The sequence below is a fragment of the Oncorhynchus mykiss genome, chromosome 1 (genome assembly GCF_013265735.2).
Source record: "Oncorhynchus mykiss isolate Arlee chromosome 1, USDA_OmykA_1.1, whole genome shotgun sequence".
In the NCBI taxonomy this organism is placed as follows: Eukaryota; Metazoa; Chordata; class Actinopteri; order Salmoniformes; family Salmonidae; genus Oncorhynchus; species Oncorhynchus mykiss.
The window spans coordinates 49,645,786-49,717,874 of record NC_048565.1 but is presented as its reverse complement, the minus strand read 5'-3'; the positions used below and the strand labels follow the sequence as shown (position 1 = coordinate 49,717,874).

At 40.3% G+C, this 72,089-nt stretch overlaps 1 protein-coding gene across 2 annotated transcripts; it reads right to left on the bottom strand.

The window, feature by feature from the left end:
* Positions 1-14,916: 14,916 nt before the first annotated feature.
* Positions 14,917-51,343, bottom strand: kitlg (KIT ligand). 2 transcript variants are annotated; one of them, XM_021578809.2, is made up of 9 exons: positions 51,088-51,343; positions 21,889-21,996; positions 20,217-20,273; positions 19,874-20,026; positions 18,870-19,065; positions 17,842-17,942; positions 17,047-17,159; positions 16,835-16,886; positions 14,917-16,688 (listed from the first exon to the last, which is right to left on the bottom strand). In XM_021578809.2, the coding sequence occupies exons 1-8, from the start codon at positions 51,100-51,102 to the stop codon at positions 16,856-16,858; spliced, it is 774 nt and encodes a 257-aa protein (XP_021434484.2). In that variant the 5' UTR covers positions 51,103-51,343; the 3' UTR covers positions 14,917-16,688; positions 16,835-16,855.
* Positions 51,344-72,089: the final 20,746 nt, after the last annotated feature.

Genomic DNA, 72,089 nt, shown 5'->3' with positions numbered 1-72,089 from the left:
ACTTTTTATGCCAATAACCTTCAGTAATATCATCAATAATGCTACGATAGGTCCTAATGGGACTTACTTTATCTGTGGATCCTATGCCTATTCCTGGTTACCAAAGTTGTGACGAGGATCGTGTTATTTGGGATATGTTGTACCCCATGTAAGATATTCTGTGAATTCACCTTTTTCACACCGTGATAAACATGTGATTACAGAAACAGAGATTCTTTGCGATTGCTTTTCCCTCTTATGGTATTTCTAAAATAACACGGGAAGTTATTAATATGGCTAACTCTTTGGATATCCTAGCTAATAGTACAGCTGAGAGTCTTGAGTTAATTACAGCTGAGATGGTTGCCATTCGGACTGTGGCAATGGAAAATTGTTTGGCCCTTGACTATCTTCTGTTCGCCAGAGGGGTAACATGTGCTGTTATTGGTGCTGAATGCTGTACTTACATTCCTGAAAATTCTGATGAAATAACTAACCTAATCCAAAAGATCAGGATTATGATATTCAGATGATCCAGATGATTTAGGCTTAGTCATGTGGTTGTCTTCCACATTCTGTACATGGGGAAGATTTTTGGTGGGCATGATACTTCCAATAGGTGAAGCTGTGGTTATTTTTCTTATCCTCATCCAGGTTATCAAGTGAGCTATTGCCCGATGTTTGTCTGCTAAAAACCGACTCTTACGTGATAGGGGATATCAAAAGATTCATCAACCGTGTCCTTTTCAAATCAAATCAAATCAAATTTTATTTGTCACATACACATGGTTAGCAGATGTTAATGCGAGTGTAGCGAAATGCTTGTGCTTCTAGTTCCGACAATGCAGTAATAACAAGTAATCTAACTAACAATTCCAAAACTACTGTCTTGTACACAGTGTAAGGGGATAAAGAATATGTACATAAGGATATATGAATGAGTGATGGTACAGAGCAGCATAGGCAAGATACAGTAGATGGTATCGGGTACAGTATGTACAAATGAGATGAGTATGTAAACAAAGTGGCATAGTATAGTGTAAAGTGGCTAGTGATACATGTATTACATAAGGATACCGTCGATGATATAGAGTACAGTATATACGTATGCATATGAGATGAATAATGTAGGGTAAGTAACATTTATATAAGGTAGCATTGTTTAAAGTGGCTAGTGATATATTTACATCATTCCCATCAATTCCCATTATTAAAGTGGCTGGAGTTGAGTCAGTGTCAGTGTGTTGGCAGCAGCCACTCAGTGTTAGTGGTGGCTGTTTAACAGTCTGATGGCCTTGAGATAGAAGCTGTTTTTCAGTCTCTCGGTCCCAGCTTTGATGCACCTGTACTGACCTCGCCTTCTGGATGATAGCGGGGTGAACAGGCAGTGGCTCGGGTGGTTGATGTCCTTGATGATCTTTATGGCCTTCCTGTGACATCGGGTGGTGTAGGTGTCCTGGAGGGCAGGTAGTTTGCCCCCGGTGATGCGTTGTGCAGACCTCACTACCCTCTGGAGAGCCTTACGGTTGAGGGCGGTGCAGTTGCCATACCAGGCGGTGATACAGCCCGCCAGGATGCTCTCGATTGTGCATCTGTAGAAGTTTGTGAGTGCTTTTGGTGACAAGCCGAATTTCTTCAGCCTCCTGAGGTTGAAGAGGCGCTGCTGCGCCTTCTTCACGATGCTGTCTGTGTGAGTGGACCAATTCAGTTTGTCTGTGATGTGTATGCCGAGGAACTTAAAACTTGCTACCCTCTCCACTACTGTTCCATCGATGTGGATGGGGGGGTGTTCCCTCTGCTGTTTCCTGAAGTCCACAATCATCTCCTTAGTTTTGTTGACGTTGAGTGTGAGGTTGTTTTCCTGACACCACACTCCGAGGGCCCTCACCTCCTCCCTGTAGGCCGTCTCATCGTTGTTGGTAATCAAGCCTACCACTGTTGTGTCGTCCGCAAACTTGATGATTGAGTTGGAGGCGTGCGTGGCCACGCAGTCGTGGGTGAACAGGGAGTACAGGAGAGGGCTCAGAACGCAACCTTGTGGGGCCCCAGTGTTGAGGATCAGCGGGGAGGAGATGTTGTTGCCTACCCTCACCACCTGGGGGCGGCCCGTCAGGAAGTCCAGTACCCAGTTGCACAGGGCGGGGTCGAGACCCAGGGTCTCGAGCTTGATGACGAGCTTGGAGGGTACTATGGTGTTGAATGCCGAGCTGTAGTCGATGAACAGCATTCTCACATAGGTATTCCTCTTGTCCAGATGGGTTAGGGCAGTGTGCAGTGTGGTTGAGATTGCATCGTCTGTGGACCTATTTGGGCGGTAAGCAAATTGGAGTGGGTCTAGGGTGTCAGGTAGGGTGGAGGTGATATGGTCCTTGACTAGTCTCTCAAAGCACTTCATGATGACGGATGTGAGTGCTACGGGGCGGTAGTCATTTAGCTCAGTTACCTTAGCTTTCTTGGGAACAGGAACAATGGTGGCCCTCTTGAAGCATGTGGGAACAGCAGACTGGTATAGGGATTGATTGAATATGTCCGTAAACACACCGGCCAGCTGGTCTGCGCATGCTCTGAGGGCGCGGCTGGGGATGCCATCTGGGCCTGCAGCCTTGCGAGGGTTAACACGTTTAAATGTCTTACTCACCTCGGCTGCAGTGAAGGAGAGACCGCATGTTTTCGTTGCAGGCCGTGTCAGTGGCACTGTATTGTCCTCAAAGCGGGCAAAAAAGTTATTTAGTCTGCCTGGGAGCAAGACATCCTGGTCCGTGACTGGGCTGGGTTTCTTCCTGTAGTCCGTGATTGACTGTAGACCCTGCCACATGCCTCTTGTGTCTGAGCCGTTGAATTGAGATTCTACTTTGTCTCTGTACTGGCGCTTAGCTTGTTTGATAGCCTTGCGGAGGGAATAGCTGCACTGTTTGTATTCGGTCATGTTACCAGACACCTTGCCCTGATTAAAAGCAGTGGTTCGCGCTTTCAGTTTCACACGAATGCTGCCATCAATCCACGGTTTCTGGTTAGGGAATGTTTTAATCGTTGCTATGGGAACGACATCTTCAACGCACGTTCTAATGAACTCGCACACCGAATCAGCGTATTCGTCAATGTTGTTATCTGACGCAATACGAAACATCTCCCAGTCCACGTGATGGAAGCAGTCTTGGAGTGTGGAGTCAGCTTGGTCGGACCAGCGTTGGACAGACCTCAGCGTGGGAGCCTCTTGTTTTAGTTTCTGTCTGTAGGCAGGGATCAACAAAATGGAGTCGTGGTCAGCTTTTCCGAAAGGGGGGCGGGGCAGGGCCTTATATGCGTCGCGGAAGTTAGAGTAACAATGGTCCAAGGTCTTTCCTCCCCTGGTTGCGCAATCGATATGCTGATAAAATTTGGGGAGTCTTGTTTTCAGATTAGCCTTGTTAAAATCCCCAGCTACAATGAATGCAGCCTCCGGATAAATTGTTTCCAGTTTGCAGAGAGTTAAATAAAGTTTGTTCAGAGCCATCGATGTGTCTGCTTGGGGGGGGATATATACGGCTGTGATTATAATCGAAGAGAATTCTCTTGGTAGATAATGCGGTCTACATTTGATTGTGAGGAATTCTAAATCAGGTGAACAGAAGGATTTGAGTTCCTGTATGTTTCTTTCATCGCACCATGTCACGTTAGTCATAAGGCATACGCCCCCGCCCCTCTTTTTACCAGAAAGATGTTTTTTCCTGTCTGCGCGATGCGTGGAGAAACCTGTTGGCTGCACCGCTTCGGATAGCGTCTCTCCAGTAAGCCACGTTTCCGTGAAGCAAAGAACGTTACAGTCTCTGATGTCCCTCTGGAATGCTACCCTTGCTCGGATTTCATCAACCTTGTTGTCAAGAGACTGGACATTGGCAAGAAGAATGCTAGGGAGTGGTGCGCGCTGTGCCCGTCTCCGGAGTCTGACCAGAAGACCGCCTCGTTTCCCTCTCTTTCGGAGTCGTTTTTTTGGGTCGCTGCATAGGATCCACTCCGTTGTCCTGTTTGTAAGGCAGAACACAGGATCCGCGTCGCGAAAAACATATTCTTGGTCGTACTGATGGTGAGTTGATGCTGATCTTATATTCAGTAGTTCTTCTCGACTGTATGTAATGAAACCTAAGATGACCTGGGGTACTAATGTAAGAAATAACACGTAAAAAAACAAAAAACTGCATAGTTTCCTATGAACGCGAAGCGAGGCGGCCATCTCTGTCGGCGCCGGAAGTAGAGATGGGTGTCAGTAGTGTTCACAAGAACGTGGTTGGGATCATAAGGGTCATCATCACACCAAGCCTCATGATTGTGTGCCTGTGGTAACTGTCTTCGGGGCTGTAACGAACCATGCTCTTTCAGGTGTGTTGTATCACACCTGTTAAGACCCCTTTTCTATAACTTTTTGTGAAATCTATTTCTTATTGCAACGAGTAAAATATGCCCTTTGTGTTTTATAGAAATGCAAAGTGTTTATTGTGAATAAATTAATGCTTACTGATGTCTATTTTGATGTTTTCTAAAAATACATTTTAAGTCAATTTATTTTTTAAATGGGGAAGTATAATAATATTTTGAAGATAAATACATAACGTACAGGATGAGAGGACGAGAGTACTAAAAAATACATTGAGTTTAATGGTCAATAGGGAATTGTCAATGTAAATAAGAGTTGGTTTTCAGTTCAACAGCTATTTAGAATCTGTGGAATGTCAGTCCTGAACTTCTTGTGCTATGTTGTGTATATTGAGTCTGGAGCAGGATACTTGTTTTTTGGTCATTGGCCCAGTTGTACTGCAAGGACTTCTAATTGGTCAACCCCAGGCTAGGGTGGGGGATTATAAATTACATCCTGTTTCTTTGTTATGTGGAGAAAAGTTGAGGACAGGGGAGACTGAACATCTACCCTGTTCAGATAAATATATTTTTCTCCCCCTGATTTGCTTTCGGGTTTGTGTTATTGAAGAAAAAACATCAACTGCTAACACTAGGTAAACAAAGTGTAAGTTCACACATGTCACGTTAGCTAACGAGCCAACCAGTTAATGTTAGCTACTTAAACAACAATGAACAGCGCCAACGATGCCACAGTGCTGGGAAGCTAACCAACCATGTTCAATGTTAGCTAGCTAACATTAGGCTCCAACTAGAACAGCAAATGGCTCTGGGAAACAAATAATAACATCAGCTCGGGAGCCAGACAGCTAACATTAGCTAGCTAAGTAACAGTACACTTTAGCTTGAAATTAAACCACTTTCTGTCAAAATTAGACGTGCAATATATGAAAATGTAACTAGCTAATGTTAGACTATCTCACCTGTATACATCATCGTGCACGGACGTGTCTCCCTGTCAGGAATGTCATGCCATGGTTGCCCTTAGTTTGATGATGTAATCCGGAGACAGTTGTTTCCTCCAACTCTTTAGCTATCATACTCTAATTCCACTGATTTCAAAACTTGATCCTCCAGAAAGTGGAGAGTCACACTTATGCAGCGCCACTACACAATACAATAAAACAATTGCATTCAACAGGATTACCAACACAGACTAACAAGCTTCTATGGCAGACCAATCTGAACTCCTCTTTCGGGATGTCCAGCCCACTCATTATCTCAGCAAATCATGGTTGCGGGAAGGTTTGCCAGCTTTTTCTGTGGATTAACCAACAAGGCTCGTAATTTAACAATTTTATTCGTATTTACAGATGGCATACAAGTCTGTTATTAAGGCACATGGAGGATCGGTGACGATCTGGGGGTGCTTTAGCAAGGCTGGATTCAGGCAGATTTGTCTTTGTGAAGGACACATGAATCAAGCCACTTACAAGGTTGTCCTGGAAGAAAACTTGCTTACTTCTGCTCTGACAATGTTCCCCAACTCAGAAGATTGTTTTTTCCAGCAGGACAATGCCCCATGCCACACAGCCAGGTCAAACAAGATGTGGATGAAGGACCACCAGATCAAGACCATGTCATGGCCAGCCCAATGCTGACCTCTTGCTCAGGAAAGAGTGGGGACTGATAACCCATCGAACACGCAAAAGGCGAGAGACCATTGGCTGAGCAGGGGAGGGTGTTGCAGGCGCATTCCACCCACACAAGTTGCTGGCTCCAGGTGGTGGGGTTGGCAGAGATGAGGCAATGAAGAGTTGTCTCAGGTCCTGATTGGCTCGCTCTGACTGGATGTTAGACTCGGGGTGAAACCCAGAGGACAGGCTGGCCGACGTCCCAATGAGCCTACAGAACGCCTTCCATAATGGGGATGAGAACTGAGGACCATGATCGGAGACCATGTTTACCGGAAGTCCAGGGATCTGGAAGATGTGGTGCACCATGAGGTGGGCCATCTGCTTGGCTGAGAGTAGCTTGGGGAGGGGAAGGAAATGGGCTGCCTTAAAAAACCTGTCCATCACCGTAAGGATAGTGGTGTTGGGAGACCAGTGACGAAGTCCAGGGATAGATGTGACCAGGGACGGTTAGGGACATGAAGTGGTTGAAGGAGGCAAGCCAGAGCTTTGCAAGGAGTTTTATTCTTGGCAAACACGGTGCTGGTGGCGACGAACGTGGAGATGTCAGTAACCAAGGTGGGCCACCAAAAAGGTTGTCGTACAAAGGCCAGGGTCTGACGGAAGCCAGGATGGCAGGCCAGTCGAGAGGAATGAGCCCCTTCCAGAACCAGGGAACTGGCAGAGTCCGGGACAAACATCCGTTTAGCCGAGCCCCCCCGTCTAGGGAGGAGGGACTCGGGGTCCGATGGTGTAGCAGAGGTGCTATAGAGGCAAGACAGCGCATCCGGCTTCACATTCTTGGATCCTGGCGGTAGGAGATGGTAAAGTTGAATCAAGTGAATAGCAGGGCCATCGAGCTTGCCTGGAGTTGAGGTGCTTGGCGGTGCGGAGATATTCCAGGTTCTTGTGATCTGTCCATACTATGAATGGGTGTTCTGCCCCCTCTAACCAGTGCCTCCACTTCTCCAACATTACCTTCATAACGAGTAGTTCTCAGTTATCCATGGTTTTTTGACACGATGGGAGAGGATGGATTAGGATGGGGGCGGTAGTGAATTGGTGCTTGAGGTCCAAGAACGCCCGGTCTGCAGCTGGAGACCACGTGATCAGGACCTTGGAGAGGTGAGTGCTGAAAGGGGGGAAGCCAGTGTGCTGTAACCCCGGATGAACCGTCAGTAAAAATTGGCGAACCCCAGGAAGCATTGCAGCTGCACTCTGGAGGTAGTTTTCGGCCAGTCCACCACCGATCTCACCTTTCCAGGATCCACTTGCATGCAGCTATGATTTATCCAAGGAAGGAGATGGTGGTACGATGGAATCTGCATTTTTCTGCTTTGACTAACAGCTGTTTCTCCAGATGATACTGGAGGACTTGCTGGATATGTTGTTGAGCTGAGCGGGAAAAAACTAAGGATGTCATCAATGTAAATGAACACAAACCGGTTCAACATGTCATGGAGAATGTCGTTAACCAGGGCCTGGAACACACCAGGAGCGTTGGTCAGTCCAAATGGCATCTCCAGGTATTTGTAGTGCCCGCTAGCCATGTTAAAGGCGATCTTCCACTCGTCCCCTTCCAGTATCCGTACCAGATGATAGGCGTTCCGGAGATTCCAACTTGGAAAAGATGGTAGCCCCCTGGTGAGGCTCGAAAGCCGGGGCAATGAGTGGAAGCAAGTAACGTTTTTTAACTGTGATGTCATTCAGGCCCTGGTAGTCAATACACGGCCGCAGGGTTTTGCCCTTCTTCTCCACAAAGAAGAACCCTGCACCGGCAGGGGAGGCAGAAGGACGGATACCCCCTCCTAAATGTACCAGGGTAGCGTCCAAAAAACTCATGTCGGCCCCAGAGTCAATGGGTACCCAGAGAGATTTGGACCGGTTATCACAGCAGGATGGCATGGACAGGAGTGTGAGTAAGCCGGAGACTGGACATTCGCCGTAATGCCCACAACATACTTATACCTCCTTATGAGCAGTGTCTTTTTACATGGCAGGTAGAAATGTAATGTCCCGTAGTCCCACAATACAGATAGCTCTTGGTGTTCAGTCTGTGTAACCGTTCGGCAGGAGACAATCTAGCTCTGCCAAGTTGCATAGACTCCGGAGGACGCGAGTCGGCAGACCTCAGTGATTCCCAAGGGAACTCGGGTAACCTCGGATTCTCTCGGCAATATAGAGGTCAGAGACTTCCGGGATTCCTCTGAGGCGAAGTGGAATCTATGGACGAGCGAGGGGGAGTGCTAACAGACCTCCACTCCCTCCTACGTTTCTGTAGTCGCCCATCGATCCAGATGGTTAAGGCGATGAGAGGGAGGAGATCGATGGGCAGCTACTGGGCTGTGAGTTCGTCTTTCACCTCCTCCATGAAGGAATGTGTCGAACAGGGCTTCTGGGTTCCTGGCACTCTCGGCGGCCAACGTGTGGAAATCGACTGCATAGTCTGCCACACTACGGGAGTCTTGCCATAGCCGGAGTAGCTTCTGAGCAGTTTCTCTTTGAAAACAGAGAATCAAACCCTTTCTTCACCTATGCCATGAACTCATCTAGACTGTGGCCCTGGCAAGAGCCTTCCTTTGCATTAGTGTTATAAGACACGCTACCTTCGAGCAGTCCGTGGGAAAAGAAGAGGGCTATAGCTCAAAGATGAGGGAGCACTGGGAGAGAAACCCCCGGCAGGTCCCTGAATCTCCAGCAAAGCGTTCTGGATGAGGTAAGCTGGGTTCTCGGCAAGCCGGGATGCCTGGGGGGATGTGCTGCTGACAGTGGGGTTACTGAGAGGCTGGGAGGTTACGGTAGTGGCTGGCTAATACACAATCCATGGACTTGCTCCAGCAATGTATGGAAAGCACGGTCGTGGCTTTCTGTCAAGGTCTGGAATCCTTCCAAAAGACCTCAAAGTAACTCCTCGCATTTCCCAATGGTGGCTCCTTTGGAGGAGATGGCGTTGAGGAGCTGGTCCAAGTCTGCTGGGTCAGTCATGGCCCGTTTGTACTATCATGACTCAGGAAAAGACCGATGCAGACAGTTCGAATCCCAGATGCTTATTGACAAAACAGGGGGCAAGCAAACGACAGGTCAGGGGCAGGCAGAGGTCAGTAATCCAGGGCAGAGTCAGAAAGTTACAGAATGGCAGGCAGGCTCAGGGCATGCAGAATGGTCAAAACCAGAATAACTAAAAACAGGCACTGGACAGAACAGGTGAATGGGGAAAAACACGCTGGTAGGCTTGATGAGACAAGACAAACTGGCAACAGACACAGGTATAAATGCACAGGGGATAATGGGGTAAATGGGTGACACCTGGAAGGGGGCGGAGACAAGCACAAGACAGGTGAAACAGATCCGGTTGTGGCAATGTTTGCTGAATCCAAGTTAAAACCAACTTACTGCAGCATTACTGTGAAAATGGAGTAGGCAAGTGGAAGGGGGTGAATGTAGGAAACTTATTTGTCTGCTATATCCTAAGGACCAAAATTGCCTGAAAAAGATTGGCATTACTAGACAAATTTACCAGTTTCATTTGAGGACAAAACTGTTTCCAGCTGTGACATAAAGGTTGCACAATAGCTTGGAAGAAATGTTTGATGTACAAATTCCATGGCACATGGTGTATGAACTGATACATAAAAAACAGCGTGTCACGTTCGTTGTATGGAGGAGACCAAGGCGCAGCAGCGTAAGATGAATACATACTTTAATGAAGACGAAGAAAACTTAACAAACTATACAAAATAACAAAAACGACCGTGAAGCTATGATACAAAAGTGCAAACACAGGCAACTAGACATAGACAGTAACCCACAAAATACCCAAAGATGGCTGCCTAAATGTGGTTCCCAATCAGAGACAACGATAAACACCTGCCTCTAATTGAGAACCAATCTAGGCAACCATAGACATATATAAACACCTAGATGATAAACAACCCCATAAACCTACAAAACCCCTAGACAGTTCAAAAACACATACTTCACCCATGTCACACCCTGACCTAACCAAAACAATAAAGAAAACAAAGAATACTCAGCTCAGAGTTTTTTCTTTACCAAAAACAAGCTACATGGAGACAATATCAGAATAAATGATCTGGGTGGGATGTTTTTGGTCACAGGTTCAGGAATGGCAAAAAAATCACAACATTAATTTAAAATCAACCCTTCAAATAGCAATGTTGGGCAATTTGGAAAGCCATCAATCAACAATATAATAATTATCTTGTATCTTTAATGTACAATCTGTGGCTAGTCTACGATTAGAGAAGTTCAAAGTTCATGTGAGACATCACAGCACAGTTGAAAAACACGTGAAAATCAAAGGGTGTCTATGGATATAGGTGGGATGGGCCGAGAGTAGCAAACGGTTGGGTTTAAAAAGCTCATGATCGGTACTAGTTATTACTGAAAACACAATATAGATGTCCAAATACTAACTATCCACAATGTTGTGTGTGTGTATAAATACATAAATACATATGCCTATGCTCAAAAAGAAAAAGCTACAAAAGCATTTGGTATGTTATGAATTTGGAGAAATTCATTCGGATTATATTTTGAACACCTGCCTCCTGAAAGGTCTGTGCACGGCCCTGTTTCCCACACATGCCTGAGTCATATATGCTTCATAGCAGTAGCTAAAGCTACAAGGATGTACAGTCCTGTACATATCCTGCTTATATCTACAAGGTACACAAAAGGCCTAACACAATGTTGGTTGTGGTCGTAGCCGTTTCATAGCATGGACTGACATTGGCTAATAAATAACTACAGTGCCTTCAGAAAGTATTCACAACCCTTGACGTTTTCCACTTTTTTGTGTTAAAGTGAGATTCAAATGGATTTAATTTTCATTTTTTGTCAACGATATTGATGAAAATATACTCAAATGACTTTGAGTATAGAGCCAAAAGAAGGAAAATGCTTCACTGTCCCAATAATTACAGAGGGCACTCTATGACATATTGTGAATTCACAGCCATATCAAATATTGTGGTGCGACAAAAAGCATGCAGGACATATGGATCTCAGAGGATGAAGAAATTAGCCATTAGTCAGCCACCTGACCCATGACCATACCCTTGGGTTTACCTTAGTTGAGGCCGATAAGTCGCTGCAGTTTAGGTCAGTCCTTTCTTCGATAGTCATTGTCAGAAATGTGTATATGTATATGTATATATGTATATTCACAGCAACACAATGCTGTATTCACACTGACATATTCAACATGTTTGTTGGCTCTTTATTTACTCATGATGATAACAATGATATGATCAGATGCTGCTATTTAGATGATGGCGCCACCCATAAAATGAGTAGTTGTTTATTTGAATACATCTTTAGAAGGAGTGAAGTCAGGGGAGATGTGTTACTTCATAGTTTTGATGTCTTCACTATTATTCTACAATGTAGAAAATAGTAAAAAATAAAGAAAAACCCTTGAATGAGTAGGTGTGTCCAAACCTTTGACTGGTACTATATATATATATATATATATATATATTTCCTTTGCTCTACAAGGTATACTGCATTTCTTTATATCAACTTTTATATAATGATCAGCAAATACAACTCAGCAACACTGCATATTTGGATAAGTGTACTTTATTCATATCATATCATATGTCTGTTTTCATTTATACAATAATACAGTAAACAGTAGAGTGTTGCCCAGCTTTCGCCTGGGTCACAATTACGTTTTCTTTTGGCACCCAGACTTACTTCCTGGAACACATAGACACAGAATTCCTCAATTAAAATTTTAACATTAGAAATATGGAATTATATTTTGATGGTGGGAGACTAAGCTAAACACCACTGTTCAGGGCACAGCTATATTTTCAACCAAAATAAGCTAAAGAACATATCAGAACTGATACCATAACATATTTAAGGCTCTTTAATTTTACCGTTATTTTACCAGGTAAGTTGACTGAGAACACATTCTCATTTAGAGCAACGACCTGGGGAATGGTTACAAGGGAGAGGAATGAGCCAATTGGAAGCTGGGGATGATGGTATGAGGACCAGATTGGGACTTTAGCCAGGACACCAGGATTAACACCTCTACTCTTACGATAAGTCCCATGGGATCTTTAGTAATCACAGAGAGTCAGGACACTCATTTAACATCCCATCCGAAAGACGGCAACCTACACAGGGAAATGTCGCCAATCACTGCCCCCCTGGGGCATTGAGATATTTTTTAGACCAGAGGAAAGAGTACCTTTACTTACCTACTGTTCACCTAACACCTTTTTTGCACTATTGGTTAGAGCCTGTAAGTAAGAATTTCACTGTAAGGTCTACACCTGTTGTATTCGGCGCACGTGACAAATAAACTTTGATTTGATTTGACCACCTACTAGCCTCTCCACCACCACTTCCAGCAGCATCTGGTCTCACATCCAAGACCAACTCTGCTTAGTTTAGGCAAGCCAGCAGTGGGATGCATGGTGATATGCTGCTCACTCTTGCTCTCTTCACTATGGACTGCAGGGCTGTTGAGGCTCCGTGGAAAGACATCCAAAATAGCACCCTATTCCCTATATAGTGAACTACAGTGTATTCAGACCCCTTGACTTTGACATTTTGTTACATTACAGTCTTACTCTAAATTAGCAGATGTTTTTCTCCCACCAACAATCTACACACAATACCCCATAATGACAAAGTGAAAACAGCATTTTAGAAATGTTAGCAAATGTATGAACATTTTTTAAATATTTGCTATGAGACTTGAAATTGAGCTCAGGTGCATCCTGTTTCCATTGACCATCGTTTCTACAACTTGATTGGAGTCCACCTGTGGTAAATTCAATTGATTGGACATGATTTAGAAAGGCCTCACAGTTGACAGTGCATGTCAGAGCAAAAACAAAGCAATCGGGTCGAAGGAATTGTCCATAGAGCGCCGAGATAGGATTGTGTCGAGGCACAAATCTGGGGAAGGGTACCAAAACATTTCTGCAGCATTGAAGGTCCCCAAGAACACAGTGGCCTCCATCATTCTTAAATGGAAGAAGCTTGGAGCCACCAAGACTCTTCCTAGAGTCAAACTGAGCAATCGGGGGAGAAGGCCCTTGGTCAGGGAGGTGACCAAGAACCCGATGGTCACTCTGACAGAGCTCCAGAGTTCATCTGTGGAGATGGGTGAACCTTCCAGAAGGACAACCATCTCTGCAGCACTCCACCATTCAGGCCTTTATGGTCGAGTGGCCAGATGGAAGCCACTTCCCAGTAAAAGGCACACGACAGGCCGCTTGGAGCTGCCTGAAAGGCACCTAAAGGACTCTGACCATGAGAAACAAGATTATCTGGTCTGATGAAAGCAAGATTGGTGGCAGCAGCATGCTGTGGGGATGTTTTTCAGCGGCAGGGACTGGGAGCCTAGTCAGGATCGAGTACCAAGTACCAAGAGATCTTTGATGAAAACCTAATCCAGATTGCGCAGGACTTCAGACAGGGGCGAAAGTTCACCTTCCAACAGGACAACGACCCTAAGCACACAGCCAAGACAACACAGGAGTGGCTTTGGGACAAGTCTCTGAATGATCTTGAGTGGCCCAGCCGGAACCCGGACTTGAACCCAATCTAACATCTCTGGAGAGACCTGAAAAAAGCTGTGCAGCGACGCTCCCCATCCAACCTGACAGAGCTTGATAGGATCTGCAGAGAAGAATATGAGAAACTCGCCAAATCCAGGTGTGCCAAGCTTGAAGAGTCATACCCAAGAAGACTCAAGGCTGTAATCGCTGCCAAAGGTGCTTCAACAAAGTACTGAGTTAAGGGTCAATACTTATATAAATGTTATGTCTGGTTTTTTTTGTATGCATTTTGTATAAAAATCTGTTTTTGCTTTGTCATTATGGGGTATTGTGTGTCGATTAATAAGGGGAAAAATCTATTTAATCAATTTTAAAATAAGGCTGTAATGTAACAAAATGTGGAAAAGTCAAGGGGTCTGAATACTTTCCGAATGCACTGTACATAGGGAATAGGGTGCTATTTGGGACGCAGACCTATAGCTCTGTGTTCATAGGCTCTAAGACGGACAAGAACATAGGTGATTCCACCACATTTCTGTTCACAGCTTAAACCACGTTTCAACTCATTGCAATATTCATACAATATGTAAAACATCTGCAAACCTTCTGAAGTTAACTCTTTAAAAGCTTACATGAATGTTTTGTTGTGGCAATTTTTTACGTTTTTTTATTGTATCAAGGGGGATATGAAAAAGAAAACACTTACTCACACCAAGCATTTTCAGCTGCTCATGCTGAATCTGTCACTTTATGAACACCAATGTGTTTTTTATTTTATTTTTACCTACACTCCATTTTGCATGATAAAAACACTCTTCTAACAGAAAAGTGCAAGATGAAAATGTCCCAAATACACTTGGTGAAATAAACAGGTTTTACCATTTGAACCGTTTCCTATAAAAAGAGTACAACAGCTAAAACATTACATGCAGGCAGGATTTTCTAAATTAAACTGGAGTTTAATGCATTTTTCTGTCACATGTTATTTAGTGTAGAATTGCGTTATAAGAGCTTGGTGTTGTGGAGTATAAGTGTTCAAATGAAGGAGGGTTATTGCTCTGACTGTGTCCTGATATTTAATATGGTTTACACTTAGGCTTAGGGTCCATTTGTTTGGATAGTATCAAAACTGTGTATTGAAATTAGGGTAATGGGTTAACATATAAGGGCCACAATGACAACACAAGTTGTTTCCATTGGTGTGAGATCATTACAACCAGTTGGGCAATGATTCAACACTCTCTAGGTATGGTCCACAACACTTTCTAGCACTTTCTATACCATAGAGACAACCAACATGGTCACAGAGACAACCAACACCTATCAATGAGACGGACCTATCAATGAGACGGGTTCTTGGTCTCAGGCCCTCCATATTGCTTTTTTTAAAAACGGTTTGCCTCAATTCTTAGTAGTCTCCTGATGAGTTGGTGAAATGTCATACAAAACATTTTGGGTATAATAGAATGATGGCCATGACTGCGGACCCGACTTTTATCAGACTAATCTTCATAATTATTCTGCAATATCGTAGCCTGAGTTGCTGAATACAACAAGAGTACCACACGATTTGATAGACAGTGGATAAACTGCTAGACACTGTCCTCACAGATCATATCACTTTTCTAAACAATGGTGAATTTTAGAGTCTGGTCCTCTACCAACTTTGATATATTCTGGCTTTTGACGTGCGTGTTAAGAACATTTTGTAATATTGTTACCTCAGAAATATTTTTTTTTTTGCTCACTTTCTGTATAGGTTACTGAAGGTTATTTGGAACACAATTCATTAGGGTACTTGGTTACTGGAGTGACAAGTATATTGTTCAAGTAAAAATGTTTCTTGGCTCAATTTCAATTCATAGCTTTGAACCACTTTAACACATTGTTAAACTGTACAGCTGTGTACATGCAACATACATAATATACCTTATGGGTGGTGAGGCTGCAACATACCAGAGCGGAGTTATAATGTAATTGCAGAATCTGATGCAAAACTGGTTTACTTGAGGCTAGACCACCTCTTTCTTGTGCATTGAGGGCATAGAAAAACCTTGCGTTATCAGATCCTCAATGTCTGATCTAAATCAATATGGATATGTAAGATTTACCCTTGATCTACCATTGATTGCTATAGGGACAATCATTTTTTACTGTATATAATGGGATAAATGAAAGTTAGTCAAAGTAGCACATTATTTTTTACATTTACAACTCCAACAAAAGCCTTTCATACAATCCATTCATAAGCAATTAACAACACCATCATACATACATCATTCTATGGCTGTCTTAATATAGATAACGCATGTGTTTATAGATTCCAGTGTGCTGTTTAAGGAGGCTTTATGCATTGCAGAATAATGAGTTATGTAGTCTTTATAAACCACCCTCGTAGACCTTTTCCTGCTCATTTAGTATTTCTATAGATGAGCTGAATCACTGACAGTTTCTTTCTCCAACTGCAGCAATATTATGCTGTCAGCATTCCGAGTAAGCAAATAAATAAATACATCGCACAACCTCATCCCTTCCGTACGTACATAGCCAAAAACATCAAATAAAACAGATGGTTAAATCTGAGAATATTTCTAGATAACTCATTTCAAAATAGATTCTCAGGGAACGTCCAATGGAAACCAAGATGGAGAAGGAAGTGGAGTGGAATGCTGCTGAGAAGAAGTTGAGGAAAGTGAGGGCAGGGCGACTAGAGGTAGTCATTTATGCTTCAGTCCTAATGAAAGAAAGCCATTTATAGGTGTTTGTTCTATGCTGCGTTCTTGAGTAGAACCAGTGTCCATGCTCCAGCCAAACCTACAAAAAGTGCAAACGGGGGAGTGCTTGTGAAATCAACATTGTCCCGTGAAGTTCACTGTGTTTTGAACAGTTATTGGAATCTCCAGATGTTTCCATGAGAATCACACTCTCCTTTTCAGCTTCATTTGATGAAATTTGATAGTAGATGACAGGTTAATATACTCTCGCAAGAACAACTCCCAGCTTATTGCAGGAGTGATAAGACAGCACATTTTTGTGTGCCATTATCTGGTTCTGGTACGAGAAGACTGTCAGTTTCTGGACATGAAAGAAGCAAGTCTTTCACCGTAAGAAATGTAGTTTTATGTTTGCTCGCTCTTTCTTAGATGACTCCTCTGTACACCTAAGAGAGAGAGAAAGAAGTGGATGTATAGTAAATTAGTGTTAATCTTTACATATAGCGTGTTAAGAATAATTATCCTAGTTCCATACTCTGTTGCCAAATATGGTTTTCCATCTCTGAGGTCACATTGATATGAAAAATCTCACCAATTTCCAAGGATTGAACAATTACACTGCCTCAATGATGTTCAATCGGTTCCTGTAATGGACAAAACATGTAGCATAAATATATTGACATATCTAGATACAAATTCACCTCACCACAAAACAACAAAATTATTTTGGCACACGCAAACCTGTCAGATATTAAGATCAGTGAATTGATAGATTCAATTAAACAGATGAGTGAATGTCTTTACTTTTCAGAAATGTCATCTAGTGGAGGTGCCAAACTCTCTTCTGTTCCTGTGAAGAGGCCTCCTTCCACTGATTTCAGTTCATCTGATTGATGTTGGTTGCTCCTGGATTTCACCTGTTAGATAAGAGTAATACTTTGTTAAATGCCCAGTGCATTCAAAAACGTAATTTCCTGTGTTGTACTGGATATGTATTTCCACACTGAGAATGGAATAATACCGTGCAATTGTGAAAATTATGACAGTTGTTTGAAAAGACCACCTGAAATGTCTACTTGTTATGGTGGGATGTAGTTTTGGCCTGCCTGGTGACATCGCCATGCTTTAAATTAGTTAATAAACTGATAAGAAAGAGTTCCAAAACCTCTCTGCCAACAACATATAGTTTTCCCCTCCCCACCCAGACAACTCCCAGACAGTCCTAGCTAAATTCTTGCTTGAGAAATGACTCTTTGCTAAAAAGCTATTTTTGTTTATTTGTTACTATTTTCATTTAAAACAATCACAGAAACGTATTTAATTGTTAACCAGAAATTATTTCATATTTAAAAAAGGTTGCGTTGGACCTTAAAACACCAATGAAACCCATGTTAACCCACAAACACAAACAAAGTAAAATTCCCTAACAAAAATACAAAAGAGAAGTCAAAGTAGCAGTTAGTTACTGGGAAAGAAACACCCACAGTCACAGACAAACAACCATCAAAGACCAAAAAATGTACTTGCAATCAAAGAGATTGACAATTGCCAACAGTCAGGTTTTAAGTTGCAGGTCCTTAGTGTCAAAGAACAGCTCACCTTCCACACAAACAGAAACACGATGGCCGCAATAGGAATTACAAGTAGTGACAGGAGGCTTCTCTCCACTACTTCTGGCAGGAACCTCAGAGGCTCTTTCCCTGTAGGGACAGAAATGTTATTGAAAAGGTGCAAGCAGAGGAATCATACGAAATCGGACCATTCAAACCATTTGTATTTGAAAGCTGGCAAATAATTGTAATATATATTTTTTATTTATTTCACTTCTTTGGGACCGGGGGGCAGTATTGAGTAGCTTGGATGAATAAGGTGCTCAGAGTAAACTGCCTGTTACTCAGGCCCAGTTGCTAATATATGCATATTATTAGTAGATTTGGATAGAAAACACTGAAGTTTCTAAAACCGTTTGAATTATGTCTGTGAGATAATACATATATTATCACCTAATGTTGTGTTAGATCTTTTTATCAACTTAAATTCTTATGAACACTACAAGTTTTGAACTTCTATTTGCAATTTATGACCTGTAGGACTCAATGATCTGAGCTCATACAACTCGTTTATGAGTTTAAAAAAGCATAATGTATCGATTAGTTTGACAATAACAAATACTTAGATGAAACATATTGTGCTATTTATCACAGACTTTGTGTCAAAGTTTAACAAGGACTCTCTCCTCCTCACCAGTGTCATGATCAAAGATATTATCAAGAGCCTCACATACAGTATATCATTTGGTCATTGTGCTGCCACAGAATGAATTGTGAGCAAGGCCACAAAACAAATTATATACTATTTTTCAGAGAGAACTTGTAAATCGGTCAAAATCGACAGGAACACAGCAGGAGGGTTAATGGAGAGGTACTGGTGCCCATCCACCAAAGAAGACAAATAGTTGTTTTTAATTCTGGCATATGATAACCACCACATTATATTTTAGACGACTTAACAAGATCAAAACAGAGCTGACTCCTATGACCATATCAGCATTGACCACTATCTGAATATGAGCGAATGCAACAATGATGTAAGAACATTTACACTTAAAAAAACACTTCAACATTTACCTGATGTGGGGTATTGTGTTGTTATTGTAGTTGCTGATGCCTTTGTTGTTGTTGGACAGGGAGGTGGATCGCATTCTTCTGGCGAATCTCTATTCGAACGGGCCGTGTTTAGAAAATCTTCAACAAACTGAAAATAGTGTCCTGTCTGCCATTTCTCGTCTCTATAGTGGCACTCAAAATCAGACGTGATCACCTCCTATGGATAAAAAAAGGAAAAAAGAATCTCAATGATGTGAAATTAAAAACATAAGCATGTTAGCTTTAACTTTCCCCCTCCCAATGGTGCTCTCATTTAGCAATGCAGCAAATATTTCAAAGAACACAGCTGGGCAGAGATGTTTGAGCCCAAAATTAAGACATATAGGACAAGGGGGACTTAACTATACCTATTGGATTATGAGCGAAGTTAATATGAGTAATATGCTTTAACAATTTATTACATCTGCATTACGAACATATTTCTTCACTCTCATGAGACTACAAGAGATCCCCAGGTCCCTTTGTGAATACCTGATCTACCTGACAGATGACCCAGTCCTCACAAGACATTATTGCTGACAACTCAGATGTGAGCTGATGTGGTCACTGGGATATTTGTGCTAAGAACTTTTGTAAACTTGTTTATTAATTTATTCTAGTCTCTTGTATTTCTCTGGGCCAGAAAGAATTGCATGAATGTATGTGTTATTGGCCAGCTCCACTAGAAGCAGCTAGGTAGTCATCCCAGTCAAAGCCTCTATCCAACAAGTCCTTAGCCAATTCAGTCTTCAATGTTTTGAAGCAGTTGACACATTCAACTAACCCATTGCACTATGGGTGGTATGCTTATTGCAATAATTGTAATTGGTAATGACATATTGGTATCATAAATATTATATGTACAGTAATGCACTTCAAAGGTGCATTTTTGAATAGCCTTAAACATGTGTCCTCATCAAAATAAACCTGTCATAGTAGCTATCGCAGTTACATTATTAGTATTAGAACCAAAGCACCAAACGTACCAAGTTCTTCATGTGATATCGCGTCTCTTTCAGCATTTCGATCAATATGCTGATATTATATTTGTTGGATGAAATGTTTCCAAACTTGTCTGCTAATCCTCGTAAACTGAGTTCCAAGTGGAAAACATTTAGTGTGACCCAACACATTCCACCCTGAAAAAGAAAGCAATAATCAGGACATAAGAATCATGGCTACTGGACAGTTTTGACATTTAAAAATGATAGTCCACCCTCTAAAAAAGTCAGGCATCACAGACAATCAATTATATTTTCTAGGAAATACAAACATTTGAAGTTATAATAATAGTGTAATCATGCTATTGAGAAGAAAACAACATCTTACCACTTCTTTTGGAATATATGTCACAGGAATCTTGTAATCTTTAGGTATATTTTGTTTCTGTTCAAAAACAGACAATATCAAAACTTTTTACCAGAAATGTTTGTTACCAAACTACTGATTTACATTAATGCAAATTAGTGTTGCACAGTATATCAAAACATCTGTACTTTTTTGATACTAGAGCATGAAAAACTGTTACTGTCGTCACTTTTCTCAAATGTGTCTCATGTCGTATACTGATTGAGAGGATCAAGTCTGCCTGTCAGTGCAGCCGATGTCCCCTTAGCACAAGCGCACCATTCATGCAACATGTTGGCTCCCCACTCATGCTGCACAAAAGTTAACACACTTTAATAATGCAACAAGGCATGTTGAAATGTTGATACTGTTAATTACTTATTGTAAAACAATGTTCATACAGGCTAGAAAACCTTACCATACAAGATGATACCGGTAGCTTCCAGCTTTGTAGGCTAACTTTCCTTGCTAGCTTACAGATGACGCTGAAATCAATTCAATATCCTAGTACTTTGTTTGTGATGCAAAATATGATGATTTCAAAGCTAATTGTCACCAAAAACTTTAGTAATTCACTTAATCATCTCCATCCCAAAGACACTTTCCCCCTTCGTCTGTCACGTCTCTTCCCCCAGAACTAAACTGACTGTGTGGGCGTGTGACTCATCATGAATGACGTCATTACTGGATTTAAAGAGACAGCGGGCACTTTTATAAAATAAGAGATTGCTACTGCTATGAACATTTTGTTGATCGGTACAATAAAATAAGTCCCAAATGGAAGGGAAAAAGATTGTCTGTTATCTGTAGCCATATGAAAGCAACGAAAACAAGCTCAAAACTCAATGAATGTACAATATGCATATATCCTATTGAATATATATATATATATATATATATAGTGTATTAGATATATATATATATATATATATATATATATATATATATATATATATATGTATTGTGGATAGACCGCCTAGACTACATCTTGATTTCCCAGTTTATCAATAAAGATTTACTATTCAAATAAATTATTCCCATTATGTTATTTAGTTAGATTGGTAAAAACAAAGCCAAATTAATTGTATTATTTATTCATTAATGCAAACATAGCTGGTCCTGAAACATGTTGACATCAAATTTAAAATGTAATGATATTGAACTCAAAAGATTCCCAACTATTGAAGGGAGCAGTAGCAGAATGTATCTGTCTGGATCAAGAACCATTCTGTGACTTTGGCTAATACGCCTGTTTTGCCGTGGTATCATGATGGTATCGAGTATTGCGATATTAAACCTGGTATCGGTATCGAAGTAAAAATTCCGGTATCGTGACAACACTAATGCTAACGCAGGAAGTCCAACTGCATTACAATACCCATTAGAATAATAAGTGGTATTAGGAAACAATGACTGAATCTAAATGGATCAATGTATCAAAGTATAAAGTTCAAATGAATTGTGTGCAACTGGCATTGCAACAATGTTATGCATAAGCCTAATGGTTGATTTCGAAAGTATCCCTGGTTGAGAATAAAACTACATACTGGCAGTAACTGGATCGAGACAGCTAAATGCAATAAGAGCATTAGCCAAAGAGCTTTAATTTGCAGTTTTGGTGGCTTGAGGTAGTAAGTACTTCCGAGGACCTTACCAATAGTGAAATGCTTGTGATGTCATCTGTTACAGCATCTCCAAATTCACTTGAGTGAACTCCAAATGTGGTGCACACCAATAAATGGACACAGATGCGTATCCAAATCTGAAAACCAAGAAAGACAAACACACAACATCATGAGAAATGTCTACAGATAAATATTCTGTTAGCGTAACTAGCTGTTGCCTACAATTGAAGAGTTTCATTTCAAAATGCTATGTATCCATTTTCAGAAATGTTGGTATATTAGCTTTTATTGTTTTAAAGACATTCTTAAATAGATTGGTGTGTTTTTTCACTATCTAATTATGGCATGGGGTTGTTAAATGACAGTATTTGTTTAAAATCTGTCACTTGATGGCTTCGTTTCAGAGAATGTAAGGGGTGCGTAACTGGTGGCAGGGAAGTCAAACGCAGGAGAGCAGAACTAGGTAATAGCGGGAGCAGTTTAATTCCAAAACCAATGGCATCAAGAAAATAACAACTTGGGTACAAAACCAGACGCGCACCAAACAAACAATACCACACAAAGACATGGGGGGAACAGAGGGTTAAATACACAACACGTAATGAGGGAATGAAAACCAGGTGTGTGGGAAAACAAGACAAAACAAATGGAAAATGAATCGGCGATGGCTAGAAGACCGGTGACGTCGACCTCCAAACATGGAGAGGAACCGACTTCGGTAAAAGTCGTGACAGAGACAATCATGTATTTTTGGGGGGCAAAATGCTACTTTTCCACCTGACTCACTGATAATTGTTTTATAGAGAACAGTACAAATGATACATTTGTGACAAATATTATACTTTTTATAATTCAATACAGTAATATGAGATTTGTATGTACAACATTTTACATTTGAGTAATTTAGTAGATGATCTTATCCAAAGCAACTTACTGTAAGTGCATTCATCTTTAGATAATTGGGTAAGACATATCACAGTAAAATATACAGGATACCAACACTTAATTCCAGCTAAACAATGAATATATAGCGTTTTGCAAAAAAAAAACACATTCTTATACACATCTAAAATCTATGAATAAAATATGATAAACAATCATTTCTATAGAAAAAAACATAAAAATGTGGATATAGCATTTTGAAATAAATGATTTAATTAGACATAATCCACAAAAGTTAACCCTTAGGCTGATCTTAGTTGATCAAAGGTAGCAACCTGACACTTAAAAACCATCCTAGGCATGAGAAGAGAAGAGCACGTATCCACACAACTTTATTTTCACCCTTAGAAGTCTGTCTTCAAACACTAGGCTCCGTAAAATAGACGGTGACAGACCATTAGTGCTCTAGTCCTTTCGAGACACAGCTTGACATTATATGGTTGTCATCAGCTAACTTGGATGCTTCTCTTTTGTTATTATCTAATTGGCCCACTTCAATCTTCTGAATTGCAGCCTTGGTATCCAGACCAGGCCTTTCACTGTCTAATGACTAATGCCTGTAGTGTTCCAGGGAGGCCTGTGTGACAGTCTGTCTACACCTCACCCCTGGGGCATTTCCTCGCCCCTGGGGCATTCCCTCGCCCCTGTCACCCTTTCCCCCATGATAGTCTGAGCATGTTATGGGCAATTCCACAGTAACGGAATTACGCTTTGACCCAGTATTTTCACTTTTAAATGTATGCCAAAAAAACCTAATTGATTTTAAAGTTTAACAAACCATAAAACACTTTTAACAATCGCCACTGAAAAATGTACAAAAACTAATTTAGTGATATAAAGTTGCAGTTGCAAACTTTGGTAATGGAATTATGGTCAAATTTCCCTCAGGCGATTAACTGTTAAATATCTGCGCCGAATTAAGATTCAACGATGTCTGAAGAAAGAATGGGGTGTCAGCTGTGACATGACACCTTGCGTTTGAAATAATCTCGCTAACACTTTATTTTAACGGGTCCTTATTACAGTGCAATTACATGTGTAAATACACTGTAACAAGTATTGTAATTAAGTTTAATACCTCAGGTACACTGTAATAACATGTAACTGGTGATAATTGCAGTCTGTAATTACAGGGGTGTAATAACAAATGCTTGTTACCATGCTTGTTAAATGTAAAAATGTTTCCGATACCATCCCAATGCACTGTTAGCTAGTTACTTGTGTCAACACAAACACTATTGTTGCTGGCTGGATAACGTGAAAACTAGCTAGCTATGTGCATAAACTACAGAAATCATGAGGATGATAACTAGGGGTAATGAATAGTGTCTATGCTAAATTGTCATACATTCATCTTCTCTACCACAGATTCCCACAAGGTCTCAGACTCCAGGGTGGGAAAATGCTTACAAGAAAGGAACAGATGAGGTCAGAGACAGAGTTGTCCATTGTTACTTGTAATGTTAAAAAGGGAAGAAAAAGACAATCCCATATTTCTAAATTAGCTAGCTATCTAGGCTACTCACCATAATTTAGGCTAAAGATTTGAGTCACCACTAGAATAGTTGTTTTTGTGTTATAGGCCTATATCTTTGTTTAATCTAATTAATACAAATGTTAATCTAACAATACAAATCTGTATTATCTCGTAAGATATGTAAGGTATTTTAACATGTTGCAATAAGGTTGACTAAAGTAGAAGCTCATCTTTTGTTTGTTATAAATAAGTAATTATATAGATATTGATCATAGCTCACTATAAAGTTACACATACTTTAAAATAGCTAAATCCTGTTTAACCAGCAACAATCTTGTACTTATTCCGATATTACAGATATGTTCTCCGTGGTTTATTACTGTGTTTATTTTCTTACTTGGACGGTGCATTCAGAAGCTGACGATTAGATTGTCAGAAAAGGTAACGTACTTTGTAGGTACATAATAATTCTAAGTAAGTACCCCTCAAGATATCCTCAATTTTAACAAGCTAAATCCTGTCTAACACCTATTAATTGCATTGTACTTATACAGATATTACATGTACTCTGGTGTACTAGAGTGTTTATCCTCCCACTTGGATGGCGCTTCCGGAAGCCTTAAAATAAGGGCCAGGTTTTCAGGCTATATAAGTAGACATGAATTACAAGTAAGTACCATTCAAGATGCACTTCATTTTAAGTAGCTAAATCATGTGTAACTGCATTGTACTTATGCAGATATTACTGTACTCTGTGGTATACTTGTGGGTTTATCCTCTCACTTGGATGGCAAGGAGGTTCAGGTTGTCATAACGGGTAACGTACACATTAATTACAAGTTATCATTTTATTCTAAACTGGGCTGACAACCATATGGTAGACCCCAGTCAGTGAGGTTGACCTCTATCTGTAAACTCAACCAAGTTAACCCAGATGTTACACTCTTTTGGGGCAAGTGCTAATAACAACGAGTGGAGATTTTGAATAGTGCGCATTCACGGGTAGGTAATTAGAGTTTATTGAGCCTATAACCTTTGCAATCTCTGACACCCAGCACATCTGTCCACAAGAGATTACAACCTTGTGACAGGCATTACTGAATCAGATGCAGCTGAGAAGAAACTAAAGACTAAATTGGTGAATTTAGTGGAAACTTGCCCATTTGTAACAAGCATGGTGACAAGCATTAGTTACACCTCTGTAATAACAGACTGCAATTACCACCAGTTACATGTTGATATTACAGTGTAACGATAAGTTATAATTAACTACATGTTAGTGAAATTACATGTGTAATTACACTGTAATAAGGACCCATTCAAATGAAGTGCTCCCAAAATCTCTTTTGGTTAATGAACTACAGTAAGTGAAGTGGATTTACACCCTGGGTCCCTGATCTGTTCTACACAGTAATGTATAATTATGGATAATAATGTCATTTTCCTCATTTTTGATACCGATTTTTGGGTAATTCCGTTACCAAATTGGTAACATAATTCTGAGATTTAATCACTGAATAATTCATAAACAAAATTGTTATCAGTAAAAACACAAACTAACTGGTAGGTCTGCCTTTACGTGTTACTTCAGTGAACTTTCATTATCCTCCCTCCTGAGGGAGAGAAATGAGAAAATATCTTAAAGATGTGGGTTTTTGGTCACGGAATTACAAGACAGTATTTCTTAAATTTACAGTAGGTAGACAATTTTTCCAAAATGAAATATAAAAGTTTACATTAGTTGGTAGGGGTCTTTACGTCAACATAATTTGATGTATTTCTGATACCTTAAGACTTTCTGGTAGATGTTTTCTAAAATGTATGCACACATGACTGTAATTGCTTTGGATTAAGGCGCCTACTAAATGGCATTTATTATTATTATTATTATTATTATTATTATTATTATAATATTCAGACCCCCTTTCCATCTGTTTATCCATAAATCAAAGTCTTAACTTATGGCACTTTTTTTTACATGGAAAATGTGTGAAACATGTATCTATGCCATTTCCCAAAACTATAGACTCTTAGCTTCCATTTGACATGCTCCTATGAACTTCAGATGTTGGTGCTCATGGGTCCTTTTCGATGGAAATTCCCTTATGCAACAGACCGACCTGACCCACACCTTACCCCCTCATAGCCCAGATAAAACACCTTGGTGTATGCCCGTCTAGAGGTATGACTGGGCGTAGATTATACGCCTAGTAGAGAGCAGGCGTAGGTTTTCAAATTGGGACTATCGTCGACATGATACGCACAGAAAATAATAGCAATCTATATTTTCAAAAGGATGTGAGTCTCGTGTTCATATTTCACAACCTCCACATAGTTTTTGAGTTGCCTATGAGTCGATAGCAAAAAAATACACCTGATTTATTCTACATTATAGCATTCTGCCCTTTTCTGATCAGTGATAGATTAGCTACCACCACTATTTATTAGACCAGCCAGAGATAAAATATTATCGCATATATGCTACAGACGGAGATTCAGTAAAACCAAATCAAATTGATTGATTATCCGACAAGTCAAGGGCTTTTGGTTGGGATAAAGGCTACTACGCGTGTGAAGAGCAAAATTATCAACTTGTAGCAAAGTCTTCTGACCAGTGCTAAACAAGGTAGACTAAAGATTATGATCATGAGCACTCACCTCAATATAGCTAATTGTAACCAAATATCCAAGCAGAGATTCAGTGAAAAAATGTTGACATATCAAGATGAGTCCCCACACTTGTCTCAATCAAAAAACGGTGGTGAAATGATCATGACCAAAAGTATGTGGAAACCTGCTCGTCAAACATCTCATTCCAAAATCATGGCATTGATATGGAGTTGGTCCCCCCTTTTATGCTACAACAGCCTCCACACGTCTGGGAAGGCTTTCCAATAGATGTTGGAACATTGCTGTGGGGACTTGCTTCCATTCAGCCACAAGAGCATTGGTGAAGTCGGGCACTGATGTTGGGCGATTAGGCCTGGCTCGCAGTCGGCATTCCAATTCATCCCAAAGGTGTTCGATGGGGTTCTGTGCAGACGAGTCAAGTTCTTCCACACTGATCTCAACAAACCATTTCTGTATGGACCTCGCTTTGTGCACGGGGGCATTGTTATACTGAACCAGAAAAGAGCCTTCCCCAAATTGCTGCCATAAAGTTGGATGCACAGAACCATCTAGAATGTCATAGTATGCTGTAGCATTAAGGTCTCCCTCCACTGGAACTAAGGGGCCTAGCCCGAACCATGAAAAACTTTCCCAGACCATTATTCCTCCTCCACAAACTTTACAGTTGGCACTATGCATTGGAGCAGGTAGCGTTCTCCTGGCATCTGCCAAACCCAGATTTGTTTGTTGGACCGCCAGATGGTGAAGCGTGATTCATTATTCCAGAGAATGTGTTTCCACTGCTCCAGAGTCCAGTGTAGACCACTCCAGCCCACTCTTGGCATTGCGCAAGCTTATCTTAAGCATATGTGCGGCTGCCTGGCTATGGAAACCCATTTCATGAAGCTTCTGACGAAGAGTTCTTGTGCTGACGTTGCTTCCAGAAAAAGTTTGGAACTTGGTAGTGAGTGTTGCAACCAAAAACAGCAGATTTTAATGCGCTACGTGCACTCAGTAGTCCCGCTCTATGAGCTTGTGTGGCCTACCACTTCGCAGCTGAGCTGTTGTTGCTCATAGACGTTTCCACTTCACAATAACAGCACTTACAGTTGACCGGGGGAGCTCTAGTAGGGAAGAAAATGTATGAACTGAATTATTGGAAAGGTAGCATCCTATGACGGTGCCGCGTTGAATGTCACTGAGCTCTTCAGTAAGGCCACTCTACTGCCACTGTTTGACTATGGAGAATGCATGGTTGTGTGCTCGATTTAATACACCTGTCAGCAACGGGTGTGGCTGAAATAGCCGAATCCACTAATTTGAAGGGTTGTCCACATACTTTTGTATATAGTGTAGTTGACCACATACGGCTATTGCTTTAAATGATTTAAGACAGTTGGATGACTTTGGGAGTTTCGGTAAGCAACAATTTGATACCTACTTTATTCCAATATTTTCGCCATTCAGTGATATTCGTACTCCCAGTAATTATTTATTAATCCATCCAGTTGTAGTTAAGAAAACGTGCATGCATAGTGGTGGGCTTTGCAAAGTGATGGGCGAAGTGACAGCATCGCAAAGTTTAGAAATGCCACAAGGATGGTATGAATGTGCATTGCTTATGTCAGACTTAGCAACCATTAGTCTCATTTTGATTGTTGCAACAGGTGTAAATTCTAATCCCGAAGTCGGACATAGCTACGCCTGACCTAGCATTTAAGACCAACTTATTTACACTGATGTGCTATTAGCAAAAAGCATTATCACCTGTACCCCAACTGATGAAGCATAGTGCCTATAAAATGTACACAGGCAAAAGCATGGGGTTTATACATCTGCATTTACCCCATTGGACACAAAATCCTGATTGTTATTATTCATAATTTTATCATACAGATGAATATATAAATAATAATAAAATGTTCATGTTGTTTCTATTACAAAGTATGTTATTGCCCTTTTAAGGACATTGCCCCTTTAAGAGCTCTGTTAGTAGCTACACCTAAGCCATGCTTGAAACTCCATGTTACACAAGCAGATGAAGGAGTAGAGAAATAAATGTGGTAGCAATAAACTGTTATGCCTCTTTTTTTAACAAAGGACAAAACTATTTTCAAAAGGTAAAGTCCCAGGTTTAACCTGCTAGGTAAAGTCCCCCCTTATCTCAGCTCGCTGGTCACCATAGCAGCACCCACCTGTAGCACATATGTCTCTCTGGTCACCACCAAAACCAATTCTTCCTTTGGCCGCCTGTCCTTCCAGTTCTCTGCTGCCAATGACTGGAACGAACTACAAAAATCTCTGAAACTAGAAACACTTATCTCCCTCACTAGCTTTGAGCAGCTCACAGATTACTGCACCTGTACATAGCCCATCTATAATTTAGCCCAAACAACAACCTCTTTCCCTACTGTATTTATTTAGCTCCTTTGCACCCCTTTATTTCGATCTCTACTTTGCACATTCTTCCACTGCAAATCAACCATTCCAGTGTTTTACTTGCTATATTGTATTTACTTTGCCACCATGGCCTTTTTTGCCTTTACCTCCCTTATCTCAGCTCACTTGCTCACATTGCATGTAGACTTATTTTTCTACTGTATTATTGACTGTATGTTTGTTTTACTACATGTGTAACTCTGTGTTGTTGTATGTGTCGAACTGCTTTGCTTTATCTTGGCCAGGTAGCAATTGTAAATGAGAATTTGTTCTCAACTTACCTACATGGTTAAATAAATAAATAAAATAATAAAAAATCCACAATCGGGCATGTCAGTTCAGTGCACACAAGGTAACAGAGAAAATTAAATATTTGAGAATACATATTTCGTTGAAAAGACATGCTTCTGTCTGAAGATGTTATTGTGGATCTACAATGATCTCAAAAACAATCTCTCCACAATCCATATGAGGAAAATCTGTTGCAGTGACGGAGAACTTTATGCTTCAAACAAAGGAAATAAAACCCAGGTGTTGTGGTCATTATTTTACAATTAGCTATACCACAATTGAGCAAAAGTTCAAACTACTTTTTGGTGTAGCACTTGGTCTTAAAAAAGTGTCACGTGAGGCAGGAAAATGACAGGCCCTGGTGGAACAGATGCCTGGGGACTATACACAGTGGCAAACTGTCACTGGTAAGATTAGGAAATGGATATAATAGCATCATACAGTGACTTTGACACCTGGCTTTGGATAAACTGAGAGAACACAATGGTGTCAGGGTCTTGTGAGGGATGTTATGAGGTCTACTTCAGAGACTCAGCATGAATTGAGATTCTGTTTGTATCCCAAAAAAAATCAGATTGGAATGAAAAATGATCAAGACAGTATAATAGTTCAGTGAACAATATTAATGACTTAAGTCTTGCAAAAAAGGCCCCTTTAGGGCAAATCAAGTTTGACATGTTAAATTGTTAATTATAGACTTTAGGAGCATTTTTATAAACCTTGAATACGCTACAAGTTCGCATTTACTGCAACAACAGGGTTATCAAATTAAGATCCACCATCTGAATATGATTGGAATTTGTTTCCGGTAACTGCTGGGTTGAAGTGATCTTATCTGTAATTTGCATATTCTGGAGGACATTCCTGAAATATGATAAATCAGTAGTTTAGAGATGGTAAAGTTATGTTATCACTCAAAAGCTATACCGATTCAAGTGTAATGTAAAAACAAGGTAGTTACGTATGATATAGTTGTTATTAACCAAGAAACTTAATGTAAATTAAAATCAAGTAGTGTATAACCTTTATAATTACTATGTAGTTACAATGTAACAACTTTTTCAGACACTACCCTAACTAGGTCAAAATTAGGAGACAGGAGAGCACTAGGTATAACCATCTCAGTTACATTGTACTTAAAATGTAACAAACTTTACCAACCCACTCTGTAATTACAATATTGTTACAAGTGATATAAATATATTGACAATGTACTTACCCAGGAGCAAGCAAATTAATGTAAAGTGAAGTGCCATTTTGTATTACTTGTAGTTACAATGTAACAACCTTTGCAGGCAACAGGCTAACCAGGAGAAAAATAACATTTTCCCGTTTGACTTTTCTAATATGGATTTGAAAAATAAACATATGCACACAGGTTTGTAAATCAAGCTATCATTTCCCCTCTAAGCTCAGGGCCCTGGGTCTGAAACCCTCCCTCTGCAACTGGGTCTTAGACTACCTGATGGGCCGACTTCAAGTGGTGAGGGTAGCCAACAACACCTCCGCCACTCTTATCCTCAACGCGGAGTACCTGAAATGGTCCCACCACACTGACACCATGGTGAAGGTGCAACAGCGCCTCTACAACCTCAGATGCCTAAACAAAAAAGCCCCTAAAACCCTCAAACGTCTATAGATGCACCATTGAGAGCATTCTGTTGGGCTGCATCCCTGCCCGATGCGGAATCTACACCGCCGTCAACCAAATGGCTCTCCACAGGGTGGTGCGGTCAGCCCAACGCATCACCGGGGGCAGGCTTCCTGCCCTCCAGGACACTTACCGAACTTGGTGTCAAAGGAACCTCAGACACCAAAGTCACGGTCTGTTCACTCTCCTACCATCTAGCGGAAAGAGACAGTACAGCTGCATCAAAGCCAAAAGACTGAAAAACAACTTCTATCTCCAGGCCATCAGACTGTTGCACAGCACCATGAATGGGCAAGACAAAATATTTAATTGCCTTTGAATGGGGTATGGTAGTAGGTACCTGGCGAACCGGTTGAGTGTGGCAAGAACCGCAACGCTGTTAGGTTTTTCAATCTCAACAGTTTCCCGTGTGTATCAAGCATTGGAGTCAACATGGGCAACCATCCCTGTGGAGCGCTTTCAACAACTTGTAGAGTACATGCCTGGAAGAATTGGGTCTGTTCCGAGAGCAAATGGGTCTCCAAATCAATATCAGGAACGTATTCAGACCTCTTGACTTTTTCCCAAATTATTTTTACGTTGCAGCCTTTTTATAAAATGGATTAAATCGTTTTCTCCCTCATCAATCTACACACAATAGCCCATAATGACAAAGCAAAAACGGGTATAATTGTTTTGCAAATGTATCAACACCCCCCCCCCCCCCCAGAAATATCACATTTACTTAGTAAGGGGTCTGAATACCTAAGTACTTTGTTGAAGCACATTTGGCAGTGATTAAAGCCTCAAGTCTTCTTGGGTATGACGCTACAAGCTTGGCACACCTGTATTTGGGGAGTTTCCCTCATTCTTCTCTGCAGATCTCTCAAGCTTTGTCAGGTTGGATGGGGAATGTCGCTGCACAGCTATTTTCAGGTCTCTTAAGAGATGTTCCATCGGGTTCAAGTCTGGGATCTGGCTGGGCCACTCAAGGACCTTCAGAGACTTGTCCCGAAGCCACTTCTGCGTTGTCTTGGCTGTGTGCTTAGGGTCGCTGATGGAAGGTGAACTTTTGCCCCAGTCTGGGGCCCTGAGTGCTCTCGAGCAGATTTTCATCAAGGATCTCTGTACTTTGCTCCCTTCTTCTCGATCCTGACTAATCTCCCTGTCCCTGCCGCTGAAAAACATTCCCATAGCATGGTGCCAGGTTTCCTCCAGACTTGACGCTTGGTATTCAGGCCAAATAGTTAGATCTTGGTTTCATAGATGAGAGAATCTTGTTTCTCATGGTCTGAGAGTCTTTAAGTGCCTTTTGGAAAACTCCAAGCGGGCTGTCATGTGCCTTTTACTGAGGAGTGGCTTCTGTCTGCCTACTCTACCATAAAGGCTTGATTGGTGGAGTGCTGCAGAGATGGTTTTCCTTCTGGAAGGTTCTCCCATCTCCACAGAGGGACTCTGGAGCTCTGTCAGAGTGACAATCAGGTTCTTTGTCACCTCCCGGACCAAGGCTTGTCTCCCCCGATTGGTCAAGAATGATGGATGCAAATGTGTTCTTGTGGACCTCACCTCTAAACTTCATCCATTAAAGAATGATGGAGGCCACTGTATTCTTGAATTCGTCAATGCTGCAGAAATGTTTTGGTACCCTTCCCCAGATCTGTGCCTCAACAATCCTATCTCGGAGCTCTACAGACAATTCCTTTGACCTCATGGCTTGGTTTTTGCTCTGACATGCACTGTCAACTGTGGGACCTTACATAGACAGATGTGTGTGCCTTTCCAAATCATGTCCAATCAATAAAATGTTCCCCAGGTGGACTCCAGTCAAGTCGTAGAAACATCTCAAGGAAGATCAATGGAAACAGGATGCACCTGATCTCAATTTCAAATCTCATAGCAAAGGGTCTGAATACGTATGTAAATAAGGTATCTGTTTATTTTAAATACATTTGCAAAAATGTATAATAACATGTGTCAGCTTTGTCATTATGGGGTATAGTGTGTAGATTGATGAGGTAATAAGGCATTCAATCCATTTTAGAATAAGGCTGTAACGTAACAAAATGTGGAAAAAGGCAAGGGGTCTGAATACTTTCCGAACGCAGTTTGGGGTCACTTAGAAATGTCCTTGTTTGTCCATTAAAATAACGATCATAAATACAATGGAGACATTATTAATGTTGTAAATGACTATTGTAGCTGGAAACGGCTGATTTTTTAAATGGAATATCTACATAGGCGTACAGAGACCCATTATCAGCAAACATCACTCCTGTGTTCCAATAGCACGTTGTGTTAGCTAATCAAAGTTTATCATTTTAAAAAGGTGAATTGATCACTCGAAAACCCTTTTGCAATAATGTTAGCACAGCTGAAATCTGTTGTTCTGATTAAAGAAGCATTAAAACTGGCCTTCTTCAGACTAGTTGAGTATCTGGAGCATCAGCATTTGTGGGTTCGATTACAGGCTCAAAATATCCAGAAACAAATTACTTTCTTCTGAAACGTCAGTCTATTGTTGTTCTGAGAAATGAAGGCCATTCCACGTGAGAAATTGCTAAGAAACTGAAGATCTTGTACAACACTGTGTACTACTCCCCTCACAGAACAGCGCAAACTGGTTCTGACCAGAATAGAAAGAGGAGTGGGAGGCCCCGGTGCACAACAGATCAAGAGGACAAGTACATTAGAGAAACAGACACCTCACAAGTCCTCAACTGGCAGTTTCATTAAATAGTACCCGCAAAACACCAGTCTCAACATCAACATTGAAGAGGTGACTCCGGGATGCTGGCCTTCTATACAGAGTTGCAAAGAAAGAGCCATTTCTCAGACTGGCCAATAAAAAGAAAAGATTAAGATGGGCAAAAGAACACAGACACTGGACGGAGGAACTGTGAAGTGGCATCCCGGAGTTGCCACTTCACTGTTGACGTTGAGACTGGTGTTTTGTGGGTAGTATATACAGTGGGGAGAACAAGTATTTTATACACTGCCGATTTTGCAGGTTGCAATAAAATGCAAATTAATTACTTAAGAATCATACAATGTGGTTTTCTGGATTTTTGTTTTAGATTCCGTCTCTCACAGTTGAAGTGTACCTATGATAAAAAATTACAGACCTCTACATCCTTTGTAAGTAGGAAAACCGGCAGTGTATATATACAGTACTTCCCACTGTATATATATATTTTTTTTTACACATATTTAACCTTTTTTTGTGTATGCATAAAACTCCCTTAATTCTTCCATATAAAAAATAACAGTACTGTTCACCTTTAGATGAGTCCCGTGACACTTATGGGCGTTGTAGAGTAAAACGGAGAACACCATCGTGTTCATGAGTCTCATAATTCCATAGAGGGGTCAAAACAGTCGGACGCTAAAGACATTTTTGTGAGAAGACCGATTTTCCGGATGTCTCATGGTCTAACAAACACCACTCTAGCTCTGTCACCTTTAACCTCCAATGCAAAAAAGACACATCTCTAGCTTAAACTGACAGATTTTGAAGGGGATTTTTGCATTTGTGTTACTTAAAATTGACACACCAGTGCTTGATCAAAATGAAAACAAGGTAAATTGGGAAGTAATAGTAATTGGAGATTAAATTACATTTTTTAACAAATCGAACACACATTTTCATAAAGAACTTAAATGAATGCTTCCTTGTTTGCTTCAGTAAGTCATAGCACATTTTAGTAGAATAAGAACAAAGCCAGGTTTCTGCAGTGCAGGTTTGATTGAACTCCAGACTAACATTAAAATATAGGCACACTTTTCTAGTTCTTAAAAGGTCTGTGTTCATGCTTTGTTTGGTGCATTACTGCTCGAGGTATGTTGTGTTGGCTGCACTGCACTGCCTGATGACAGGGCCAGCTACAGGCATAGGTGACATAAGCGGCCATTTTTTTTTTTAGCTCAGTTAGGGACTCGAAATTTGGTTGTGCATCAGCAGTTTCTCTCATTATGTCATTCACTGACATTTATTAAATTAGCCATGTCAGCAAAACATTTTTTGATTGGTAAATTAGTCTAGCCAGCTATCATGGCCGAATACCGATGCAGGGCATGTGCCCAGGGGCCCTGACCTCCTGGGGGCCCACATGGATTTTGTTAGTCACTCTTCCTCAGATATCACTAACATGGCAAAAAGTGTATAATTGCAGGAAATTAGCTGTAAAACTGCCCATTTTTATCTCTGCAACATGGCAAAATGAGTAGAATTGCATGAAATGTGTTATAAAATGTCTAAACCTCTCTCCGCTCCATGGCAAAATGTGTAAAATTGCAGAAAGCTTGCTTTAAAACTGCAACATCTGCTCTACTCCCAATGGCAAAATAGGGCCGGCCCTGCCTGATGATGATTACCCATGTCCTCATTGTCTACAACCTACTTTGATTCTACAGCCACTTTGATCCTGCGGTATCATTAACCAAATAGACTCAACAGGCCCTCCAGATACCCAGGCCTGTGCCTTCCTCTCCAGCCCTCTCCAACAACATACTGTAATCTCATTGTACAAAAACACAGGGCCATGCATATCATTAGTACCACATGGCATATTTTAATTTAGGCCAGCAGTTTTTCACAGGGAAGACCCTGTTCCTAATCTTATCTAAATAATTTTGGTCTAACGACAATACAACATCTCTGCCAGTGCACTAAATGTTTTATAAAAGGAGGAAAACATTTGCAGATAAAATCTGTTTTCAAAGCCTAGATGTTGTCTCATATGAGATGGAATAAATTACTGAGGAAACAAACTATTGTTTTTCAGTGGACTTGAGGTCTATGACCAAGGCTTTATGGTCCAGTGCATTGTTTACTGACTGGAATGGAACAACAATGACACGGTCTTGGTAGGCTTCTGGCTTCTATTGTGTCTTGTCCATCTTAACAAACAAAAACATTTCTGCAGTTTTCTCAGGTATTGTTAAAATCATATGTAATGGAAATCTGAAACATTTCTGATTTTGGTCTAAGAATGACAGTGTAAGCGGATTTAGATCATTGGCATTTGTGTAAAATAATGGTTTCATCATATCTGATGGTAACCCAAAATAGAAGGCCAACAAGTGTGGGTAAAAGTGAAAACCATCAGGAAAAGTAAAGTCTATGATAAAAAACAGGAAATGCGATTGACCTATTCCCACAGTGATTCAGAAAGCGGACCAGCGCTCACACAAAACGTGTATAAATCAAATCTGCATCTACAAATTGCATTCTGCCTGCCTCTGTCCACTCAGGTGCACTTAAAGGCCCATGTTAACTAAATAAACAAATGGATACGATGCCATGGGGATTATACTGTCTAAAATGTAGAGGCTCACTCAATGCCATGTGGTCAACTGAAGAGATTGAGTACTGGAAGTACATTGCGTTGGCAACTAAAGAGCACATTGAGTAGTATATCTTCAGATCAATAAAATACTTCTACTACTACTACTGGGTCATTCCAAGAAATGAGTGCCTTTTGGCGTCCCTTTGATATTTTAAGTAGTAATTGTGCACAAATATAGCATTTTAAAGCCTGTTATATTAAATGAAGTAGCCTTTAACATAGACCACATAGAAAACTCAATAAATCCGATTTTCTTATACGAATAAAAATACAGCATTTTGACTTCCTAGATGTCACATCCTCTGACTTCTAGGAATATGTTAACCCATTTAACTTGAACATTTATACAAGTTTTCACCATCATTGTAAAGCCATAGTTATTTTGTTGCTTTCACAAAGTCATTTTTTAATATTTTCAGGGAGAAAAAACCCTGTCAACCCTGTTACATCAACAGAACACTTGTTTTAAAGGGTAACTAAATCCCAATTTCAGCATTTGCACAACCCCTTAGAAAACATTGTGGTTGGGGATATTGCTCATAAATAATCATTTTGTGGGGGTGGGTAAATGTAGTTGTACCTGATCAACACTTTCTCTCTAGAGCATGCTTACCAGAAGTCTACTGGCAGCCTCTGATAATAAAAGCATGTGCATCGGCGAGTAAAAATGGCTCTGGACAGCTACCTCACAGTGTTGAGGCGCTGAGTTCCTGACACCTATTGCCACTTCTCTTTGAAATGTAGACTCACATTTATTGCACCGTTTGTGTTGGGAAGTGCAATCATCACCTTGAAGAATGAAGATTAGGGGCTCTATTTAATCCAACCCGCATTGCAATATTTATGCAGTAGATCTTTTTCCATTGGTCAAATTAACTCACAGATTGGTCTTGGGTACTGTATAAAAACATACAACTACTACCAGGGTGATCCCTCTCACAGGAATGCTTTCACTTTTAAGAATTAGGCATGGGATGAATATTGTAAATAAAGGTTTTGAAGGAGAAAAAAAGAAGATTTGTGGCCATTGTGGGATAAGAATGTACAATCAGCTAACTATTTTGGCTGACTGCGCCAACAATCAGTTGTAGAGTTTGCGAAAAAAAAGACATTGAATTGACATGTTGTCATCTATTTCTTGTTACGATGGATGTAGCTACAAATATAAACACATAATCATCATAACCTACCGTACCTGTTTTTTTTTCCCCTTCGGAATAGCACAGATGTGTATGAAATGGTAAGCAAAAATGTTGAATTTGGTCATATGCAGAAATGTGCCTAACTGCCTTTTGAATTTTGTGTAACGTCAGTCGTCTAGAGAAGGAAGCATCATGCAAAAAATATTGGCACGCTCCACTTACCAAGACCATTGATGTCACCTGCTTTTATAGTATGCCTTGAGGTGGTACCACCCAGCATATCTAGAAGGGAGAGTATTTCATACCTAAACCCTCCCACCTTCTAGAAAGTGCCTCTAATCACAATTTCAAAAGTAGAGTTTAACTGTTAGGGGCAAAATAACTAGATTTACTACTAAAAGACCAAAATATATAACTTTTCCAACTGTCAAAATGAAGACCAGAATATATGTGTTTCACTCGAAGCCTAAAAGATTTGGTCTTCGATGAAAAAAAAGTTTATGGTGAAACTAATTCCTTTTTAAATATAGACTACCGTTCAAAAGTTTAGGGTCACACAGAAATGTCCTTGTTTAAAAAAACAACAACATTTTATGTCCATTAAAATAACATCAAATTGATCAGAAATACAGTGGAGACATTGTTAATGTTGTAAATGACTATTGTAGCTGGAAACGGCTGATTTATTTATGGTATATCGACATAGGCGTATAGATGCCCATTATCAGCAAACATCACTCCTGTGTTCTAATGGCATGTTGTGTTAGCTAATCCAAGTTGAGGCTAATTGATCATTAGAAAACCCTTTTGCAATGTTAGCACAGATGAAAACTGTTTTTCTGATTACATAAGCAATAAAACTGGCCTTCTTTAGACTAGTTGAGTATCTGGAGCATCAGCATTTGTGGGTTCTATTACAGGCTCAAAATGTCCAGAAACAAAAAGTTTCTGAAACTCGTCAGTATATTGTTGTTCTGAGAAATGAAGGCTATTCCATGAGAGTAATTGCCAAGAAACTAAAGATCTCATACAATGCTGTGTATTACTTCACAGAACAGGGCAAACTGGCTCTAACCAGAAGAGAAAGAGGAGTGGGAGGCCCTGGTGCACAACTGAGCAAGACGAGAAGTACATCAGAGTGTCTAGTTTGAGAAATAGACGCCTCACAAGTCCTCAACTGGCAGCTTCAGTAAATAGCAGAGGCGGGACCAAGTCACTGTTTTACATGTCCCAAGTCAAGACAGGCAAGTCTCAAGTCATAATGTGCTCTTCACCAAATGTAATACCATTTCATATTTTTAACAAGGGTAATAGTTAGTATTTTACATTCCCGCAAATTATGAATGCTTTTAAAAATATCTATATTTATTACTTTCCAAATAAAAGTTATATTTCCATGGAAATACATGAGTAGCCATGATCTCTCTCTAGATGAATTAATTAAGCAGCAGAGTATCTGCAGGCCATCCAACATGGCAATTCACATAGAAATATATCACCTACAACAGCCTTTGCCGTATGGAATTGAGAATCGAGTACAGATCTATATATTGCATTTCTATGTGGAAAACTGTATCTGAATGCGGTGCCTCAGATTAAATAAGCCTCCGTTCTTCATTATCAATAGAGAAAGCTCAAAACAGCCGACGACAGCAGAGAGAGGGATGGTGGGATTTGTGTGAAGCATAAACACAATCAGAGGGTTCAAGCACTCGCCATAATCAGCAGGTTAGGAAGAGTACACCACCATTCTAGGAGGCACTCTGCCACAAATGTGCTCATTTTGATATTTTCCAGCTCCAAACAGCGTGGTGGTGAGTCAATCTGCAAGTCTAATCTAGGCAAGCAGTGAGGAGTGCACATAATACAGGCTCCAGACATCAAAAGCCAGCAAAAAGAAACCCATGAAACAAACAAGTTACACACACTCAAACACACAACCTTGTGTGATGGATAGCTGTCGACAATACTAGCCACGACTTACCGTTCTTTGTGCAGCTTCAAATGTCGAACAAAGTTGGAAATTGTTGTGCCTCCGTCTGTAATTTTCTTCCCGCATATTTTGCAAGTTATAATCCGTTTTTTGTTGATACAGCATCGTCTTTATATACGAAAATAATATTTTTGGGTATCATCTTTCCAAGGGCTCCATCTGAATTCACCTGCTGACATTCCTCTGCACTGCCACGCACAACTTGATTGGCTGCTGACCGATTCAAACTGTAATGAAGAGTTGATGCGCTGCACACTTTTTAATAGCATTGTTTTTAATATTTGGGCTTGGGGATGGTACCAAGTCAGGTCAGGTCATAAGGCTCAAGTCCAAGTCAAGTCACGAGTCATTGGTGTTAAAGTCAAAGTCGAGTTGCAAGTCCAAGTCATGTGACTCGAGTCCACACCTCTGGTAAAATAGTACCTGCAAAACACCAGTCAAGGTCAACAGTGAAGAGGTGACTCCGGGATGCTGGATTTCTAGGCAGAGTCCTCTGTCCAGTGTCTGTGTTCTTTTGCCCATCTTAATCTTTTATTTTTATTGTCCAGTCTGAGATATGGCTTTTTCTTTGCAATTCTGCCTAGAAGGCCAGCATCGCGGAGTCGCCACAGATTTCAACTGTGCTAACATAATTGCAAAAGGGTTTTCTAATGATCAATTAGCCTTTTAACATTATGAACTTGGATTGGCTAACACAACGTGCCACTGGAACACAGAAATTATGGTTGCTGACAATGGGCCTCTGTAGGTATTCAAATAAAAATCAGCTGTTTCCAGCAACAATAGTCGTTTACAACATTAACAATGTCAACACTGTATTTCTGATCAATTTTATTTTAATAGACCATTTTTTTTGCTTTTCTTTAAAAAACAAGGACATTACTAAGTGACTTAGAAATCCAACACGCGGCACCCCCTCCAACATTTCCTTGAAAATCAAATATCATGAATTACAGTAGCAGCGTCATAGACAGTGGGGGATTTATCCACAGCCACAGGGAAAAAGTAAACATAATTAACTATACATCCAACGGCTTGTTCTCTGCCTCATACACATGTACAGTGCCTTGCGAAAGTATTCGGCCCCCTTGAACTTTGCGACCTTTTGCCACATTTCAGGCTTCAAACATAAAGATATAAAACTGTATTTTTTTGTGAAGAATCAACAACAAGTGGGACACAATCATGAAGTGGAACGACATTTATTGGATATTTCAAACTTTTTTAACAAATCAAAAACTGAAAAATTGTGCGTGCAAAATTATTCAGCCCCCTTAAGTTAATACTTTGTAGCGCCACCTTTTGCTGTGATTACAGCTGTAAGTCGCTTGGGGTATGTCTGTATCAGTTTTGCACATCGAGAGACTGACATTTTTTCCCATTCCTCCTTGCAAAACAGCTCGAGCTCAGTGAGGTTGGATGGAGAGCATTTGTGAACAGCAGTTTTCAGTTCTTTCCACAGATTATCGATTGGATTCAGGTCTGGACTTTGACTTGGCCATTCTAACACCTGGATATGTTTATTTTTGAACCATTCCATTGTAGATTTTGCTTTATGTTTTGGATCATTGTCTTGTTGGAAGACAAATCTCCGTCCCAGTCTCAGGTCTTTTGCAGACTCCATCAGGTTTTCTTCCAGAATGGTCCTGTATTTGGCTCCATCCATCTTCCCATCAATTTTAACCATCTTCCCTGTCCCTGCTGAAGAAAAGCAGGCCCAAACCATGATGCTGCCACCACCATGTTTGACAGTGGGGATGGTGTGTTCAGGGTGATGAGCTGAGTTGCTTTTACGCCAAACATAACGTTTTGCATTGTTGCCAAAAAGTTAAATTTTGGTTTCATCTGACCAGAGCACCTTCTTCCACATGTTTGGTTTGTCTCCCAGGTGGCTTGTGGCAAACTTTAAACGACACTTTTTATGGATATCTTTAAGAAAGGGCTTTCTTCTTGCCACTCTTCCATAAAGGCCAGATTTGTGCAATATATGACTGATTGTTGTCCTATGGACAGAGTCTCCCACCTCAGCTGTAGATCTCTGCAGTTCATCCAGAGTGATCATGGGCCTCTTGGCTGCATCTCTGATCAGTCTTCTCCTTGTATGAGCTGAAAGTTTAGAGGGACGGCCAGGTCTTCGTAGATTTGCAGTGGTCTGATACTCCTTCCATTTCAATATTATCGCTTGCACAGTGCTCCTTGGGATGTTTAAAGTTTGGGAAATCTTTTTGTATCCAAATCCGGCTTTAAATTTCTTCACAACAGTATCTCGGACCTGCCTGGTGTGTTCCTTGTTCTTCATGATGCTCTCTGCGCTTTTAACGGACCTCTGAGACTATCACAGTGCAGGTGCATTTATACAGAGACTTAATTACACACAGGTGGATTGTATTTATCATCATTAGTCATTTAGGTCAACATTGGATCATTCAGAGATCCTCACTGAACTTCTGGAGAGAGTTTGCTGCACTGAAAGTAAAGGGGCTGAATAATTTTGCACGCCCAATTTTTCAGTTTTTGATTTGTTAAAAAAGTTTGAAATATCCAATAAATGTCGTTCCACTTCATGATTGTGTCCCACTTGTTGTTGATTCTTCACAAAAAAATACAGTTTTATATCTTTATGTTTGAAGCCTGAAATGTGGCAAAAGGTCGCAAAGTTCAAGGGGGCCGAATACTTTCGTAAGGCACTGTATAATCACACCCTAACTTTAGATGTGCCTACTTCTATTTCAAATCTACTGTTGACATCATCGCATGTCTAATGTGAAAACGCAGTGTAAATACAATCATCTGAGTTTGGATTCGGCTCATAATTTTCATTGATGGTCACACGACTACAAATGGAAATGAGGCGGAAGACAGATATTACTACTTCACTGGAAATCACTAAGCTGTTTAGCCATGGAGAAAGTACAGAATCTTTCCTAGCCATGATTGGTTGAGATAATGAGGGGGCTGGTACATTCACGAGAGTATTTAATTACAAATATATTGCACATCCCCCTCCCCCATATTACAATTTGTGCCACCCATAAGTGAGAAACCTACATGCGAAGTATAGACCATCTATTGTGTTCCCTACAGGCTATAGAAAATAACTATCCATCAGACCCCAGTCCTACCTACAGGTTATGAAAAATATGCTATTTTTGTATTTCTGCTTCAGGTTTCCTAAAGGAGAAAGCCTCCACTTCTATGTCAAATAAAATAAAACAAAACCACTCTAGCAAATACTACAGTGATGTCTGCCAACACACAACAGTAAATACTACAGTATACAACAGTCTGCAAAAACACAACAGAAAATACTACAATCTGCAAAAACACTACATTAATTACTATAGTATATACTACAGTTTTGTTTGAAAGTATTTATATTGGATCAAATCCAACACATCACTGAGTAACTGACTCCTTATTTTCAAGTATGGTGGTGGCTGCATCAGGGTATGGGCATGCTTGACATTGGCAAAGACTGGGGAGTTTTTCAGGATGAAAAAATGTGGGATGGAGCTAAGCACAGGCAAAATTCTAGAGGAAAACCTGCTTGTTTGCTTTACACCATACACTGGGAGAGAAATTCACCTTTCAGCAGGACAATAACCTACAACACAAAGCCAAATCTACACTGAAGTTGCTTACCAAGAAGACAGTGAAAGTTCCTGAGTGGCAAAGTTAGTTTTGACTTAAATCTGATTGAAAATCTATATTAAGAAAATTGTACTTAAGCCATGATCACCAACACCTTGACAGAGCTTGAATAATTTTTAAAATAATTAAGAGACTTACAGCTGTAATCACTGTCAAATGTGTTTCTAACATGTATTATAAACTGGGTGGTTCGAGCCCTGAATGCTGATTGGAAGATTGTCGTAGTATCTCAGACAGTATAGCATAGGTATGACAAAACATTTATTTTTACTGCTCAAATTACATTGGTAACCTGTTTATAATAGCAACAAAGCACCTCGGGGGTATGTGGTATATGGCCAATATACCACGGCTAAGGGCTGTATCCAGGCACTCTGCTTTGCGTCGTGCATAAGAACAGCCCTTAGCTGTACCCACCCCCCCACCCCCGGGCCTTATTGCTTTATTGACTCAGGGGGGTGAATACTTATCTAATCATGTCCATAAATTCTACCAAATACTAATTGAGTGTATGTAAACTTCTGACCCACTGGGAATGTGATGAAAGAAATAAAAGCTGAAATAAATCATTCTCTACTATTATTCTGACATTTCACATTCTTAAAATAAAGTGGTGATCCTAACTGACCTTAGACAAGGATTTTTACTAGGATTAAATGTCAGGAATTGTGAAAAACTGAGGTTTAAATGTATTTGGCGAAGGTGTGTGTAAACTTCCGATTTCAAAAGGTACAGCCCTACAGGTGATTGTTAGAGCCTATCCCCTGTATTGCAGCCTGCATTACAGGCTCCTACAAACATGCTGCTGGTCAGTCAGGCTTTTGTTTTGCTTTAGGCAAAAGGGAAACAAATATTTCACTTAGTGCCGGTGCTTCACAAGTATTTCAAGTCTGGTCAAAGAATTCCTCGATCGTGATTTGCCTCTCTAATACCAGTCTGTGGGTAGAATGTATGGTAAAAAGTCATGACTGACAATGCTGTTAGTCTCAGCAGGGACACAGGTTGATTTAGCATACCTGAGCTGCTTACAGACCATCCAGTCTGACCCATTTTTCTAGCATTCTAAGGCATGTGGAGTCTAGAGTACAGGAGACATAGCACCCTATTCCCTTTATAGTGCACTACTTTCCCCCTATGGGGAATAGGGGTAATTTGGGATGCAGACAGCCTCAGCAGCTATCCATTTCACTGGAAATCATGCTAAAATGCACATCGTAAAGCAGAGATACAAACAGGGCTGTCGGTGTGTGACCCCTCTCTGCACCCCCCGGTGTCTCCACAGGTGCCTTGGGACCCTAACTTCTAAGGAGACCTTGGAGCTCACCATAAGGCTGATATACCCAGCCTTATTGTGGTCTTGGAAAGCTTGACTACTGAGGCATTTGGGACCTTCGAGGAAGGTGGTCATGGATATGTTTAATAGCAGACATAAAAAAAACACCAAGGAGGTACAGTATGTGTAGCTTATCTGTCGATGAGCATTTCTAAAAAGCAATGCACAAAGTTACGCACCTCACCTCACACATTATTTTCTTGATAGCCAAACATTTCACACATCCTGTATCGTATTATACTTTTATAGCTATATTTATTTTTCAGCAGCAGCTGCAGACTATTGCACAATGGGATTTAAAAAAAAATATGTTATTACTGTAGTTGACTTGATAAAAAATAAGCAAGAGGGAAATGAAAGAGGGGAATGTTTCCTCTTTTCTGTGAGCTACCATACATATGACAAAACTATGAGTGGCTCATTGGAGTCAATAAAGTTTTGTTCCTAGCGATATGATCAGGATTTATATAATACTTTAACTTAACCAGACAAGTTATTGAGAACACTGGATAGACTGTACATCATAGGCCTACCAAAGGGTGCAAAGTTTCACAGCGTGCATAATGTATTTGTCAGTTGCTGTGCTGAAGTTGCTGTGTAAATAAGAAACAGGAATGCAAGTCTTGATGTGAGAAGTTCAATTATACTAACTGAATCAGAGAAAAAAGTTGTACTGACTAAAAGATTAGGCTACAGTAAAGTTCACACTGGAGGCTATGGTGAAAGTGAGAAACACCTGATTTCAGTTAGGCTCATATACCAAGTCTGGATACAAGGAAAGTTAGGATAAGGACTCTGGGTCTGCAACTGGATCCTGGACTTTGACAGGCCGACCCCAGGTGGTGAGGGAAGGCAACATCACCTCCATCACGCTGACCCTTAACACAAGTACCCAACAGGGGTGTTGGTGCAGTCCCCTCCTGTACTCCCTGTTCCCTCACGACTGTGTGGCCACGCACGGCTCCAACACCATTATCAAGTTTGCTGGTGACACCATGAATCCAGGACCTCTAACGGGCGGTGTGAAAAGAAGGCCCGGAAATAAATAGACTATTTTCTCTGCTGCCGCATGGCAAGAGGTACCGGTGCATCAAGTCTGACACCAACAGGCTCTTGAACAGCTTCTATTCGTAAGCAATACAACTGATAAATAGCTAACAGCTACAATAGCTACATGGACCAAATTTACCTGGTATCTTTGACCTTTTATTTAAGTATTTACACACATCACTCTCACACACACACACACACAAACACTCCATAATTTGCTCACTCACACATTTATACTGACTCTACACACCCACTCACATGCAAGCTGCTGCTACTCTGTTTATCTTATATTATCTTGCAAATTTAAATATGCTATTGGAACTGACTTTAATATTTCCTGTATTTAGTATGCTTACTTAAATTGTGCATTTCATATTTCTCGTGTTTTTTGTTGTTGTAATACATTGAATATTGCATTGTTGAGTTTTGAGTTTTTTTTTTTACAAAGGCATTTTACTGTACTTGTGCATGTGACATTAAAACCTGATATGGTAGGATCAACTTTAATGTCCCAGAGCAGAAAACTGTCTTAGAAACACACTGTAAAAACATTCCCTGTAAAGCTACTGCATTCTCCTGGCACCAGAGTTGCCTGCTTAATACTGTAATTTTGTTTTACAGCAGAGATGTTGTATATTTCACAGTACTATTTTCCTTACTGTAAAAACATACAGCATCCCTGCTGTAAATTTACATGGATGCTGTAATGTTTTACAGTAAGGAAAATATTACTGTGAAATATATTATAGCATCTCTGCTGTGAAGCAAAATTACAGTATTAATCTGGCAACTCTCATTCTAGGATAATGCTGTAAATTTACAGTGACATTTTCCCTAAAATCTAAAAGTAAGAAAAACAATACATTTGAACATAAAATAAATGTATTCATATTGGTAACATAAACAAATGAACATAATTGACCATAGAAGTTACAGTTAACGCATGTAACCAGATAAGAGCATCACTAATCTAAAAACGATATTGTGTGCCTGTGGGGGAGAGAGAGACAAAGAGAGATGGAGTTAAAAATTGGGATTGGGTACAATCCTAAATTTATGATCATGGGCAACTACTATGGGTAAGGGGGTTCCTGAGGAGGTGAAACACACAACGAGATAGTTTGGGCAGGAGAGCATCCAGAGAGAACTCAGCGCAGCATCAGGTGTTCCTCATGGGGCTCTAACAATCATCCTCAGTTCTGATTTGTTAGTTCTTCTCACCCTTAATTAGGACAAGTATAGAAAAATAAAGAATATGAGAGGCAGAGCACCAGGGCAGTTCATCTGTGGGCAAAAACACAGGTGACAAGGGGCATATCAAACTGGTGTTGTGTGTGTGCTTGCCTCGCTAAAGTTCTTAATTCAAACTCAGTAAACTCTTGGAACAATGGGGAAATGTCGGGGTTGAGAAAAAGCCTGCTGTTCTGGGCCACCTTTTCATGCACTTTGTCCCATCTTCAGGGTTCATCATCTTGGGTTGATTCGAACTTACAGCATATATCCAATATAGTTTATGAAATCAATGGAGCCATTGAACAAAATCGACAGCTAGATACACATACTTCAAGCCCTTGCTAACTAATAAAACATTTCTGTAGCCTACACAATCCCACAGATTATTTACCAGACTCACATTTTCCTTTCTTTTCCACCAAATGTTTACATACTTCTGATAAAGTGAATAGGTTTACTAATACTGTAACATTACATGGCATTTTGGAGTCCATGTTACTAGCTACCGCCAGTGACACTATGACAGGCTACAGCTGCCCAGTGCACCTTAGGTCGGCAGGCACCTCGATACACACTGGTGCACTGGTCATTCGCAGCGGCTTTAGAGTACAGCCCACGGTTTATGTGCAAAATGTGGCCCGTCAAGCCTCCCAAAAAACATTGTGCCAGTAATATGGGTCACATCCTTTGAACTGCTAGTAACATGCCATTTCTCTGTAGTAATGGTGAAAACATACCGCTTCATTATCATTTAGGAGGTGATGCTTTTCTAGGTCACACAGCAAGATATTTATGAGCAATTTAGAGCAGACCAAAATTTCATGTGTCAACTTCAGCTAGCTAGCTAAGCTAAGAAAACATGCAGTGATTCAATTCAGTAAAGATACTTAAACAAGTCAAGGTACCTACCCAGCAACTGCTGAAAATATTCTTCCACCACAGACGCTTCAAGAAGATATTTACTAAAATAGTCTGAGCTTCATGTGTCTCGCTCCTGAAACGGATAATTTTAATCTAGACTAGGCATAAACTATTACTGTTAAGAAAGTGTTTTAGATTCATTGTTACAGCTGGCTTCCAATTAAAGTTAATAACAGTAATTTTCTGAATTTGACCTAGAATGCAGTGCAATCTACAGCATTGTTTTAAAACATTAATAACAGTATTTTACTCTATTGTTTCACTGTTGAAATTACAAAAAGAGAGACTGTACATTACACACAATACATACACTGCCATACTGTAACGCGATTCGTCTTCCTCTGACGAGGAGTATGAAGGATCGGACCAATATGCAGCGTGGTACATGTCCATGTTGATGTTTATTAACACGGAACACAAAATAACAAGGAGAACGAACAAAAACTAAACAGTTCTGTCTGGTGACGACACAGAGACAGAAAACAATCACCCACAACTAAAATGGGAAAAACAGGCTACCTATGTATGATTCTCAATCAGAGACAACGAAAGACACCTGCCTCTGATTGAGAACCATACCAGGCCAAACACACAAATACTACATAGAAAAAAGAACATAGACTACCCACCCCAACTCACGCCCTGACCAAACTAACACAAAGACATAATAAAGGAACTAAGGTCAGAACGTGACACATACATAAGCCTATACCCAGTGGGGTCCAAAATTATTGACACCATTGATAAAGATGAGCAATAATGACTGTATAAAATAAATAATTCAAATACTGAGCTGTGTTGTATGCAAATAAAAAGGGTAAATTATATTATTTTATACAATTGCTCAGAGAAAGAGATGTTGTTTCACTAATGTAGAAGTGTTTAGAAACAGATTATATTCTTAATTATAATAAAAAGTGACTCAAATGACAATACATTTACCATTCATTTCTATTGGGCACAAAATAATCTGAAACGCAACCAAAATTAATTGGAAATGCATCTAACAAGTCTATATAGTCACAAGTTTGATTTGGTCATTGTGTGCTAGGAATATAGGACCAAATACTAAACTTCACTATTTCATTGATAACTTATCAATTTTGACCCCTACCTTTGAGATTTTTTTTAATTATTTGTTAAACAAAATACCTCTGAAGCAATAGTATAAAATAATTTCCCAATTCGAGCACACAATACACCTCAGGATTTGAATTATTTATGTTATATGGTCATTATTTTATTATCTCTATCAAGGGTGTCAATAATTTCAGACCCCACTGTAGGCCTACATAAATAAACGACCTGAATATTGCTAGGCTTTTCAAAAACAGGATGTTGAGAGGCTGTGTTGAATACTGAAGTACAACCATTTTCCCCATCATTGATGTAAAAATGACGTAAACATTTCTAAAGATGAGCATTTGGGAAGTATTCAGACTCCTTGACTTTTTCCCCAGCAAAAACAGGTTTAGAAACTTTAGCAAACTGGAAATATCACATTTACATAAGTATTCAGACCCTTTGGCAGGGATTACAGCCTCGATTCTTCTTTGGTATGACGCTACAAACCTGAAACACCTGTATTTGGGGAGTTTCTCCCATTCTTCTGTGCAGATCCTCTCAAGCTCTGCCAGGTTGGATGGGGTGCATCAGGTTCAAGCCAGGCTAAAGAGTTCAATATTAGTTTAATCAGGGAAGAGAATCTTGTTTCTCATGGTCTGAGAGTCCTTTAGGTGCCTTTTCGGTAAACTCCAAGTGGGCTATCATGTGCCCTTTACTGAGGAGTGTGTCCCGTCTGGCCACTCTACCATAAAGGCCTGATTGGTGGAGTGCTGCAGAGATTGTTGTCCTTCTGGGAGGTTCGCCCATCTCCACAGAGGAACTCTGGAGCTCTGTCAGAGTAACCATTGGGTTCTTGGTCACCTCCCTGACCAAGGCCCTTCTCACCCGATTGCTCAGTTTGGAAGAGGAAGAGGAAGAGTCTTGGTGGTTTATTAAAACTTAATCCATTGAAGAATAATGGAGGCCACTGTGTTCTTGGGGGACCGTCAATGCGGCAGAAATGTTACGGTACCCTACAGACCATTCCTTTGACCTCATGGCTTAGTTTTTGCTCTAACATGCATTGTCAACTGTGGGACCTTATATAGACAGCTGTGCCTTTCCAAATCATGTCCAGTCAATTGAATTTACCACAGGTGGACTCCAATCAAGATTCAGAAACATCAAGGATGATCAATGGAAACAGAATAGACCTGAGCTCAATTTCGAGTCTCATTGCAAAGGGTCTGAATACTTATGTAAATAAGGTACTTTCTTTTATTATTTTTGTTGTTTTATAAATTTGCTAAAAATTCTAAAAACCTGTTTTCTCTTTGTCATTATTGGGTATTGTGTGTAGATTGAGGAAAACAAGCCATTTAATCAATTTTAGAATAAGGCTGTAACGTAAGAAAATGTGGAAAAAGTCAAGGGGCCTGAATACTTTCCCAATGCTGTGTATGCAGTGTGCCAAAACCAATAGCCTGTATTACACTTTCATTTCAGTACCGCCAAACCAAAAACCAATAGGCATAGCGCATGGCACATCAAAATACTGTACATACTGTCATGAACTTACAGTATGTTTATCATTGCTTATTACTTAAGGTTATAACCTTAAACCACAAACTACCGTGATTTCATGAAAGGAAAACGATTAGGCCCTACGCGCGAAAAGATTGTACATTATTGCACACAATTCAACATGGGCGCACTCATTGCACACATCATGGGATATGTGCAGGAATATAGGCCACTAAATGTCATTCGTGTGTTACTGTGATACGATATATGAGAAAATCTACGATGATTAGGTGCCTGGTCAGTTCGGACACCCAAACATAATTACCGTTGGCATTATCTGTTTGGCCGTATTGGAAAAATGGGGAGTGAGGTGCTTAACTTAACAAACGTTTCCAAAGACGCTGACCATTAAAGGAACGGGCTTCATGCATATTGATGCATACTTCTCAAAATCTATGGACAGAAATAGGCCAATTCACACCTTTCGTTTTCTCACCTGCCACTCGAATACGCGCACCGCACCAGGCGTAAAAGGATATGAAAATAAGACAGCCTATAACAAGAAAGTGAGTAAGAAAATGTTCAGTTCCGATGTTAACTTACTTTTGACTTCTTCATATGGAACGAGAGGAGTAAATCCAATGTATTCGAAACCCTATTTTATCTTACTTCTGCGGGGAGGAAAGGGGTTTTCATCATCCCGTGTGCACATATCCAATGCCCCAGTCAGTAGTATCCAAACCGGGAAAAAAATATTAAACCGCATAAAACTTCTGCAATAAGCTCTGTTGTATGGTATCCACACATCATAGCGTGCGCATGAAAGTGGACTGGGAGACTATTGTGAGTTGAAGGCTTTTTTTTTACAGGGCAACACCTTTTATGCGCGCTTCAAGTGCCGCCCACAGGAACCGATCCCGCCCGTCTGCTGCTCTACTATATGGAAAGCCAAAAGGTTCAAATCGTCTTACCAGGAACATGCATTAACACTTGTAATTTTCAATTTTCACTTGCTTTCTTCAAATACTTGTTATGGTCATTTTTGACCCCCACCCACATCCACCAGGAGGCGCCACTTCAGCCAGTCAGCTCCCTGCCCCAAGGAGATGAGGGGAGAGGGCCCAGTGAGGGGGAGGCAACCCCTGGAGGGGTCCTAACCCTCGCCCATGGCCACCAGGCGGCACCACGCATTCAGCCAGCTCCCTGCATGGGCTGGGGCAACCCAAGGAAGGGTGGGGGGAGCACCAGTTAAGGCCACCAGGGGGCGCCACTACATCCAGACAGTTCCCTGTCTCAGCTATAGAGAGAAAGAGTAATGCCGTATTTTTGCAAGCTTAACTCCGCCATGGTTCGTTCAGCAGCCTAAGGCATAATAAATTGCATTTTTGTAGTTTATTTTAAATAATTCCCAGAAACAAATTATTTGGTAAATGTTATACATTTTGTTCAATGAGATCATCTTCATCAGCTAATGTCACATTTTGTAAATTTTTATTTTTTATTTATTTATTTATTTTTTTTTTCAAAAGCACATAAAGACTTCATAATTCATGAAGGTCATGTTAAATGACTGATATTATCTCATAGAACAAAACGTATAAGATCTCCTAAGCCCGTCTTAACCTCATACCTCACTACCATCATTACATTTTAGTAATTTAGCAGACACTGGTAAAATTTAGCTAAATACGTATAACTCACACCTCTGCGCCATGTTTTAGTATTTTCCTCACAGTAACACACATTTTCAGCCTATGTTGGCCTTTTACATCAATATTTATTCATTTATTGCATTGAAAAATCAATTCAGTTCCTCCACAATGAAATTAATGGAGGCCAACTGAAAAGTAGGCTGCTGTGACTGATTTTACACTAAATCTATGACGACTCTATGAACCTTTTCCAATGGGTCGACTTGTTCTGTGGTGTAGTTATTTGGTGTAGTTATGATCTAGGGTACCATGTGATAATAAAGCAAAGGTCCTATGTGGCTCAGTTGGTAAAGCATGGTGCTTGCAAAGCCAAGGTTATGGGTTCAATAGGCCATCACTGTAAACTAGAATTTGTTTGTATATATAGTTGTAATTGGAAGTTTACATACACTTAGGTTGGAGTTATTAAAACTTGTTTTTCAACCACTCCACAAATTTCTTGTTAACAAACTATAGTTTTGGCAAGTCGGTTAGGACATCTACTTTGTGCATGACACAAGTAATTTGTCCAACAAATGTTTACAGACAGATTATTTAACTTATAATTCACTGTATCACAATTATAGTGGGTCAGAGTTTTACACATACTAAGTTGACTGTGCTTTTAAACAGCTTGAAAAATTCCAGAAAATTATGTTATGGCTTTAGAAGCTTCTGATAGGCTAATTGACATCATCATTTGAGTCAATTGGAGGTGTACCTGTGGATGTATTTCAAGGCCTACCTTCAAACTCAGTGCCTTTTTGCTTGACATCATAGGAAAATCAAAATAAATCAACCAAGACCTCAGAAGAAAATTGCAGACCTCCACAAGTCTGGTTCATCATTGGGAGAAATTTGCAAACACCTGAAGCTACCAAGTTCATCTGTACAAACACCATGGGACCACGCAGCAGTAAAACTGCTCAGAAAGGAGACGTATTCTGTCTCCTAGAGATGAACGTACAAATCAATCCCAGAACAACAGCAAAGGACCTTGTGAAGAAGCTGGAGGAAACAGGTACAAAAGTATCTATATCCACAGTAAAACAAGTCCTATATAGACATAACCTGAAAGGCTGATCAGCAAGGAAGAAGCTACTGCTACAAAACAGCCATAAAAAAGCCAGCCTACAGTTTGCAACTGCACATGGGGACAAAGATCATACTTTTTGGAGAACAATCCTCTGGTCTGATTAAACAAAAATAGAACTGTTTGGCCATAATGACCATCGTTATGTTTGGAGGAAAAAGGGGGACACTTGCAAGCCGAAGAACACCATCCCACCCGTGAAGCACAAGGGTTACAGCATCATGTTGTGGCGGTGCTTTGGTGCAGGAGGGACTGGTGCACTTCACAAAATAGATGGCATCATGAGGCAGGGACAATTATGTGGATATAGTGAAGCAACTCAAGACATCAGTTAAAGCTTGGTCGCAAATGGGTCTTCCAAATGGACAATGACCCCAAGCTTACTTCCAAATTTGTGGCAAAATGGCTTAACTTCTTATGGGCAGGTGGGACAGCAGCGTCCCCCTGGCCAACATCCGGAATTGCGCAAAATTCAAACTACAGATTTATAAATATTTAACTTTCATAAAATCACAAGTGTAATACATCAAAATAAAGCTTAACTTCTTGTTAATCCAGCCGCTGTGTCAGATTTCAAAAGGCTTTATGGCGAAAGCACACCATGTGATTTTCTGAGGACAGCGCTCCGCATACAAAAGCATGAAAAACATATTTCAACCAGGCAAGTGCCCCACAAAAGTCAGAAATAGCGATATAATAAAATGCATGATAAAATGAATTCTTTTTTGGGGGGGATGGTTTGTTCTCTGGGTTTTGCCTGCCATATCAGTTCTGATATACTCACAGACGTACTTTTTAACAGTTTTTAAACTTTAGAGTGTGTTCCATCCAAACCTACCAGTTATATGCATATCCTAGCTTCTGGGCCAGAGTACCAGGCAGTTTACTTTGGGCATGCTTTTCATCCGGATGTGAAAATACTGCCCCCTACCCAAGAGAGGTTAAGGACCTACAAAGTCAAGGTATTGGAGTGGCCATCACAAAGCCCTGACCTCAAACCCATAGAGAATATGTGGCCAGAACTGAAAAAGCATGTGCGAGCAAGGAGGCCTACAAACCTTACACCAGCTCTGTCAAGAGGAATGGGCCAAAATTCAACCAACTTATTGTGAGAAGCTTGTGCTAAGCTACCCGAAACGTTTGACCCAAATTAAACAATTTAAAGGCAATGCTACCAAATACTAATTGAGTGTAGGTAAACTTTTGACCCACCGGGAATGTGATGAAAGAAATAAAAGCTGAAATAAATAATTCTCTACTATTATTCTGTCATTTCACATTCTTAAAATAAAGTGGTGATCCTAACTGACCTAAGACAGGGAATTGTTACAAGGATTAAATGTCAGGAATTGTGAAAAACTGAGGTTTAAATGTAATTGGCTAAGGTGTATGTACACTTCCGACTTCAACTGTACATTTTAAATATTGTATAAAATACAGTGCCTTGCGAAAGTATTCGGCCCCCTTGAACTTTGCGACCTTTTGAAACATTTCAGGCTTCAAACATAAAGATATAAAACTGTATTTTTTTGTGAAGAATCAACAAGTGGGACACAATCATGAAGTGGAACGACATTTATTGGATATTTCAAACTTTTTTAACAAATCAAAAACTGAAAAATTGGGCGTGCAAAATTATTCAGCCCCTTTACTTTCAGTGCAGCAAACTCTCTCCAGAAGTTCAGTGAGGATCTCTGAATGATCCAATGTTGACCTAAATGACTAATGATGATAAATACAATCCACCTGTGTGTAATCAAGTCTCCGTATAAATGCACCTGCACTGTGATAGTCTCAGAGGTCCGTCAAAAGCGCAGAGAGCATCATGAAGAACAAGGAACACACCAGGCAGGTCCGAGATACTGTTGTGAAGAAGTTTAAAGCCGGATTTGGATACAAAAAGATTTCCCAAGCTTTAAACATCCCAAGGAGCACTGTAAACGATAATATTGAAATGGAAGGTGTATCAGACCACTGCAAATCTACCAAGACCTGGCCGTCCCTCTAAACTTTCAGCTCATACAAGGAGAAGACTGATCAGAGATGCAGCCAAGAGGCCCATGATCACTCTGGATGAACTGCAGAGATCTACAGCTGAGGTGGGAGACTCTGTCCATAGGACAACAATCAGTCATATATTGCACAAATCTGGCCTTTATGGAAGAGTGGCAAGAAGAAAGACATTTCTTAAAGATATCCATAAAAAGTGTCGTTTAAAGTTTGCCACAAGCCACCTGGGAGACACACCAAACATGTGGAAGAAGGTGCTCTGGTCAGATGAAACCAAAATGGAACTTTTTGGCAACAATGCAAAACGTTATGTTTGGTGTAAAAGCAACACAGCTCATCACCCTGAACACACCATGCCCACTGTCAAACATGGTGGTGGCAGCATCATGGTTTGGGCCTGCTTTTCTTCAGCAGGGACAGGGAAGATGGTTAAAATTGATGGGAAGATGGATGGAGCCAAATACAGGACTGGAAGATTCTGGAAGAAAACCTGATGGAGTCTGCAAAAGACCTGAGACTGGGACGGAGATTTGTCTTCCAACAAGACAATGATCCAAAACATAAAGCAAAATCTACAATGGAATGGTTCAAAAATAAACATATCCAGGTGTTAGAATGGCCAAGTCAAAGTCCAGACCTGAATCCAATCGATAATCTGTGGAAAGAACTGAAAACTGCTGTTCACAAATGCTCTCCATCCAACCTCACTGAGCTCGAGCTGTTTTGCAAGGAGGAATGGGAAAAAATGTCAGTCTCTCGATGTGCAAAACTGATAGAGACATACCCCAAGCGACTTACAGCTGTAATCGCAGCAAAAGGTGGCGCTACAAAGTATTAACTTAAGGGGGCTGAATAATTTTGCACGCCCAATTTTTCAGTTTTTGATTTGTTAAAAAAGTTTGAAATATCCAATAAATGTCGTTCCACTTCATGATTGTGTCCCACTCGTTGTTGATTCTTCACAAAAACATACAGTTTTATATCTTTATGTTTGAAGCCTGAAATGTGGCAAAAGGTCGCAAAGTTCAAGGGGGCCGAATACTTTTGCAAGGCACTGTACATTGCCTTCAGAAAGTATTTATACCCTTTGACTTATTCAACATGTTGTTTTGTTACAGCCTGAATTCAAAATCCAATAATGACAATGTGAAACATGTTTTTATAAATTTTTGCAAATTATTGTCATAATTATTATTTTTTAAATGTACTACACTTTTCAACTGACGACCAGAGTCAGCCTGCAGGTGCCTGGTCCGCCGCAAGGAGTCTTGACTTTATTCCGGACAAAAAGTGAATTGCTTTGCCACATTTTTTTGCAGTATTACTGTAGTGCCTTGTTGCAAACAGGATGTATGTTTTGGAATATGTTTGTTTTGTACAGGCTTCCTCCTTTTCACTCTGTCATTTAGGTTAGTATTGTGGAGTAACTACAATGTTGTTGATCCATCCTCAGTTTTCTACTATAACAGCCATTCAAGTCTAACTGTTTTAAAGTCACCATTGGCCTTGTGGTGAAATCCCTGAGTGGTTTCTTTCCTGAGTTAGGAGGTACGCCTGTATCTTTGAAGTGACTGGGTGTATTGGTACATTACACCAACCAAAGTGTAATTCATGACTGCACCATGCTCAAAAGGATATTCAATGCCTGCTTTTTGTATTTATACCCATCTACCAATAGGTGCCCTTCTTTGTGAGCCATTGGAAAAACCTCCCTGGTCTTTGTGGTTGAATCTGATGTTTGAAGTTCACTGCTCGACTGAGGGACCTTAGAGATAGTCATTCAAAAATCCTGTCAAACACTATTATTGCCCACCGAGTGAATCAATACAATTTATTTTACTCGCCATAGCAAAGGGGTTGAATACTTACTGACTCAAGACATTTGAGCTTTGAATTTTTTATTCATTTGTAAAAAATTCCGAAAATAATGATTCCACTTTGACATTATGGGTTATTGAGTGTAGGCCAGTGACAAAAAAATCTCAACCTAGTACATTTTAAATTCAGGCTGTAACATAGCAAAATGTGGAAAAAGTCAAGGGGTGTGAATACTCTCTGAAGGTATTGTATGTCATGGTCTAGCCTACTGCTTGGGCTTTGTCATCGCAGACCAATAATAAAAAAAATCCTATTCCCTATTTTTATTTTGTGAAATGGCTTGAATATTTTGTTCAGGACATATTCAGGACAAAAATCCTGTTAATATGTGTCATGGTTTCTACAGTCCAACCGTTGTTATGCTACTGTCACGCCCTGATCTGTTTCAATTGTCCCTGTGCTTGTCTCCACCCCCCTCCAGGTGTCGCCCATCTTCTCAATTATCCCCTGTGTATTTATACCTGTGTTCTCTGTCTGTTTGTTGCCAGTTCGTCTTGTTTGTTCAAGCTTACCAGCGGTTTTCCTCTCAGCACCTATCTTTGCCCAGCCTCTCTTTTCTCGTCCTCCTGGTTTTTGACCTTTGCCTGTCTTGACTCTGTACCCGCCCGCCGGACCTCTCTGTCTGACCCTGAGCCTGCCTGCCATCCTGTACCTTTGCTCCACCTCAGGATTACTGTACTCTGCCTACATTGACCTGTTTTGGCCTGCCCCTGTTGTTACAATAAACATTGTTACTTTGACAGTCTGCATATGGGTCTTACCTTGATTCCTGATAGTTACTTTGTTGATAAAGCATCACACACAGTATTTAAATACTTGGATTACTCACAACTTCCTCCAGCTATATCAAGTCAAGACCAATGTACTTATCATTGGAGCCAAAGCACAGAGAGAAAATCTGGCCAGACATGGTCACCTCCCTGACCAAAGCCCTTCTCCCCCGATTTGACTGGTCGGCCAGCTCTTGGAAGAGTCTTGGTGATTCCAAACTTTTTCCATTAATAAATATTTTTACGGCTAGGGGTTCCGCTTCATTCATTCACAAGTGCAATACACCAAATTAAAGATACACTTCTTGTTAATCTACCCATCCTGTCCAATTTCAAAAAGGCTTTACAGCAAAAGCACACCATATGATTGTTAGGTCAGAGCCTAGTCACAAAAACACACAGCCATTTTCCAGCCTAAGAGAGGAGTCACAAAAAGCGGAAATAGAGATAAAATGAATCACTAACCTTTGATGATCTTCATCAGATGGCACTCATAGGACTTTATGTTACACAATACATAAAGTTCATATTTATATCCAAAAATCTCAGTTTACATTGGCGCTTTGTGGTCAGTAATGTTGTGCCTTGAAAACATCCGGCAAATTTTCAGAGAGCCACATCAATTTACAGAAATACTAAATAAAAAATATACAACTATTATGCACAGAATTATGGATGTACTTCTCCTTAATGCAACCGCTGTGTCAGATTTCAAAAAAGCTTTAAGGAAAAAGCAAACTATGCAATAATCTGAGTACGGCGCTCAGACACAAAAACAAGCCATGCAGATACCCGCCATACGTTTAAGGTAAGACCCAAATGCAGACTGTGTTGAAGTAACATTGTTGATTACAGCAACAGGGGCAGGCGAATGACAGTTCAAGGCAGGCAGGGGTCGATAATCCAGAGTAGTGGCAAAGGCATAGGGCGGCAGGCAAGCTCAGGGTCAGGTCAGGCAGAGGTCGGTAATCCAGAGTAGGGACAAAGGCACAGGACGGCACTGGATGACTTGACAAACAAGACGAACTGGCAACAGACAAACAGAGAACACCGGTGTAAATACACAGGGGATAATGGGACACCTGGAGGGGGGTGGGGACAAGCACAAAGACAGGTGAAACAGATCAGTTCATGACAGACTATTTTGGTATGATAGCCACATTTAGCTACCTCCTATAAATGGTTATCACTGTCATTGGTTTTTGGGTCAATAGCATTGAAGATATAAAATGTCATTTTGTATTATCAGGGGAAAAAAATGTATCAAATGTGTCGTAGAAATATTGGTCCAATAATATTTCTCAGGAACTTGTGAATTCAAAATAGACTTTATTACAAAGTAACAAGCCAAGCTGGTCCATGGATCAACTGTCTTCCCAGCCTCGGCACACTCCTACATACATAGTTACTTCTCTTTATGTTAATGATGAACTCTTTTTTGCTTAGTGCCACTACTTCCCTCCCTAAGTTATTTTTGAGGCGGGCTTTTTCTCGCCTCTACAAATCATTTAACACTACAATCTTTGAGGAGGACTTTTTCCCGCCTCCAAAAATCACTGAACCGATTATATTGGTGTCGCAAATGATAGTTTGGCTAAAAATATAATAGGGGTCTTTACAAGGCTGCAGTCGCAAATACATTCATCATATAGATTATATCAGCACCCACCAGGCTATTGTCATAAGTACATTCATTATGTTGATTATAACATTTCTTATCCAGGCATGCATCTGGATTACATTGTGTGTCTGTTTCCTTTGTATATTGGCTTTTCTTATGCTATACAGGTGTGGTTACAGGTTCCTTCAAAGCTTTTAATGATTCTGTTACATTACATTATTATTTCACAATATGCTACTGAAAAATCACCATAACTTGAGGTATGAAATAATTGGAATGTTAATTAAATCTTCATGGGCCCACCTTGGGGGGTCAAAGGTCGTACCTGTGTATATTTTGGAGTACCCTAGATGATGGCGACCCATTGGAAATATTACATAGAGTCATCATATATTTAGTGTAAAATCAGTCAAAGCAGCCTATTTTCAAGTTGGCCGCAGTTCATTTCAGTGTGGAGGAACTGAATTGATTGTTAAAAGCCATAAAGGATAGATATTGGTTTAATAAGATCAACAAAGGCTAAAAATATGTGTTACTGTGAGGAAAATGCTAAAAGATAGCCCAGAGATGTGTTTAGCAAAATATTACCAGTGTCTGCTTAATTACTAAAATGTAAATGTAAGAACGGTAGAAATATGACAATACATCCAAAAATTAGGTCAAGGTTGAAGACGGACTTACAAGATCTTATATGTTTTCTTCTATGAGATAAAACCAGTCATTTAACATGACCTTTATGAATTATGAAGCCTTTGTGTTTGTTTTATGTGCTTTATTTTAATAAATACACTACTGGTGAAAAGATGTAGAACACCTACTCGTTCAAGGGTTTTTCTTACATTTTTACTATTTTCTACATTGTTGAATAAAAGTGAAGACATCAAAACTATGAAATAACACAATATGGAATCATGTAGAAACCAAAAAAGTGTTTAATATAAAAAAATATGTTTTAGATTTGAATAGCCACCCTTTGCCTTGATGACAGCTTTGCACACTCTTGGCATTCTCTCACCCAGCTTCATGAGGTAGTCACCTGGAATGCAATATTTCAAATAGCAGGTGTGCCTTCTTAAAAGTAAATTTGTGGAATGTCTTTCCTTCCTAATGCGTTTGAACCAGTTCAAACGCATTAGAACTGGTTCATCAGTTATGTTGTGACAAGGACGGGGGGTATACAGAGGATAGCCCTATTTGGTAAAATACCAAGTCCATATTATGGCAACACCAGCTCAAATAAGCAAAGAGAAAAGACAGTATATCATTACTTTCAGACATGAAGGTCAGTAAATACAGAAAATGTCAAGAACTTTGAATGTTTCTTCAAGTGCAGTCGCAAAAACCATCAAGCGCTATGATGAAACTGGCTCTCATGAGGACCGCCACAGGAATGGAAGACCCAGAGTTACCTCTGCTGTAGAGGATAAGTTCATTAGAGTTACCAGACTCAGAAATTGCAGTCCAAATAAATGCGTCACAGAGTTCAAGTAATAGACACATTTCAACATCAACTGTTCAGAGGAGACTGCGTGAATCAGGCCTTCATGACCGAAGCACTGCAAAGAAACAAATACTAAAGGACACCAATAAGAAAAAGACTTGCTTCGGCCAAGAAACACGAGCAATGGACATTAGACCGGTGGAAATGTGTCCTATGCTGTGGAGTCCAAATTTAACATTTTCGGTTCCAACCGCTGTGTCTTTGTGAGACGCAGTGTGGGTGAACAGATGATCTCTGCATGTGTATTTCTGATCATAAAGCATGGAGGAGGATGTGTTATGGTGTGCGGGGGTGCTTTGCTGGTGACACTGTCAATGAGTTATTTAGAATTCAAGGTGCACTTAACCAGCACGGCTACCACAGCATTCTGCAGCAATACGCCATCACATCTGGTTTTGGCTTATTGGGACTATCATTTGTTTTTCAACAGTACAATGACCCAACACACCTCCAGACTGTGTAAGGGCTATTTTTTTTTACCAAGAAGGGGAGTGCTGCATCAGATGACCTGGCCTCCACAATCCCCTGACCTCAACCCAATTGAGATGTTCTGGGATGAGTCAGGCTGCAGAGTGAAGGAAAAGCAGACAAGTGCTCAGCATATGTGGGAAGACTGTTGGAAAAGCATTCCAGGTGAAGCTTGTTGAGAGAATTCTAAGAGTGTGGCAAAGCGTAACTATTTGAAGAATCGCAAATGCAAAGTATAATTTGTTTCGTTTAACACTTTTTTGGTTACGACATGATTCCATATGTGTTATTTTGTAGTTTTGATGTCTTCACTATTATCCTACAATGTAGAAAATAATAAAATAAAGAAGAAACCTTGAATGAGTAGGTGTTCTAAAACGTTTGACCGATAGTGTAAATGCTTAGCTGATGAAGATTATCTCATTGAACAAAACACTTCCTAAGCCTGTATTTACCAAATAAGTTATTTTTGGTAATCATCAACCAAAAAAACATAGGCTGTTGAACAAACAATGGCAGAGATAGTGCTTGCAAAAATACGCCATTACTATCTCTCTCTATAGCTGAGACAGGGAGTTGGCTGGATGTAGTTGCGTCCCCCAGGAGGCCTTGGGCGGGAGTTAGGACCCCTCCAGGGTTTCGCCCCCCCACCCTCACAGGGCCCTCTCCCACCATCTTCTTGGGACAGGGAGCTGGCTGGATGAAGTAGCACCTCCTGGTAGTAGTGGGCTCGGGATCTGCCCCCACCTGTCTTGGGATCGGCTCCTGCACCCTGGGTCATCCCCAGCCCTCTTTTGGTGTATTTAGTGGCGCTCTACACAGAGTCTCTGGGTTAGAGCATTAACATCAGGTAAATGCACACTGGACAGGTGTGAAGAGTACGTTCATGCTTTACCTTTGCTTTACCTTTGACGGGCTTCTTCTGTTGGCACTCCAATATGTCCCATAAACATCACAAATGGCCCTTTTTTTCGATTAATTCCATCGATATAAATCCAAAATGTCAATTTATTTGGCGCATTTGATCCAGAAAAACACTGGTTCCAACTTGCGCAACGTGACTACAAAATATCTCAAATGTTACCTGTACACATTTCAAACTACTTCTGTAATACAACTTTAGGTATTTTGTAAAGCAAATAATCGATAAAATTGAAGACGGGATGATCTGTGTTCAATACAGGAAGAAAACAAACTGACGCTACCTTTCTGGTCACGCGCCTCTAATAAACATTACACTTGAAGTGACCCTCGTTTTGAACAGGGCTACTTCTTCATTACACAAAGGAAAAACCTCAACCAATTTCTAAATACTGGTTACATCCAGTGGAAGCAGTAGGAACTGCAAGAAGGTCCCTTAGAAATCTGGATTCCCAATGCAAACCCATTGAAAAGAGAGTGACCTCTAAAAAACAAAATCTGAATGGTTTGTCCTCTGGGTTTCGCCTGCTACATGAGTTCTGTTATACTCACAGAGTGTTTTCTATCCAAATCTACTAATAGCATGCATATCTTATCTTCTGGGGATGAGTAGCAGGCAGTTGTATTTGGGCATGCATTTCATCCGGACATGAAAATACTGCCCCCTGTCACCAAGAAGTTGAGATGTGTTCCGGGTAAGACAATTTGAACCTTTTGGCTTTCCATACTCCAACGTCCATCATAGCCTACAGTCCTCATCAGTAGCGATGAACATATTGAGGTAAACTCCACTTTATGGTGTGAGACAAACCAATATTCCTATCTGTAGCCTATAACTCCAGGTAGCCCCACAGTAGCCTTATTTTGGTAACTAACATTTTGCAGAAAATGCCTGCCCATGCACTGGCATGCTTTAATAGCATAGATAATCAGGGGAAAGACAGAATAGCAAAAGTGTCACACAATAGTGGTAGGTGGATCATTTGTACAGATATGCAATGTGTTAACTAGCAATCATACCACACTTAAAATTATTCAAAGCTGCACCAATTTGCACATGTGAAAACATCCCTAAAGCTCCCCTATTGATCTTGTTTAGAGACAATACAATTATCCTACCTTAACTAACCTACTGTACAACACCACATTGCAATGAATAATTGCTTTATTGTTTTCAAGTCAATACAAATTTCAAGTCTAGGCTGTAAACAAACCCTGTGATTTGAATATTTCATTACATTTATTCCATTTGTATCAGTTGTGGGTCTACTCTCAACCATATAGAAAGGCACATTAGCAGGCCAGTCTGGCTGTATTTTAAGTCCTGATACTGAGATGCACTGTCTGTTGCGGATCATGATTCTCTCAAGTCCTCCTATAATAATGTGGCCACTCATGCTCCCAGCAGGCCCAGTTATGCAGGAAAGCTTAACATGCACCCCTCTCTGATTCAAGCAGCTATTCCTCATGCGGAGTCGTGCACCTAGAACCTAAAGCTTCAATATAGCCTAAATATTCGTAATTTAACTTTGAAAATGTATGCCCTTTTATGTGTGGCATAAACACAACCAGTCACAATGTTTTAATCTGATTAGGCTACTTGAAAAGTATCCTCTTGGCTACCTGCACACGTGTGCAACTAACAGATATTATGTTGGAGGGAAACGTTTGAGTAAGCTATCTTCAAGAGATAAGGCCTAGTTAATGAGGATTTAGCCTGTGATGAATACATTATGCAAATGTATTGGTGATAAATGCAGTGTCAGGTTACACCAAAGTGTTCCACACTGCCCACTACAAGAGACATGGGTTGTCAATGGGAACCGAGACCAAAGGCAATGCGAGATATGGTCTCACAAACCAACCACAAGACTCAGAGGGGAAGAACATTTGGCACTCAGCTTTCCATGGTAACTCTACAGCAGAATTTATTTATTTATATTTATTTATTTCACCTTTATTTAACCAGGTAGGCAAGTTGAGAACAAGTTCTCATTTACAATTGCGACCTGGACAAGATAAAGCAAAGCAGTTCGACACATACAACGACACAGAGTTACACATGGAGTAAAACAAACATACAGTCAATAATACAGTATAAACAAGTCTATATACGATGTGAGCAAATGAGGTGAGATAAGGGAGGTAAAGGCAAAAAAAGGCCATGGTGGCAAAGTAAATACAAATAGCAAGTAAAACACTGGAATGGTAGATTTGCAATGGAAGAATGTGCAAAGTAGAAATAAAAATTATGGGGTGCAAAGGAGCAAAATAAATAAATTAATTAAATACAGTAGGGAACGAGGTACAGTGCCTTGCGAAAGTATTCGGCCCCCTTGAACTTTGCGACCTTTTGCCACATTTCAGGCTTCAAACATAAAGATATAAAACTGTATTTTTTTGTGGAGAATCAACAACAAGTGGGACACAATCATGAAGTGGAACGACATTTATTGGATATTTCAAACTTTTTTAACAAATCAAAAACTGAAAAATTGGGCGTGCAAAATTATTCAGCCCCTTTACTTTCAGTGCAGCAAACTCTCTCCAGAAGTTCAGTGAGGATCTCTGAATGATCCAATGTTGACCTAAATGACTAATGATGATAAATACAATCCACCTGTGTGTAATCAAGTCTCCGTATAAATGCACCTGCACTGTGATAGTCTCAGAGGTCCGTTAAAAGCGCAGAGAGCATCATGAAGAACAAGGAACACGCCAGGCAGGTCCGAGATACTGTTGTGAAGAAGTTTAAAGCCGGATTTGGATACAAAAAGATTTCCCAAGCTTTAAACATCCCAAGGAGCACTGTGCAAGCGATAATATTGAAATGGAAGGAGTATCAGACCACTGCAAATCTACCAAGACCTGGCCGTCCCTCTAAACTTTCAGCTCATACAAGGAGAAGACTGATCAGAGATGCAGCCAAGAGGCCCATGATCACTCTGGATGAACTGCAGAGATCTACAGCTGAGGTGGGAGACTCTGTCCATAGGACAACAATCAGTCGTATATTGCACAAATCTGGCCTTTATGGAAGAGTGGCAAGAAGAAAGCCATTTCTTAAAGATATCCATAAAAAGTGTCGTTTAAAGTTTGCCACAAGCCACCTGGGAGACACACCAAACATGTGGAAGAAGGTGCTCTGGTCAGATGAAACCAAAATTGAACTTTTTGGCAACAATGCAAAACGTTATGTTTGGCGTAAAAGCAACACAGCTGAACACACCATCCCCACTGTCAAACATGGTGGTGGCAGCATCATGGTTTGGGCCTGCTTTTCTTCAGCAGGGACAGGGAAGATGGTTAAAATTGATGGGAAGATGGATGGAGCCAAATACAGGACCATTCTGGAAGAAAACCTGATGGAGTCTGCAAAAGACCTGAGACTGGGACGGAGATTTGTCTTCCAACAAGACAATGATCCAAAACATAAAGCAAAATCTATAATGGAATGGTTCAAAAATAAACATATCCAGGTGTTAGAATGGCCAAGTCAAAGTCCAGACCTGAATCCAATCGAGAATCTGTGGAAAGAACTGAAAACTGCTGTTCACAAATGCTCTCCATCCAACCTCATTGAGCTCGAGCTGTTTTGCAAGGAGGAATGGGAAAAAATGTCAGTCTCTCGATGTGCAAAACTGATAGAGACATACCCCAAGCGACTTACAGCTGTAATCGCAGCAAAAGGTGGCGCTACAAAGTATTAACTTAAGGGGGCTGAATAATTTTGCACGCCCAATTTTTCAGTTTTTGATTTGTTAAAAAAGTTTGAAATATCCAATAAATGTCATTCCACTTCATGATTGTGTCCCACTTGTTGTTGATTCTTCACAACAAAATACAGTTTTATATCTTTATGTTTGAAGCCTGAAATGTGGCAAAAGGTTGCAAAGTTCAAGAGGGCCAAATACTTTCGCAAGGCACTGTAGTTGTTTGGGCTAAATTATAGGTGGTCTATGTACAGGTGCAGTAATATGTGAGCTGCTCTGACAGTTGGTGCTTAAAGCTAGTGAGGGAGATAAGTGTTTCCAGTTTCAGAGATTTTTGTAGTTCGTTCCAGTCATTGGCAGCAGAGAACTGGAAGGAGAGGCAGCCAAAGAAAGAATTGGTTTTGGGGGTGACTAGAGAGATATACCTGCTGGAGCGTGTGCTACAGGTTGGAAATGCTATGGTGACCAGTGAGCTGAGATAAGGGGGGACTTTACCTAGCAGGTTCTTGTAGATGACATGGAGCCAGTGGGTTTGGCGACAAGTATGAAGCGAGGTCCAGCCAACGAGAGCGTACAGGTCGCAATGGTGGGTAGTATATGGGGCTTTGGTGACAAAACAGATTGCACTGTGATAGACTGCATCCAATTTGAACATCTGGGTTGGCAGAGTGTGCTAAAGCAGTGAATAGAACAAACTTAGGGAGGAGGCTTCTAATGTTAACATGCATGAAACCAAGCCTATTACGGTTACAGAAGTCGTCAAAAGAGAGCGCCTGGGAAATAGGAGTGGAGCTAGGCACTGCAGGGCCTGGATTCACTTCTACATCGCCAGAGGAACAGAGTAGGAGTAGAATTAGGGTGCGGCTAAAAGCAATAAGAATTGGTCGTTTAGAACGTCTGGAACAGAGAGTAAAAGGAGGTTTCTGGGGGCGATAAAATAGCATCAAGGTATAATGTACAGACAAAGGTATGGTAGGATGTGAATACAGTGGAGGTAAACCTAGGTATTGAGTGATGAAGAGAGAGATATTGTCTCTAGAAACATAATTGAAACCAGGAGATGTCATTGCATGTGTGGGTGGTGGAACTAATAGGTTGGATAGGGTATAGTGAGCAGGACTAGAGGCTCTACAGTGAAATAAGCCAATAAACACTAACCAGAACAGCAATGGACAAGGCATATTTACATTAAGGAGAGGCATGCTTAGTCGAGTTCAAAAGGGTCCAGTGAGTAGAGAGGTTGTTTGGGGGTCACAGCGATTTAGACAGCTAGCCAGGCCATCGGTAACGAGCTAGCATAGGATGGAGGTCTGTTATTAGCCACCTCTTGCATTCCATCAGTAGATTAGTGGGGTTCCGTGTGGTAGAGAGGATTAATCCAAATCACACAACAACAAAAAAACGATAGATATAGTTATAGAGGCCCAAGAAAAAAATAATAATAATAAAAATAAATAAATAAATTGTCTATTCAGATAGCAGCCGATAAGACAGCTAACGGTTAGCGGGCCGCAGATGGGTGTTCAGGTAACGTCGCGACGGAGGAGCCAGCCGGATAACTCCTTCGGGTAGATAACGTCGGCAGTCCAGTTGTGAAGGCCCGGTGGGAATCCGCGTAGGCAGTAAAACGGGTCCAGATAGATGATTGTAGCCCAGGAGTGATTGATGGAATTCTTCAGCTGGCTAGCTCCGGAATAATTGATGTTTGCTCTGGAATCGATGAAAGCCGATAGTCACACGGATAGCAGCTAGCTAGCTGTGAGATCCGGGTATGAATGTCCAGAGTTAGCGGTTGAAATCCAGGGACATGGAGAGAAAAATTGGTCCGGTATGTTCCGTTCCGAGCCGCGCTGCGCTGTACAAAACTGCAGATAGATTTTTGAGCTAAAGGATAGCTGATGACCACAAACCGTGGTTAGCTGAATACTAACGATTAGCCAGTAAAGAAGCTAACTAGCTTCTGATTAGCTTCTGATTAGGGGGCAGCAGGGTAGCCTAGTGGTTAGGGTGTTGGACTAGTAACCGGAAGGTTGTAAATTCAAATCCCTAAGCTGACAAGATACAAATCTGTCGTTCTGCCCCTGAACAAGCACCCACTGTTCCTAGGCCGTCATTGAAAATAAGAATTTGTTCTTAACCTCTTAGAGCTCTAGGGGCGCTATTTCATTTTTGGATAAAAAACGTTCCCGTTTTAAGCGCGATATTTTGTCACGAAAAGATGCTCGACTATGCATATTCTTGACAGTTTTGGAAAGAAAACACTCTGAAGTTTCAGAATCTGCAAAGATTTTGTCTCTAAGTGCCCCAGAACTCATTCTACAGGCGAAACCAAGATGATGCATCACCCAGGAATTAGCAGAATTTCTGAAGCTCTGTTTTCCATTCTCTCCTTATATGGCTGTGATTGCGCAAGGAATGAGCCTACACTTTCTGTCGTTCGCCCAAGGTCTTAGCAGCATTGTGACGTATTTGTAGGCATATCATTGGAAGATTGGCCATAAGAGACTACATTTTCCAGAGGTCCGCCCGGTGTCCTTTGTCTAAATTTGTGCGTAATCTTCAGGTGCGGTCATTTTCTCCTGGGATTCAGGAGAGAAAGTATGTGTCCAAGAACGATGTATCAATGAAGAGATATGTGAAAAACACCTTGAGGATTGATTCTAAACAACGTTTGCCATGTTTTCAGTCGATATTATTGAGTTAATTTGGAAAAAAGTTTGCGTTTTGAGGACTGAATTTATGGATTTTTTTTGGTAGCCAAATGTGATGTATAAAACGGAGCTATTTCTAATACACAAGGAATCTTTTTGGAAAAACTGAGCATCTGCTATCTAACTGAGAGTATCCTCATTGAAAACATCAGAAGTTCTTCAAAGGTAAATGATTTTATTTGAAGGCTTTTATGTTTTTGTTAATGTTGCGTGCTGGATGCTAACGCTAATGCTAACGCTAAATGCTAACGCGAAATGCTAACTCTAGCTAGCTACTTTTACACAAATGATTGTTTTCCTATGGTTGAGAAGCATATTTTGAAAATCTGAGATGACAGTGTTGTTTACAAAAGGCTAAGCTTGAGAGATGGCATATTTATTTCATTTCATTTGCGATTTTCATAAATAGTTAACGTTGTGTTATGCTAATGAGCTTGCTGATAGATTTACACAATCCTGGATACAGGGGTTTTTTCATAGCTAAACGTGACGCAGAAAACGGAGCGATTTGTCCTAAACAAATAATCTTTCAGGAAAAACTGAACATTTGCTATCTGAGAGTCTCCTCATTGAAAACATCTGAAGTTCTTCAAAGGTAAATGATTTTTTTGAATGCTTTTCTGTTTTTTTGTGTAAATGTTGCCAGCTGAATGCTAATGCTAAATGCTACGTTAGCCATCAATACTGTTACACAAATGCTTGTTTTGCAATGGTTGAGAAGCATATTTTGAAAATCTGAGATGACAGTGTTGTTAACAAAAGGCTAAGCTTGAGAGCTAGCATATTTATTTCATTTCATTTGCGATTTTCATGAATAGTTAACGTTGCGTTATGGTAATGAGCTTGAGTCTGTATTCACGAACCCGGATCCGGGATGGGGAGATCAGAAAGGTTAACTGACTTGCCTAGTTAAATAAAGGTTAAAAAAATAGCTTCTGGATTAGCTTCTTGGAGGATTACAGATTTGAGGTAAATAATACTTTTTTTATAAATATAAATTGGTGAGGCGGGTTGCATGAGAGTGTTTTGAAGATGAGTTTATGGAAAATTAAAAAAATATATATAAAAAGGTATGTGAAAAGAAATGGTAAATATGTAGAGATATATATATATATATATATATATATATATATATATATATATATATATATATATATATATATATATACGGGACACGACAAGACGAGGACAAAAGACGTCTGAACTGCTATGCCATCTTGGATGGACAACTCGATGTGGGTTACCGCTAAAAAACTATCTGCATTTTCACAATGTATAATAGTGTAATTATAATAATGTATAATAGTATAATTATGTTCAAAATATTGTAGTAATTTCAAAATCTCCTCTGTACCACTTCCCAGGCAACCATATCCACAAAAGAATGAGGCAGTTGTCACCACCATGCCAGTAGATGCCTAGTTAGCATGACTCCTGTGAAAGACAGATCTTCCAAGCCTCCACTGGCCAAGCGGTCAAGGAGTGTTGATGACTGTAACAACATTGCCCAATCCAGATGATCCCTCATACCATCCCAGTGAAAAAGTTATGGGTGACCATACAATTCAACAGCAAGTCACTAGATTACTTGCTCTACCATACTCTACCATTGTCTTGACGAGAGACTTTTTAACAACCACGTTCTGTGTCAGTACTAGGAAATATTACTACTCCCTAATCTATCAATGTACATCTTTGTATCAAAATACATTGAATAGGTAGCCTTTAAGTATCGTAGTGGTGGAGCGTACACTAAATTGCTCAACTTACATATAAGCACTGACTGAAGAGTTAAGGCTAGGGGGACGGGTGGCTTGAGAGTGAATTGGGACTGGGAAGGGTTGTGACACTGCTATAAGAGCTTTCCATCCCAGAACCCCTGTGTGCCCAGTGCGAGACCTGACAAGAAGGAAGCCATCGATGGATATGTGTCCCACTTCAGCGATGCAGGGGGAAAGTGAAGACTGGTCTCTATAGACTCTGCCACCAAAGGCACCAGAAGTATTTTCGTTTCTAATGCACATTCAATGTTTAAGCGTCTGTTTATGAAGTCAGAAGTTTACATACACCTTAGCCACATACTGTATATTTAAACTCAGTTTCTGTTTTAGGTCAGTTAGGATCACCACTTGATTCTAAGAATGTGTAATGTCAGAATAATAGTAGACATTAACAATGTGTCAGAAGATTACATACACTCAATTAGTATTTGGTAGCATTGCCTTTAAAACCTTTTGTGACTAGGGGGCAGTATTTTCATTTTTGGAAAAATAACGTTCCCGTAGTAAACAGGATATTTTGTCAGGACAAGATGCTAGAATATGCATATAATTGACAGCTTAGGATAGAAAACACTAAAGTTTCCAAAACTGTAAAAATATTGTCTGTGAGTATAACAAAACTGATGTTGCAGGCGAAAGCCTGAGAAATCCAATCCGGAAGTGCCTCATGTTTTGAAAGTGCTGCGTTCCAATGCGTCCCTATTGAGCAGTGAATGGGCTATCAAGCAGATTACTCTTTCTCCGTATTCCGAAGGTGTCTACAGTATTGTGATGTAGTTTTACGCATTTATGTTGAAGAATACCCGTAAGCGGCTACATTGCGCAAGTGGTCACCTGATGGCTCCCAGAGTGACTCTCGTGTAAAATACAGAGGTAGCCATTACTCCAATCGGTCCTACTGAAAAACGAATTGTCCCCGGGGATATATTATCGAATGGATATTTGAAAAACACCTTGAGGATTGATTATAAACAACGTTTGCCATGTTTCTGTCAATATTATGGAGCTAATTTTGAATATTTTTCGGCGTTTTCGTGACTGCAATTTCCGGGCGATTTCTCAGCCAAACGTGAAGAACAAACGGAGCTATTTCGCCTACAAAAATAATATTTTTGGAAAAAAGGAACATTGGCTATCTAACTGGGAGTCTCGTGAGTGGAAAACATCCGAAGCTCATCAAAGGTAAACTATTTAATTTGATTGCTTTTCTGATTTGACCAAGTTACCTGCTGCTAGCTGGACAAAATGCTATGATAGGCTATCGATAAACTTACACAAATGCTTGTCTAGCTTTGGCTGTAAAGCATATTTTGAAAATCTGTGATGACAGGGTGATTAACAAAAGGCTAAGCTGTGTCTCAACATATTTAATTTGTGATTTTCATGAATAGGAATATTTTCTAGGAATATTTATGTCCGTTGCATTATGCTAATTAGTGTCAGTCGA

Coding starts and splice junctions, on each gene's coding strand:
- kitlg (XM_021578809.2), bottom strand. Junction 20,274..21,888: donor TCACAAGCATTTCACTATTG/GTAAGGTCCTCG, acceptor GTTTTTGAACAG/AAACAAAATATACCTAAAGA. Junction 16,887..17,046: donor CTAGATGACATTTCTGAAAA/GTAAAGACATTC, acceptor TGTCCATTACAG/GAACCGATTGAACATCATTG.